The 72089-nt window shown below is 39.8% G+C and overlaps 2 protein-coding genes across 2 annotated transcripts; both read right to left on the bottom strand.

Moving 5' to 3' along the window:
- Positions 1-20703: 20703 nt before the first annotated feature.
- LOC134754735 (kynurenine/alpha-aminoadipate aminotransferase, mitochondrial) lies at positions 20704-32618 on the bottom strand. Its single transcript, XM_063691083.1, has 7 exons — positions 32168-32618; positions 25190-25355; positions 24471-24657; positions 23633-23896; positions 23074-23250; positions 21719-21916; positions 20704-21340 (listed from the first exon to the last, which is right to left on the bottom strand). The coding sequence occupies exons 1-7, from the start codon at positions 32379-32381 to the stop codon at positions 21125-21127; spliced, it is 1422 nt and encodes a 473-aa protein (XP_063547153.1). The 5' UTR covers positions 32382-32618; the 3' UTR covers positions 20704-21124.
- Positions 32619-34300: 1682 nt separating this feature from the next.
- On the bottom strand, positions 34301-51757 carry LOC134748984 (uncharacterized). The gene is made up of 19 exons (XM_063683863.1): positions 51742-51757; positions 47149-47329; positions 46363-46491; positions 45215-45345; positions 43602-43768; positions 43060-43182; positions 42710-42781; positions 42367-42480; positions 41786-41920; positions 41408-41596; positions 40591-40680; positions 40365-40466; positions 39010-39127; positions 38710-38842; positions 38232-38389; positions 37361-37639; positions 36929-37026; positions 34792-34901; positions 34301-34394 (listed from the first exon to the last, which is right to left on the bottom strand). The coding sequence occupies exons 1-19, from the start codon at positions 51755-51757 to the stop codon at positions 34301-34303; spliced, it is 2439 nt and encodes an 812-aa protein (XP_063539933.1).
- Between the last annotated feature and the right edge of the window lie 20332 nt (positions 51758-72089).

Genomic DNA, 72089 nt, shown 5'->3' with positions numbered 1-72089 from the left:
ACCCGTTGACCACGAACGCTGTAAAGGGTTCGAAACGTCGGGATGTATTATAAATTCAATATACGCGATATAATCCGTTTTCATAGTTTTATTTCATGTTACCGAAAGATCATGCCGAGTTATCGATGGTTGTGGGCATCCCTAGCGGGAAACATTAAGGTGTATCCCGTCCGTATCAGCGGTGAATTGGCGCGACCCGAGCCTTATTAGCCTTAACTAGCTAACAGTTAGCAGGCAACACCTCGCCTTAACTGGCCGCCAGTTAGCGGCTGTGTAACACCAGCTTTATATTCAAGGTTGGTCGTCGATAGTATGCTAACATTTACTAGTTATAAACTGAAATAAATTTCATATAAAATAAAACCGGGTGGTCACCCGTTGACCACAAACGCTGTAAAGGGTTCGTAACGTCGGGATGCATTATAAATTCAATATACGCGATATAATCCGTTTTCATAGTTTTATTTCATGAGTAACTATCGCGGTAACCGAAGGCAATATTAAATGTCATATACTAAGAAAAAGTGACCAGGCCTCCAGTGCCCCAAGCTGGAATCGAACCAGGGTCCTCTGCTATCGCCTCTGCTAGGCACCTGCCGCGATGTAAAATATGACATTTATTTCAGTTTATTATTATAGTAGTGTTTCTTCTTGAAATAAAAACATTATTAAAATATTTTCTAAAAATAATTTAATTTGTTCTAATACTTCTAATAGCTTTTACTAGTTGTTCCCAACTACAGGGGTAGCCAAAAGTATGAAAATAAAACCGGCCAAGTGCGAGTCGGACTCGCCCACCGAAGGTTCCGTACTTTTTAGTATTTGTTGTTATAGCGGCAACAGAAATATCATGGTTCATGAGATACAGCCTGGTGACAGACAGACAGACGGACAGACGGACAGCGGAGTCTTAGTAATAGGGTCCCGTTTTTAACCTTTGGGTTTACGGAACCCTAATAAACTTCGTGTCCCTGGTTTAAAATGATGTGTTGACTTCCTGCATAAGAAAACCTTCTTTTAAAACATACATTTTTTTTGGGTAGGCAAAAGTCCTTTTTTAAATATTTTACCAGTTTTTTTCATCCTTAGTGCAAGTGAATTTAATTTAACTTAAAACCGTTTAAAACCGTTTACATCGTCCTTAAATGATTATAAATATTTATTAACCTATTGTAAAAGAGAAACATGGAAAATGTCTCGAGCAATAATCACCAAAATTCATACTAAATAATGAAAATAATTATTCCGCAATTAAATTAGACTTAGCTAACTTAGCGGTTTCACTCACGTATTTTTAGTCACTCGCGTGACATGTTTCGGTGAGCCTAGGTCTCCATTTTCAAGCACTAACAGTGCCCGAGTGAGTAGCGGTCACGATGGGTGGTTAGTTAAGTTAATATGTCTCACGATAGTTTAAATTCGATTAATTAGACTTGTTTCTATTTGTGGCTCGGGATATACCTATATAAGTATCATATAATTATGCCACATCAGAACCTTATAATTACTAATTATAATTACAAATTAAGTACAAACTGTCCTTCAAACGCACGCAGCTGACCCAAACCCAGAAGGGTCAGTAACAAGACCCCGCTCCCTTAACGAGTTATCTAATGAAAAATCCTCTCAAAGCCAAATTTCATTTCCACAAGAACTCTTTTCGTTTTCCAATTTCACGAGCAATTACAAAGTTTCCGAATATTTTTGGCAATTAATTTTAATAGGTATGTAATTCGGTTAAGGTTATTTTTAAGGCGAAATTGTGTCGTGGATTCAATTTAAACGACGCCGCTTTAAAATAAAGTGATTTTTGTTTTATACGGCAACGTAAATTAAAGACAATTCCTATTTAAGTATATTATTACTTAAAATTATAAGCGCTGGTGGCCTAGCGGTAAGAGCGTGCGACTTTCAATCCGGAGGTCGCGGGTTCAAACCCCCGGCTCGTACCAATGAGTTTTTCGGAACTTATGTACGGAATATCATTTGATATTTATACCAGTCGCTTTTCGGTGAAGGAAAACATCGTGAGGAAACCGGACTAATCCTAACAAGGCCTAGTTTCCCCTCTGGGTTGGAAGGTCAGATGGCAATCGCTTTTGTAAAAACTAGTGCCTACGCCAATTCTTAGGATTAGTTGTCAAGCGGACCCGAGGCTCCCATGAGCCGTGGCAAAATGCCGGGATAACGCGAGGAAGATGATGATGATGATTACTTAAAATTGAACTTTAAGGAATATAGGTAAGGAACCTGTTTTGTTGCTACCTATACTATACCTAAGTGTTCGACTACATGTCTTTGAGCACTTTAGCCACTCATAATATCTAGCTCGATAAAGTTGTTGGGAATTCACATTTTCATTTAGATTTTTACAATACGAGTATAATAGGTTTTGGAGGGAGTTTTGACGACCGGTCTGGCCTAGTGGGTAGTGACCCTGCCTGTGAAGCCGATGGTCCTGGGTTCGAATCCCGGTAGGGCATTTACTTGTGTGACGAGCACAGATATTTGTTCCTGAGTCATGGGTGTTTTCTATGTATTTATGTATTTGTATATTATATATATCGTTGTCTGAGTACCCACAACACAAGCCTTCTTGAGCTTACTGTGGGACTTGGTCAATCTGTGTAAGAATGTCCTATAATATTTATTTATTTATTTATTTATAGGTAATGCTCAAGAGCACAAAAATAGCTATGACAATTTTTGTATGGAAACTCTCTATAGAGTACTCACTTTTCATTGGTTTTCCAATGCATAAAAGGTATTTAAAAACCGGCCAAGTGTGAGTCGGATTTACGAAGTACGAAGGGTTCCGAACCATTACGCAAAAAATGGCAAAAAAATCACGTCTGTTGTAGGGGAGCCCCACTTAAATATTTATTTTATTCTGTTTCTAGTATTTGTTGTTATAGCGGCAACAGAAATACGATTCATGAGATACAGCCTGGTGATAGATGGATCAGACGGACGGACAGCGGAGTCTTATTAATAGGGTCCCGTTTTTATCTTTTGGGTACGGAACCCTAAAAATGAACATTGCATGGGTTACAAAACGAAACCATCTAGGGTGTCAAATCCTAACAGCACAAGTTCACACATAATGTGCGAGTATTATAACTACCTCGTGCGAATTTTAGCATTAATAATCGCCGCCATAATGCGTGCGCGAGAGCATAATCCGATAAATATTGTGCGCGCGCAACAGCGCGAGATCTATCCCGGGCTTCCCGGAGCGAACCACCAAAACGCTAGGAATCTATTTAAAAATATTGCTATTCATTTGCAATGCATCTCGCTCGTATCTTTACATGTAAGAGCTAAATATACTGCAAGTAATACTTATAACCAGTGAAACCTGTGTCGAAACTTTCGACAGTCGAAACGTCGGTAGATAGATAGATAGATATATTCTTTATTGTGCATAGTTAAAACAAATTTAGATACATTATAATTAACATAGCGAACTAAGCAACAACAGGCGGTCTTATCGCTAAAAAGCGATCTCTTATAGACAACCTTCAGGTAGTAGAATTTACCGTATGGAAGAAATAAATGGGTAGAAAAATAAACGGATAACAAGAGTAGGAGAATTTTTAAATAAAATCAGCACAGATAAATATATAACAATATACATACATAAATAGTTAGGTACATACATATTAAAGATCATACTAATAAATATTAAAAATAAATACATATATAAATATCTATACATATACATACATATATAATATAGCAGAGATAGTAATCGAATGGTTAACAAGCTTAAGGAAGTGACAGATAGTGCATTTTAAGTTGAGCCTTAAAAATAGGAAGCGATTTAGCATGTCTTAGATCAGACGGCAGAGCATTCCACAACCGAATCGCTTGGAAGGTGAAAGAATCCTTATAGAATTTAGAAGAAGTAGTAATTTGGGCAAGCAGATAATTCTTGGAGCATCTTAAAGAAAAAAAGGTATTTGAAGTGCTCTTTTAGGTACAGGGGGGTAGTAGTAGTAGTAGTAGTAGGGTAGTAGTAGCGGTAAATAAAGGTAGCAAAATAAATTCGCGATAGACTCGATTACAAATGTGATTTAATACACAATACGTATTGGAAATCCTCGCAGAGGCTCGTGACTTGCAATAACCGTATTTCAGCTGATATGATGATGATGACATTCCTGTAGACACGGCTGGAATAATCGGATGCTCTCCAAACGATAATTAGCGACGCAGACAAACGCCAAATGACAGGAACGAACGAGTGCAGGCTGCTTCCGTGCGGCACAAGCGACGAACGCTCGACGGAAATATACACAACACAGGTTTACATTAAATCTAACGGCGCAATTCGAGAAATGAATTAGAGATTCACTAGATATGAAATAGTAAAGATATGTGACGTCCCATGGGTAAAGGTACCTTATGGCGGTTAGCGCTTACGCTATTATTAACGCCGTTCCAATTAATATTGGATGGCGCTTACGTCGATAATAATATAATTTGCAGCGCTATGCGTCGTAAGCGCCAGCCGCCATAAGGTACCTAACGTCACATATCTTTACTATTTCATATCTAGTGAATCTCTAATTCATTTCCCGAATCGCGCCGTTAGGTACACAAATGTGAATCTGAGGGAACTACTTAATAAAGCATTTCTTCCAGATAACTCACATCTTAGGTCCATAGCATTTTACAAGTGCCTCAAAACTAACTGTGTGTTTGAAAACAAACTCCACGTGCTTTAGAAATCTTACCTGTCTATTATCTTCAAAATATATATTGTTTTAAGAGACACCTTAAATGTTCACCGTCTGCTTATTGAAAATAAAAATAAAGTTCCTTCATAAACCTACTCGTACTATCAAATGCCACAGATAGGATTCAACAACTCGTCACGGACGACGCAGTAATAACTTTTTCAAAACACTTGCTCAAAACGACGTTTTTATTCCACCGATTTTGGGCTCATAATCCTAGATATTAAACACGCGTGCTTTTTTAGTATGTTATAACACTCGTGCTTTTTCATTATATTACCCGACTGAGTTAAGAAGGTAACTGATTGCTAATAATATGCATGGAAACGGAGCCTTCTTTAATTGGCGGGCGCCGGCGCCCCCCGACAGCCTGCCGCGGCCCGGCCGGCCCGGCCGGCCCGCCCGCGACCGATTTTAGACTTACTAACTGCTTTAACAATTAAAATTTTATTAATATGAAAGTTTCTTTTTTTGTGTGCAAGTGTGTTGAAAAACGTCGTATGAAACGCGTGTGCATTGGTCATTGCACACATCGGCTTTCTTATTGCGCGCTCGCTTACAGCTCGCGCGCACAATATCGCCTCGTGTCTATTGACCAACTTAGCACACTTGTATGTTGTATCACGATGTACTATTTAAAATTGACTAGTGTTGTCGCCGCGGCATTTTGTCGTCGATCATATTTCTATTTCGTGATTAAGTGTAACATCGTCAACATATTATACTTGATACGATCAGTTTATTGCTTGCATTAATGTAATATTATGTTGCTTGGGTGTTTTGTTTCACTAGCATATTATTATACATTATTATCGTTGCGATTAAGTATATAAAATCATAAAAAAGATTGAGAAACTCAAATAAAGCTTGTTGTTTACCTCTGTCTCCATGTATTGATTTGTGTTTCCATGTAAATTTATTCTGAAGTTGTGCAATAAAGAGGATTAGTATTGTATTGTTGTACGGGTTGTACATCTGAGCTGATATGATTCTTGATCTTGATGGTTGATTGATATCTTGATGGAAACACTGATTTATGTATATGTCTTTATTTATAACCAAGGTATATAATGAGTACTAGCTAGGAGCACGTATGTACGTAAACTGAAATATAAATCGAATTAAAGCGTAATCGCATAAACAGCAATCATTCATTATATTAAATGCTGACACGAGAAATGTGCGATGCTTGCATTGTACATATTCCCCGCCAGGAGATGAAAAATTGATAAGAGATGCTGAGATATCTTTATATAAAACTGATTGTTAGAGTGAAATAACATTTAAGTGAAATGAAATTATTTGATAGAAGTAAATCCCCTAAACATAGAAGTATTTGTAGAGTTGAGCGCAGTTGCCGCGACGCGATGATCTTGTCTCTCAGGGGGTTGTCCACTGTGATTGATCGATTGTGGTCGACTTGATGTTGCTTATGTGTTGGTTGAAAGTTTTGTGCTGATTTTGCATTGATGTTTCAACTCTCTTTAGTAGGTTGGCTTCCGCTTCTATAACCGAGGTTTGATTCCTTCATAACTGTGCCAAGTGTTTCTCATTAGCTCTGGTCAGGTCGATGTCCTTCTGGTATTGTTCGGCGAATTGATCGTCGAGCACGCCGAACAGGCTGTGAGCGACGTTACCGACGGCGTTGAAGTATGCCCTCCTCTTTCGTGGTGATTCGACGCGTTGACAGAGTAGCATGCTGTCGTAGTATTTTAATTCCGAATAGGCGTGTCGCAGTTGATTGAGTACGATGTTGCACTGTTGTTTATTTTTAATGGCGTGACACATATTTTCCAAGTGCTTGATGTATTTGGAAAATAGTTCTGATCCTTCCCAGTATGGATTATGTCATAATATACTACAAGTTTCCACTCGTCTCGTGCCAGTTTCATATTTGTTATTTTATCAAAGTAAATGCCTTGACCGTCTTTGAAACGTGATACGTCATGAGTGCATTGTGCCGGCGATATAAATAACATAAACAGCATAAGTGCCATAGTGATGTAACCAATGAGTTTGGATTTTGTTGGTTTTCTTTGCTTTGTTTGTCTTGCAGGGGGCGTGGCCGATAAGTTTTCTTTCTGTTCTTCACTGATTGATGCTTCATTTTCTGATACTGGCAGTTTTGACAGCTTGATGATGGGCCTTTTGATTATTGAGTTTTTTGTCTTTACTGAAGCGACACGGACTAAACCATCCTTTCCTGCATGAACATCTGATACTCTTGAAATAAAACTATGAAAACGGATTATATCGCGTATATTGAATTTATAATACATCCCGACGTTTCGAACTCTTTACAGCGTTCGTGGTCAACGGGTGACTGAGGAAAACTGTCAGTTTTGACGTCCAGTCGCTATTTACAAGCCTACCGGTACAAGACTGCATTGAAATTGTCAAGAAGAGGTTATGTGAGCAGAACATGTCAGAGGAATATGCTAAGCTGTTGGAACATTGCCTTACATCTGGCTACTTGCTATGGAATGGTGAATTCTACCTTCAAGTCGACGGCGTGGCCATGGGGTCTCCGGTGTCTCCAGTAGTCGCTGACATCTTTATGGAGGACTTCGAGGAGAGGGCACTCTCATTGGCTCCTGTGCGACCGAAGATATTTAAAAGATACGTAGATGACACTTTTACTATACTTCCAAAAAGTAGTGTTTCAACTTTCTTGGATCACCTAAATTCCATCCATAGAAAAATAAAATTTACTATGGAGTTGGAAAAAGACTGTTCTCTCCCCTTCTTAGATGTATTGGTAAAAAGAAATCCTGATAACACCCTAGGTCGCACTGTGTATAGGAAACCTACTCATACTGATAGGTACTTAAATGGCAAATCGCATCACCATCCCAGTCAACTTGTTACAGTAGGCAAATCTTTGTTTCAGAGAGCCCAGAGGATATGTGATGACCAGCATCTGGCCGCGGAGCTCCAGCATGCCAGGCGCGCGCTCCAGGCAAACGAGCTCAGGATACCGCGGGTCAACCAGAGGTCCCACATTAAGATCCCCACAGTTGAGCGCAGGCCTGCCATTCTGCCTTTTGTCAGGGGGGTCACGGACAGGATCAGCCACATCTTGAAGCGTGCTTCTATAAAAACATATTTCAAGCCAATGAAGAAGATGTCACAATTCCTGAGGCCTGTAAAATGCAATACCCCTCTACAGACTGCAGGAGTGTACAGGCTGGACTGTGAGTGTGGCCTATCATATGTCGGGCAGACGAAACGGAGCATTTCCACTCGGGTGAAGGAACACATAGCTGATGTCAAGCACCGTCGACCTAGGTCTGCTGTCTGTGAGCATGTCATGGATAAAGCCAATCACTCAATCAAGTTTGATAAGCCTCTGGTTCTTGCCAAGGAGAAGCGTTACATACCCAGAATGCTGCGCGAGGCCATTGAGATTAAGAAATATCCAAACTTTAATAGGGAAGATGGCTTTTCTCTACCACCAGCTTGGGATCCTGTAGTCCACCTGATAAAGGAGCAAGCGAGACATAGACTGTGAGACCGTAGTGTTGGATGATGCTGGACATTCTGATGTTTTGAAAAGATGTGTCCCGCCGAGTTTGTTGCCGGTCCCATATTGGGATACCCTCCTACAATTTAGGAGGGAATTAAATCTTCTCGGGTCCGTGGTGTAGGGTTGGAGCCGGCATAGTTTTTTTTATCGCGTATATATATATATCTTTACTTGAAAAATAATTATAGTGTATAACTAGCCTTATGAACCGATTTTGCATGTACAACCAGCCTTAAAGTTTGTAGTCTATGATTGTTCATTATTTTAGTATGTGGGTATTTTTGCATTTTGTAATTTTTCCTCAGTCACCCGTTGACCACGAACGCTGTAAAGAGTTCGAAACGTCGGGATGTATTATAAATTCAATATACGCGATATAATCCGTTTTCATAGTTTTATTTCATGAGTAACTATCGCGGTAACCGAAGACAATATTATCTGATACTCTGCCAAGGGCCCACTTGCCGGCAGGTAGATTAGCGTCGTGAATGATTACGACGTCGCCGATCTCAATGTTGGGCTTGGGTTGCGTCCATTTACAGCGTGATTGTAACTGACACAAGTATTCAGTTTGCCATTTTTTCCATATATCTTGGAATATTTTCTGTGTTAGGCGCCACCGTGTACGCTCGTCCCTTTCAGTCTCAACGATGTGGAGAGTCGGACCACTTGCTAAAAAGTGTGCCGGCGTGATATAGTCCAAGTCGTCAGGGTCTTCGGTTAATGCACACAGTGGACGTGCATTCAAACAACCCTCTATCTGTGCTAATAGAGTCGAAAATTCTTCGAAGGTTAGGTGTTGTTCTCCCAGCACTCGGTGAAGATGATGTTTGAGGCTTTTGACGGCGGCTTCCCACAGGCCGCCCGCGCTGGGCCACGAAGGTGCATTGAAGTGCCAGCTGATGTTCATATCGCTGATGGCTTTGAAGAATGATTCATCTAGCGAGGCAGTGATCTCTTCATACTCCCTTTTTATTGCTTTGTTGGCTTTGGTAAAATTCGTGCCATTGTCACTGAAGATGTGACGGGGTGCTCCACGCCGGGCGGACATTCTGCGTAGAGCGGCCAGAAATGATTCTGAGCTTAGGTCTGAAACTAGCTCTAAGTGCACAGCTTTTGTCGCCATGCAGACAAACACAGCAATGTAGCCCTTAGTCGTTTTGATGCCGCGACCCTTGCTTGCCTTCACTGATACGTATCCTGTATAGTCTACACCGGTATTATAAAATGGCCTTGATGGATTTGACCTTGATTCAGGTAAGTCACCCATGAGTTGTGATAGCTTTGGAGGTTTCTGCTTAAGGCACGTTATGCAACGGCGTAGGAGATTTTTCGTTGCTCTATTACCTCCTACAATCCAGACTGATTCTCTTAGCTTGGAGTGAGTGAGTTTGGCGGTTCCGTGCAAAACAGCTTTATGTGCTTGATCTATAGTGTGTAATATATGTGTGCGTTATGAAGTCGTCCTCGAACGCGTAACATTCCGTGTTGATCCAGGAAAGGTCTTAATTTCAAAATATTGCTTTTTAAATCCACTGATTGATTTGTTTTCAAATTGATGATTTCATTTGAAAACTCTCTTTCTTGCACGTACTTGATTATTCTATTTTTAGCGCTTCTTAACTCGTCAGCTGTTAGGTAACTCGAGTTTTGCTGACGCCGCGAAGCCGCTCGTAGTATCCATGCGAGTACGCGGGTGCAATGAGTCATGTTGCTATGCTTGTTTATTAATTCATTGATAATGTCCCCGTCTGATTGTTTACATGTTACCGCGTGGCATTGTTTTGATGTTTTAACCTCTTGATCCGTAGTGAATGTGGGCCTTTCTTGATTTTCACTGTATGTTGATAGCCATTTTGGACCATTCCACCAAAGAGGATGCTTTAGTAATTGCTGGGCCGTGATTCCGCGACTAGCGCAGTCGGCCGGGTTTTCTTCGGACTTGACGTAGTTCCAACAAGTCGGCGGTATGATTTTTGTAATTTTCGTAACCCTGTTGGCTATAAATGGCTTCCATTTGCTAGGTTCGCCGTTTAGCCAGCCCAGCACTGCTGTACTGTCCGACCAGCAGACCAATTTGATATTGTTTTCAGATAGGGATTGCTTGATCTTCTCCATGAGGGCTGATAGAAGTAGAGCTGCGCACAGTTCTAATCTAGGCAAGGTAACCGATTTTTTGGACGGTATGAGCCTTGTTTTCGCTGCTATCAGTACTGGCGGCGGCGTTGATTTTTTGTCATCGGTAGAGACGACACGACAGTAGATTGCGCACGCGTATGCTTTAGTCGATGCATCGCAATAACCGTGTAGTTCAAGGTCTTGATTCTTGTAGGTATTTAGCCAACGCGGGATTTTGATTTCTTTGATAGTTTGTAGGTCTTGTGAAATTGTGTACCATTCCTTCTTGATATTATGGGGTACTTGATCGTTCCATCCAATGTCATTTGATATGACATTTTGAAACAGTAACTTCAATTTTGTGGTTACTGGCGACAGCCACCCCAGAGGGTCGAATACTTTCGCTATACTCGACAGTAACTCTCTCTTTGTCATTGTGATAGATGTTTGAGTTGATAGTGGTGTTATTTTTAGTTGGAAAGTAAATATATCTTCTTGCGGGTGCCAGCGTAGACCCAGTGTTTTCGTTGTTTCTTGATCTTTGAATTCGAAAGTTTGTTGCTGATCTTGAGACTTGATAGCTCCTTGCAGTAATTCGGGCGTGTTTGATGCCCATTTGCGAAGATTGAACCCTCCTGATTTTAATAGGTCGATCAAATCTTGTTTCATTTTCTTTGCTGATTCGAGATCGTGACAGCCGTGTAGAAGATCATCCATGTAAAAACTCTCTTCTACGACCTTAGCCGCTTCGGGGTAATTGTGGCGTTCGTCCTTGGCCAGCTGTCTTAGCGTCATCATGGCTAACCAGGGGGCAGCTTTGGTGCCGTAGGTTGTGGTCGTTAATGCGTATTCGCGAAACCTTTGATGTTCGTTGTCTCTCCAAATGATCTTCTGATATTTTTGATCTTGAATGTTTATACCAATCATTCTAAACATTTTTTCTATGTCTGCAACGTACGCGACCTTATATTGTCTCCACTTAATGATGAGTGACAATAATTCGTGTTGTAAATTGGGTCCGCTGAACATGATGTCGTTCAGACTTGTTCCATTTGACGTTTTGGAAGACGCGTTATACACAACTCTAAGAGATGTAGTTGCTGATTCAGGTCTTTTCACGCAGTTATGTGGCAAAAAGCACTCTATTGTCGAATTGGGTGGCCCGTCGATTTCGTCTGTACATTCGCGCATATGGCCTAAACTTATGTATTCTTGAATAAACTTCTTGTACTCTCTCTCGATATTTTGATCCTTTCGAAACTTGATCTCGAGTTGCCTGAACTGTGCTATGGCCATGTTCTTTGAATGTCCTAGAGCATTTTCCATCTCTGGCTTCAAGGGCAATCGAACGACGTATCTTCCGTTCTGTTGTCGAAATGTAGTTTCGCGGTAGAAGTTTATACAATGTTGATCTTCTGATGACAAATTTGATGTTTCATTGATGTCTTCTATGGTCCAGAAGCGCGAGATATCAGTCATATTGTTGACGACGGTGCAGCATTGATACGATGGCAATGGGACCTTCCCGCTTATGATGTACCCAAGTTTTGTTTTCTGGGCTACAGGGAGGCCGTCGCCTTCTATTATTGTTCCATTTTGGACGAATTTAGCGTAGATTTCTGTTCCTAAGATTATATCGATATGGCGGCTGATGTTGTAATCCGGGTCTGCCAGTGGAAGTCCTCTTAAGTGCGACAGATCGGGTTTGACGAAGGTTTGATTCGGTAGTGGAAGAGTGAGTTTATTCATGATAAATAACTCGCCATCAAATTTATAGTCACAGTGCATTGATGACATGGTGACGTTTATAACACCGTTGCAGGTGTTTCCATTAATGCCGAGGCCATACATAGTATCTTCACAGCTTTCTCGGGGTATTTGTAGAAGTTGAGCCGCAGCCTCCGTGATCAGTGACATCTGTGCTCCAGGATCAATAAAGGCTCTCAGAATGTGATAAGTTCCATCTACTGCCCTTACTTTGATGAGGGCGGTTGCTAATAAAACTTCTATATTATTCCTACATTCTTGCGTAATTGTTGCAACAGTTTTCCGTTTATTAAGTAGGTCGGAAGTATCTTGTTTCTGACTGTAGGCATCATGTACGAGCGTATTATGTTTTCCTTGACACGTGCGGCATCGACTTGTTGAAATACATTCTTTATCGTAGTGATTGTAAAGGCAATTTTTGCATAAATTCAAACTTGCAATAATGCCTCGTTTGCTTTCTGGCTTTGCACCTTGAAATGTTTCGCAATAAAATATGCCGTGATTCTTATTACAAACTGGGCAATGTTTTCTTTGATAATAACTTGATTTAACATCATTTGAATTATTTTGTGATAATGATGTATCTTTAATGCCTACAAATGATTTGTAGTAAGGCTTTCTTGATGCTTCTGATTGTTGGAGTGTTTTTGGTGTGTCCAACTTGCGGCGGCTTGCTTCAAATGATGTGAACTTCATTTCTAGGAAATCTAGAAACTCCTTTAAGGTCGGCAAGTCACGTGGGTTCTTCAGTGATTCGACATACTCCGTATGAGTTTCCGCGTCCAACTTTTGTGATAAAATATGGACGATGAGCGGATCCCATGACGAGGTGTCCACGCCGAGGTTCCTGATGGCGTTTAGGCACTCGTTGGTGGTGTCATGTAGACGCTTGATTAGTTGATACGATTGTTGTTGCATTGTTGATAGCGACAACAGGTTATTGAGGTGGGCGGTGAAAATCAGTTTTGTGTTGTTGTACCTGTGGTTTAGGATTTCCCAGCAGGTGTCATAATTTTCTGAGCTGATGTTGAGATGTTGAATGAGTTTTTCAGCTTCACCTCTGACCTTATTTTTCAAGAATTGCATCTTTTGTGCGTTGGACATGGAGCGATTATGATGTATGGCTTCATTAAATAGATCCTTGAATGAAACCCACTGTTGGTAATTCCCACTAAACGGCGGTATGTCCATGACGGGGGTTGATTTCTCCCGGTGAGCCATGGACCATATTTTCGAATTGATAGATTTTTTGATGTCTTGGAATTTCTTCTCATATTTGCAGAACGTTTGATTGTAGGTTTCGTCATCTTCGAAAAGTTCACTGTCGATGTCCCAGTGAAGAGTGTCAATTGTTGTCCAACGAGACTGGACTGATTTCAGTAAATCTTCCAATTCCCACTTTTCATTGACGGTGGAGAGGTCGATGTAATGTAAAGTACGCGCGAAGGCCTTGAAGTTGCTCTGTTGTTTTCTCATCTTCTCTGATAATTTGGCAGCATCGACGCTTGGGTTTTCGGTGAAATTGAAAATAGGTGGAATTGCGAACCCTGGATTGACTGGAGCCCGGATGTCCGTCTTTTCTTGATTCTCAGATTGTTGTGGCTGAGGGACGGCGCGGCTCTGGTGATTTGATGGCTCAGGATGCACTTCTTCATTTTTAGTGTTTATTGTTTTTTCTTCTGCCCAATTGGACATTTCTGGCGAAGGGTGTGTTGAACGTTCTGCTTGTTTCGGTGAGATTGGCCTAGGCCTCGGTGATAGAGGAGCCTTTTTAGCTGTATCCAAATGATCTAGCAATACAGACCGAGCTGATTCGTAGAAGGTTTTGGTTTTGTTATAAGTCTTTTCGGCATAATAAGTGCAATCTTCGTTCTGGAATGCTACCAACCTTGCATGATTGTTTTGAAACTCTTGCCAAAATCCGTAGAGGCCGGTCAACTTGTTATTGATGTTAGACACAGTTCGGCGGCTTGGACCATCTTTTTTGTAGTTCTCAAATAGCCTGTTCATACTGGCCATGAGCTGATTTTGTTCGTTGCGAATCGTTTCCATTTCCTTTTCTAAACTCATCTTGATTGATTGATAGGTATTGAAGTTGATATTGATAATAAGTATTAATCAACAAATAATTGATAATACTGTGGCCACTGATTTGATGTTTGATATTGATGTTTGATATTGATTTTATTTGCCGTAGCAGATTTCTCTTACTTGGCTTGATAGCAGACGTCTCTTGATAATCTTGATAATGATGATCTTCGATGATGAACTGATACTCCTATGACAATGACAATCCGCACGGTGAGACCCGCTTGTGGGAGGCCGTTTGGACGAACTCACTGCCACAGTCACTGATAAGCTTCGAAGGACCAAAAGATGTACGGGTTGTACATCTGAGCTGATATGATTCTTGATCTTGATGGTTGATTGATATCTTGATGGAAACACTGATTTATGTATATGTCTTTATTTATAACCAAGGTATATAATGAGTACTAGCTAGGAGCACGTATGTACGTAAACTGAAATATAAATCGAATTAAAGCGTAATCGCATAAACAGCAATCATTCATTATATTAAATGCTGACACGAGAAATGTGCGATGCTTGCATTGTACAATTGTTGTATTGTAAAGTCGCCTCCGCTCCCGCGCCCGCTGACGCTCGTCGCCGTGCCCGCCACTAACCGCGTTAAGTTTTCCATTTCCACTCGCGCGCATCTCTCGATTGCATTAACAGTTTAACTAAAATCGCAGGAAATCGACCCCCGGTGCAGCTCCTCACAATTGAACGGTTTTTTATATAAAAATTATAACAAAATATATGAAAGTAACATTAATTTTAAAATCAAACTAAGCATTTTATTAAGGTGATAAGACTTTTATTGTGTGTGCTTACATATAATTTATAATTAAATGAATGATTAAAAATTGATAAATTTTGTCCTTCGCTGCCTGAAACACGAACTCCTAGTTCAGGCATTTGTAACCCACTTTCCTCTACTAACAACTATAAGATGAACCTCTGTACAATACTTTTTTTCCAATAAATTATTTGTATTTGTATGCATTTAATAAAAGCGGACGAGTCAGGGTTCTACCGTTCCGTAGGTATTAGCTATCTGTATAATTTTATATCGTGTAATTAAGTTTTAGATAGGTACTTAAATAAATGAAAATGAATAATAAGGTAAGCGGGATAAGTTTGAAAATACACATCTATAAAACCAAAGGCATTTTCAATAATTTTCATACAATAGAATGCAACACATCTTGCTTACTGTAGGAAAGAAAGTACTTTGTGATTACGTAGATATTTGCCATGTTATCCCAATGCACCTAAATACGGCTTAGTTAGCTCGTGTACTTTTGTTCTCGTTCGTGTGCTCGTGTTTAGGGTTCCTCCCCCAAAGGTAAAAACGGGACCCTATTACTAAGACTCCGCTGTCTGTCTATCTATCCGTCTGTCACCAGGCTGTACCTGATAAACCGTGATAGCTAGATAGTTGAAATGTTCACAGATGATGTATTTCTGTTGCCGCAGCAACAACAAATACAGAGTAAAATAAATATTTCAGTGGGGCTCCAATACAACAAACATGACCCGAAGACATTTGGACCCGGGTATGTCCTTAAACTGCGTCCGGACCCGGATATGTCCTTAAACTACGTCCAAAAGAGAGGTATGGGCACTGTGAATGACATCTCGCTTTGTGTGGTAGGGCACAGGACAGCGGATGTCATTCCAGATCTAGAGCAGAGTCCAACTGGGGAAGTACCTCCACCTTACAGAAAACCGCAGCCAAATAACACTAGACCCTACTCATAGTGTTGTGTTCCTGCCGGTGAGTAAGGTTGCCAGAGCTCAACGAGGGAGAGGAGTGTTAGGGTCGGCAACGCGCGTGTAATATCTCCGGTGTTGCAGGCGTCCATAGGCTACGGTAACTGCTTACCATCAGGCGGGCTGTATGCTTGATTGCCACCGACGTGGTATTAAAAAAAAACATGATTTTTTTGCCGTTTTTTGCGTAATGGTACGGAAACCTTAGTGCGCGAGTCCGACTCGCACTTGGCTGGTTTTTAGTCACTCGTGCGATCTTCGGAGATCGTTACAGGGTCTCCATTTCCAAGCACTGAGAGGATCGGTCCGCGTTAACAGCAGAATAACCTGAGGTTAAATAAAATTTCAGGAGAGAACTGAAATTAGAGCAAAGATTATTGTGTTTGCTACTCATTAAAGATTATTTTTCAATATTTTCTAGTTAGTTTCATTCCATTGTATCTTTGAGTAAGTTATCTACTTTCCGCCCGTCACACGTGCAAATCTCAACATACAGTACAAAGAAACATAGCACAAATAGCCAGGAAACAAACTTATATCCGCTCTTACAAAACTACTTTAATTTAGTAATCATCCTTACTACACAACAATTAAAGTTCAAAATTGAGCTACGTGAGAAATTGAGTGAAAATTTTATTTTGTATAAAAAGTAGTACCTATAATACGTTAAATGAAACTAATGCAGTTGTGCAAAACCGCCAAAGCATTAGCAAAACAAACCTAAATTTGCCATTAATCTTCTAAGAAGAGCTTCTACAAGCTTAGTAATAAAAACTGATTTTCCTTGGCATTTTGTTTCGCAGCGACATGTGAATGTTTAGGGTATTATCAAGAGGTGTTATTTTCAACACAAAATAGTTTTTGTTTGTTTGCGCAAATCTGGAGTGCTATTGTTGCGCGTGCGTCGATTTTTAGGCGTTTTTGAAGATTAAACCGTTTTTTTGGCGCAGCTTTGTTTGTAATAAACACGGCTTTTGGAGTGTGAGATTGTGAAAAAAGTGTCAAGAACGTAATACAGCGAGCGTTTCTTAGAATATAAATTTCAATAGTTTAGTGTAGGTAAGTACTACCTACTTCCAATTACGCTCCTATGTAACGTAACACATACAGAAACAAAAAACATACATAATTAACTACATCATGTTAGATAACACAACTATGCATTCAATATTTTGATTTGTATTTGTGACATTTTCAACCAAAAGGTACCACATTGTCGCTTGTCAATAAGGTTGATTTCAAATTGAAGCTGTATGGAAATAGCGCCTTATTGACAACCGACAATAAGTACCCTTTTGATTGAAAATGGCACATTTGCCTAGTAGTTATGACAACTGCAGAGAATGCAAAAGACGCTGATTACAGCCCTGGAGGCCTATTCTGACTTAAAAGTTGGCTATGGGTTTGACCTTGTTTTGACACGACCTTGACGATCGTCTTCGCGATTGGTGCGTTTCTCACACACGTCTTTCACTTCATTTCGCTTGCACCAATGAGCGTGAGCGATATTCAAGGTCATATCAAAATAAGATCAAAACCATAACAAGATTGGCCGGTCAATTCGAACAACGTGATAATTACTAGATACGAGAACAATACGAGATCTAATAGATACGTTATAGTTTAGTTCTCAACTAGTTATCTTTTGCAGTTCGATTCGAGAAACCAATTGTCATTTCACGCTACAATTATTGTGACATTTTGGGTTATCCATTAGATATCCATTGGATGTCTAAGTAATATCTTAAGCAAATCTTAAAGATATCGTTCAAGAGGACATTCGGAATCGCGGATATGTCAAATTTGACATGACTTTCTTAAGGGGCCCACTGACTATCAGTCCGCCGGACGATATCGGCCTGTCAGTTAGAACAAAAATTTGACAGTTCCGAACAACAGACAGGCCGATATCGTCCGGCGGACTGATAGTCAGTGGGCCCTTTTAAATATCTCGTTATCGTCTGTTTAATATCTAGTTGATACCATTGTTTGAATTGGTACGTTAAATTTGTTTTAAATGTATAATATATGAAGGGTACACAGAAAGAACATGTCTAGTCACTTTTTAGGGTTCCGTACCTCAAAAGGAAAAAACGGAACCCTTATAGGATCACTCGTGCGTCTGTCTGTCTGTCTGTCCGTCTGTCACAGCCTATTTTCTCCGAAACTACTGGACCAATTAAGTTGAAATTTGGTACACATATGTAAGTTTGTGACCCAAAGATGGACATGTAACGTAAACAAATTAATTTTAAACACGGGGGCCACTTTTGGAGGGTAAATGAGAAAATTTAAAAATAAAGCTTGTCAAACTATATCGGGTTACGTATCAAATGAAAGAGCTTATTGTGAGAATCTCAAATATATTTTCTTTATAATTTTAAGATAAACAGTTTAGTAGTTATTCAAGAAAATAGGCAAAAAATGACCGTCCCCCCCCCCTTTATCTCCGAAACCAGACCAAGTATGGTCAAAAATTTTGAAAAAAATACACAAAATAGATCTTTACCTATAGATCACCGGAAAACCTATTATAAATGTGCAGTCAAGCGTGAGTCGGACTTAATTACTTAGTTTTGATCCGACCCCTACGGGTTTTTTAGAAATTTCACATAAAAAATACATTGTTGAAATTGTGTAATGTACGGAACCCTTGAAACGCGAGTCCGACTCGCGCTTGGCCGGTTTTTTCGGAAAATTAGATTTTCATTTCAAAATGTAGAGCTCTTAATGAACTATTAGTTATATCTTTTGCAACCACTGTAACACAACTTTTTTTTTAGTTAAAAAAGTCCTGGTCACGGAATTACCATACATTTTGACACGGTTCCAAATTTTAAAACCGCGATTACTCAAAATTTTACTAAAGTGACTAGACATGTTATTTCCGTGTACCCTTCATATAATGAACTATTAAATTAAATTTAATAAGACTAAGTACTTGCGGCACAGTACACACATTATTCTTTAAGTAATCTAAGCACCGAGCAGAAAAGAAAAGAGGTAGCACCTTCGCGAACCTCCTCACTCTTTCTCATTATCTCAGCAAAGTTGTTTTATTCCGTCGACGAGTTAGCTTACAATTTCCCATTTAAAGCGTTTCATCCAACCTTTCCAATCTAAAACGCACCCTAAAAGATTATTGTGCAAGGTTGATTTCCAAATGGCAGGGAATCCTTTTAAAATCAGCCAGTTTATCTCACTAATCTTCAAAGCATTTTAAACTGTAGTACTTCGATTTAAGGTTGTTTTTTGAAGTTGAATGTGAAAGCTCTTTAAGCGCCCGATTGCCTACAATTAAGGAAATAAGCAGTTTTAATTGGTGCATGATTATTCGCCGATTGGCGCGGAATTGTTGACGTTGCTGGACTGGAACGAGATTACCTCCGGGAACTGTTTACTTCCTGGCGTGTGACGAAGTGCTGGTGTTTAATGAGCCGATGGATTCTCAATATGGCTACTGTTTACACGCTGTGACTCAACTACACACGTTATGGTTATAGGTACTGCCGGTACTTAACCACAGAATAAGTTTAGTAATGTTATTATCATACAGAACGGCCACGCACCGCCCCGCCCCGACTCGAATTACCTCGCCCCGCACCAGCAAATTGATGGCCGTTTGCCGGCCGCTCAGTACTATTTAACTATTATTATTTATTAACTCGCACTATGACGCATGACGCGTGTACAGACGTGCCGTTCACACATAGAAACGCAGGTGATTTTTGACGTATAGCGTGTCCGCCCTGTGACTTAACCATAATGTGTGACGCGAAGCTAATATTAGGATGGATTAGGCCCGCTATGGTAGCATAATCTTTTTTCTCTTTCACTCTTATAAATTTCGGTATTTCGCCATCGCCTCCTTGCTATGATGCCATAACCCGACCATAAAAAAATGCCCGGTCGGTGATAAAGACAAAGCATGGCACTATTTTCTCTTTCCTCTTATAGGAATCGCAATAAGACTATCTTTCTCTATCAAAGAGTGTCAGGCCCTTGGATCTGAATCATGTCAGTTACTACTTATCATTCCCGCGTGCGTCACGCTCGCGCTAATCCATGTACGGACAAGTTCGAGCGAATGAACGCGCGACATCATTCAGATATCGTTTTGATGTCAAGTGCACATTCGACTTGACCTGAATATTGCATGCACTGAATGCCTAGCCAAGATGCCAACCGTCATGCCAAAAACGTTATCTGTCTCTCTATCGTACCAACATACTAATATGTAAGAGTGATAGAGAGACAGAAAGCGTTTCGTTATCGTATCGCAAAGATTGGCATTGTTGGCTAGGCCCCTTGGTCTCAACTGGCAGCTGCCGGGAGACAAAAGAAAATAGCGGGTACCAAAGATAGATATAACTCCGTAAGTAAGTTACTCTATGGCGGGTACTAACCCCGTGCACTTATGACAGGTTATGTTGAGGTAGGTAGGGAATATAAAAATTTATATATTATTACTATGTAACAAAAATATTTATTTTACTTAACATATTTTTTAAATTATTTATTTACATTTATTCTTAAATGAAATTAACAATATAATCTTCTCAGCAGCCTACAGATTCGTAACTTCCGCCATCTAGTGGCAAGTAGTGTAAACTGAGTTTTCCATTTTGAGATAAATTTTACATTTGATATTAAAATTTATGTTATTACAAAAAACAAAGAGAATAGTGTGTACAAAAACTAAATAACAAACGTCGGGCTTTAAAAGAAAAAGCATCTCACGAAATAAAATTAATGAAAAATTCCAGGACACGAGCTTCAATAAAACCAAAAAACGAGGCTACAACGGCGTTAATGTAAAATGAGTGGCATTCCGCATTCCGATTTTAAAAATTAAATAGTACTTTTAGTTATTCTGTGATTAAACTTTTGCGGGAAGGGAAACTTATGAAAAAAATAATTTTACTGGTTTATGTAAGTACTAGATTATTTTAAATTAGTTTGGATAATTAACAAAGATAAAATTAAGACAACTTTACATACAAATTATGATAAATTAATGAACACATTTTCTTGTATGTAGATAAAGATAATTATTACAAAACAATATAAATGTAATACCAGCCATCAGCATTGACAACCATTAAATAACCAAAATTAATTTTAACGCCATCTAGCGTTGAGTAGCGATCCTCTCCGGTTGTTTCTGCAAACTGCGCTGCTGCTCTTCTCTGATGATGTCCGCTAGGAGGCGCGCGGCGACAGGCATGTCTTTGACGGCTATTTTGCTAAAGGTCAGTCGCAAGTGCTGCGAGGGGATGGTGGTGTCGTACTGGAATGCATGGCCTGGGATCAGCATTAAGCCCCGTTTGAAAGCAGTTTCGAATACCTAGAACAATAATGTACTATTTATATTTAACTAAAATAAGAAAACGCCTTGGCCTTCATTGCGAAGCTACAATATTGTATATTCGACGTCAAACATAGACTCCTCACTACGGCGAAAAAGGTAAACATAATATTATTTATCTTTGACATCGACTATACTACATGCAAATACTCCGTTATAAAACGTTTTGTTATAATTATTAGGTATGATAATTAATTGCCGTGTTGCTACATCGCATGGCGTTGCACGAAGAATACGGGACCGTGTTTGATGCCTTTTCCTAGAAAAGTCCTGTCGCTCTGGGCATCTGGGAAAGTCGAATTCCGTGTTGCAGTGCTAGACGCTAAAACAATAGGGAAATGCTCTGGAAATACTCACCATATTATAAACATCATCCACTCCCCTAACTCGCAACCACAAGAACAAGCCACCTTGCGGCGTCTGCCACTCAGCGAGTGGCTCAAGCGGACCGATAGCTTCTAACAACGCGTCGCGCCGCCGCCGATAGAGGGCGCGCGCGCGCTGCAGGTGGTCGGCCAGCCACGGGCGGTTTGACACGACGCGGTGCACCAGGCACTGTAGAAATAGGTACAATTTTTGTAAAAACCTTGGAGAAAAAGAATACAGGCATAGAGTAACTGATACTAGAGCGTTACTGTCATAGTAAATTTTGTAACCCCAGTAAATTCACTGCCATCTCTCGACACACTTTAAAACTAAAAATGAAGATTTATAAAAATACGATAAAATGTATTTAAATATGGATAAATGATTTTTTTTATTTGCCTTAATTATTTTTATGATTTTGACCCATGTTCTTTCACTGATATGCGTTAAAATTGTTAAATAACAAACGAAACCGTCAACGCCATCTATACGACAGTAGGCCAAAGCTAGTAGCGCCCCCTGATCGAGAATCAAATTTTCTTGATTTTCGAGGCATGTTTTTTCCTTAGACTGTATCCATCTATTACGGAGTTATATCTATCTTTGATAATGGGGGCTGATACATTGGAGTCAAAATCGCATTTAGTTACACCAGCGCGCTCAGTCGTGTGGCGAATTGTGCAGTGGAAAGGCGTCACCATTGGTGTAAAGTAAACAAAGTATAAGCGTACCTATAGATTAATTTATTAATGAGTGATTGGTTTTATCTTTTACCCTTTATCTATTCTGAATATTAGTTTTATTATAAAATGACAACATATTTTTTTAACGTCACCGCATTAATTAATATCTTGATGATGATAACGCTAAGCAAATATTGTTGAAAGTCAAAGTCAGGGTGACACCAGGGCATTGCCCAAGTCTGTAGATTGCACTGATTACACCGGTGACTGGTTACATTGATTTGAGGGGGTCTGACAGTAAACAAATTTATCCTGTCTAATCGTTGACTTAACAAATCTACTTACGCATATTACATATATGCAACAAAAGAGCAACGTTGTTTTTGCTGTGAGTGTTAATTTCGAGACTTAAATACTTGAGAGTCAAACCCTTAAATGTTCCAAAATTAATTTTGTTCTCGTGTGGCAATTATATAATTTTTATCTCAGCAACAAAAATATCAAAATAATATTATCATCGGTTATAGCAATAGTTATACATAGTTTAAAACCATTTAAACATATTATATAGCGTATGGCTTAAGGGCACCACCACCATCAGGACTGGAAAAAGGCTAGAAACTTCGGTATGTATTTTAAATAACTTTACGCCGTCTTTCTTACCTGTGCGAGCGTGCAGCTGTGTAGGATCTCCCCTTGCATGTGTAACTCGGCACGCTCCAGCAACGGCCTTGGGGCCGTCATCCAGCCTCCACGCAACCCTGAGCTGACGACCTTCGACAATGAGTCCAGACGCACGACTCGTCCTGCTGTGTCTAGTGACAGGAACGATGGATGTTGCTTTTGACAGATTAAACATTAACAATTAGCCATGAAAGTGAAATCAAATGAATGAATGTTTTGCACTTAACCATGGACACTGGACACGTAGCGCCATAGCTACTAGTATTCTTCAAGTAAGGAACAATCTCAAGTTAGAAAACACTTTAATCTACTTGATATCGTAGCCTTCGTACACCAAACTCGTTAGTGACTGGACAGTTCAGAGACAGTTCATGTTTTATTTTTGATAGTAGAAAGGCCGCTCATGTTAAATTTTGAAATAAGATAAGAAACAGCTAAGAAAGTAGCTTTAAATGGCACGAAAAGAGAGGAACACCTTCTGATCAAGAATAAATAATAAAGATCTATCTTTAAGGTATTGAACTTAAAATAAACTTACCTCATCATCATAATTCAGAAACATATACGGATCGTCCTCAAGAATGAGAAAATCGTATCTGCAGGCGAGATCGTAGATCTGTCGTCGACGACCGGCAGGCAACGTGGCTCCGGTCGGATTGTTGCCATTGGGCACCAGGTAGAGAAGCCGCGGCATGGGGAGCCCACGGGCCAGTCGCTCGGCCAAAATTGCTTCTAGGGTGTCGGGGACTACGCCATGAGCGTCTTCGGGGATGGTGATGATCTCCGGGCGGTATGGCCTGAGCTGGAAAGAGATAAAGTTGTTGAAATATTGAGTTGAGGTACTGTTCAATTTTTAACCCAAGCCATCGGGCAAGCTATTACAATTCGGCAGTCATCTAAGGACTTGGCTATCATGTTCAAAAGTATCTACCCAAGAATAGCTTTAGATTAGTGGATTGTAAATGTAAATTGCTGCAAGTTTGTGGCAAAACCAAGAGCGGTCGCAAGCGGCAGCGGCGCGGCGCAGAGCGGTGGCCGTTTAGGTGTGTTGCAAGGTTCATTGTGAATTTGTTCATAGTGCATTGAAAAAGGTATTATAAGTACTATTTTGAGAGATATTTTCGGTGTTAAAATTTTGGAACAGTTAGAAACTAGTATAGTAAACAATACTTGAAAGACCATGGTTTAAAGATGGCTTGATAATTATCTTGTTATGTATAGCAAACGGTGTTCCTATAAATAGCGGAGTGAATACCAATGTAGGCATACTGAACCAGGAGTATACCTAATTCAGCAGCAACTTGATGGCCTGGTAGATATCGTGTTGTACTGCTAGAAGTCTAGGAACTTCCTAAACACGTTCTACATATACTAACAGCAGCATGGACTCCAGTGTAAGCATATTCAGCCAACAGTATGGGGTCTCCTTCATCCAGCAGCATGTCGATGGCCTGGTAGATGCCGTGCTGGGCCCCGTTGGTCACCATCACGTCGCGGGGGAGGGGCGGGGGGCGGTGCAGGTCCTGCTGGAAGGCGCGGAGTTCGCTGAGGAGAGCTGGGAGACTAGAAAAAAAGATTATTCAGTTCATTCACTTACCCGTTAAGTAGAAAGATGAAAGTGAATACAATTTATTTAAGACTGTTAATTTTTATGTGATTTTAAACTCAACATCGTGTCGTATTAGGCTGTTAAAGAAAAGGCAAAGGACCGCCGAACATGGAAATTGCTACACCGACAAGAGTTTTATTCTTAAATATATGATGATGAAACTCATCCTCAATTCATACTGTTAAAACACAAAATGAAAAATGTCTTACACAAGTTACACAACTCAACAGGAAACTCAAAATATCATGTTCAGTTTTAGGCTAAGATTATAATGAGCTCTCTGAACTCAATATGGTATATTAAATCCTTGACTATATTTTAGTACAACCAAAGTCAGTAACTGATCTACTGACACTTAAAACATCAAACACCCTTGTCTTCAGACCAAGCTCCACTCCACTAGATGAGCTTCCTTATAAAATTTGCTGAATGGGAACTCCTCGTTTGTTGTAGCTGATAGAGTAATATTTAAAAAGATTTGCTCACCCTTGTGACGGGACATACTGCAACGCAGTGGCTAATTCTTTCCCCTCTATATGAAACGCTCCTGCAGTTGAGCCCAGCTCAAGTCTGGTAAATGGGAACACCTCTTCATTCGGCATGCCCTCGGCGAGGGAGATCATCTGACGTCCGACGCCGTACGCCAGGGTCGCTGCAAACAGAAACGCATGATAAATAAATGAGGATGACACCCCGAGATTAGGTGCCCCTGATATACGCAGAATATATAGTTTATTGGCAGAGTTCTATTGTATCTTCAATGTTTTTTTATAAATGTACTAATTAGGGCGCTTAAGTGAGCGGAGGTAGGGAATAAACCAATTGATGAATGGTTTCCACATTCTACTTTTTTGTATCTGTACGAGTTTTAAACATTTAACATGCAAGCCAAGTTACTTCTTCCGAATGAAAGCATACTTTTTAAAAATGTTTACAGGTGCAAATGTGTTGTTTTTAATACCTAACTTGATAGCTAAGCTCTCATGGTATATAATCTTTGTCCATAAAAAAGCGTGTCTCAGAGTTTACCTCAACTTATCAACTCTAGAAAGTTTAAATTTAAAAGTGGAAAAATTACTGCCTTGGGTGAGACTTGAACTTACGGCCTCTGGATAGAAGTGTAACGCTCTTACGGTAGATGTCGCTAGGGTCCCCTGCCCTAGACCCATATAGTGGGAAGATTTGCTGACTATGGATGAGGTCTTGGTGGCTCAGTTGGCAGAGCGCTGGAGTATCTATCCAGAGGCCGTGAGTTCAAGTCTCACCCAAGGCAGTAATTTTTCCACTTTTAAATTTATTCTTAGCTTAATAGCATCGATCGCAGACGTTTCTGCTTGTTAAAAATTAATCTAGAAAGTTTTCCTAAAAATTAAATAAATAATCTGATGCGCAAAAACCAAAGGACAATTTTTATCAGATCATGAACTAGTTCATAATCTTTAAAATACCGTTTTTAAATGAAACGACACTGCTTTGATTAATACGTTGCAAGATAAGGGCACCTTCGTAGATAATGTTGTTATTGCACTAAATGAAATCATAATGTGTTTAGTAAACCGGCGCACACTGGTCAGCCCCGTATGCTATCTTTATTACTTATTTAATATCTTGCCAGTTCATAACCTTTTTATTACTATTATTCTTTTCTTCGTATAATTTGAACTTAAGGAAAATATAAGCCAAATGTAAATATTTACAAAAAGGCAATTTTAAACCAGGATCAAAGGACACGAAGACAAAAAGAAGAATTAAAAATAGGAGAACCATCAATAGTAGATTACCAAAGATAGATATAACTCCGTAATAGATGGATACAGTCTAAGGAAAAAACGTGACTCGAAAATCACGAAAATTTGATTCTCGATCAGAGGGCACCACTAGTTTTGGCCTACACTCGTATAGAGGGCGTTGACGGTTTCGTTTGTTATTTATAATTTTAACGCATATCAGTGAAAGAACATGGGTCAAAATCATAAAAATAATTAATGCAAATAAAAAAAATCATTTATCCATATTTAAATACATTTTATCGTATTTTTATAAATATTTATTTTTAGTTTTAAAGTGTGTCGACAGATGGCAGTGAATTTACTGGGGTTACAAAATTTACTATGACAGTACCGTTCTAGTATAAGTTACTCTATGTAGATTACTTACTACTTACTTACTAAGTGCGTTCCATATTCAAAACATTTACATAGAACAGAATAAGATAATTTATAGAAAGAAAAGCTTTGATATTCGTTACATATTAAATGCTACTAGAAGTATTAGAACAAATTAAATTATTTCAGTTTATAATATATTAAATGGTCCCAGATAAGCAAATTCGGTATATCAAACAACTTAAAAAGTTAGAGAAAGTCTTTCATATTTCGAAAGACTTTGCATTTCTGGTACGGCTGTAACTGTTTTCTACCTGCAATAATATGTTACACAACAAAGACCGCAAAAATATCTGTTCTATTTGTAGAGACATAAGAGCATATCACATATTTTTGAGGCCTTGGAAGAGTAACATATTATTGCAGGATACATTTTTCTAAAATAAATTATTTTATTATTTATCTGGCTCATAGTGATCAGAGTATTATAAGCGACTGACTCCAATGAGAAACCACTGATTAGGTAAGTATTTTAATAACCAATAATTAAAAATGGTGTTATAGTCAGTTACTATTTTTTATGATTATTGACGTATATTCATTCGCATGAGTGTTATGATTCGCAAAAGCAAATATTATTATTATTCTCCCACTTTCTCCTTGATCACGGGAACAAGGCCACATTACCTTGTCTTATGATAATATATTAACATAAACATTCATAGGATTTGTTTATAATAATACCTCTGATAAACAGTGATGTAATCATAGTTTAATATGTATATACTGGCTATACAGAATAATATCGGGAATGTTATAAAAACATATAACTTCTTTATTTTCATAACATTTCTCATATGTCACTATCTGTTGCTATCTGCATAGAGTAACTTATACTAGAGCGGTACTGTCATAGTAAATTTTGTAACCCCAGTAAATTCACTGCCATCTGTCGACACGCTTTAAAACTAAAAATGAAGATTTATAAAAATACGATAGAATGTATTTAAATATAGATAAATGATTTTTTTTATTTGCATTAATTATTTTTATGATTTTGACCCATGTTCTTTCACTGATATGCGTTAAAATTGTTAGATAACAGACGAAACCGTCAACGCCATCTATACGACTGTAGGCCAAAACTAGTAGCGCCCTCTGAACGAGAATCAAATTTTCTTGATTTTTGGGGCACGTTTTTTCCTTAGACTGTATCCATCTATTACGGAGTTATATCTATCTGTTGCTATCTGTAAACGTGTTTAACTTGTTTTTGGATCTTATATCTTTAAACGAGCAATTCTTGTATATATATTTATATATTTCGGGGATCTCGGACACGGCTGTAACGATTTCGATGAAATTAGATATATGGGGGTTTTCGGGGGCGACAAATCGATCTAATAGGTCTTATCTCTGGAAAAACGCGCATTTTTGAGTTTTTATATGTTTTCTGAGCAGAGCTCGGTCTCCCAGGTACTAGTTTTTTTTTTAGATGTTGTTTTTGCTGCCGTAAAATTTGAATTCTTATTATAAATAGAAAAAAAAACAGCTCACATAAACTGGAGGCAATACGATTGCTGCGCCATAGCGTTGTGCTTTGCGCTTTGCGTCATTTGAGCATTTACTTAGTTTGTGATGTTATAGTTTATTAAGAACTAATTTATTAGCGTGATTATAATGCGTATATCGTGCTGGGGTTATCAGGCCAGGAACGTGGAAAACTAATGTTTCGCTGCGCACATTTCCCCGGTCTTTTGACCGCGGAAAGCTGAATGTTTGTAATGAGACGTATCAGACGTATGACTGAAATGAGGCGGAGAAAAAAGCTAACTACGAGCTCAATGAAAACAGAAAGAATCATGACGGTACCGAATAAACTAGAACACGAAAGCGATAATATAATTAAATCATTTTACGGTTTAGACTCACTTGTTTTAGTCACTCGCGCGACATGTTTCGGAGAGCCTAGGTCTCCTTTCTCAAGCACTAATAGTGCGAGCAGCGTTCACGACGACCGTGTATTGCGTACGCTGCTCGCACTATTAGTGCTTGAGAAAGGAGACCTAGGCTCTCCGAAACATGTCGCGCGAGTGACTAAAACAAGTGAGTCTAAACCGTAAAATGATTTAATGTTAGTATGTCTCACAACAGTTTAAATTCGATAATATAATCTTAAACAATGTCTTTCTAAGAATCTTGTTATCATTAAAATAGTTATTGTTGATTTACGTTACGTCAGCCTTATCAGCTTAACTAGTCAAATATCCGCGTGCGTATGTCTCGTTTTTTAAAATGGCAGGATGAATTAAAATATTACTATAAAATCTGATATATTAATGTTATCACACATTGTGTAATGTAGGTACATATATTATTTAGTAACCAAAGAACTGTCAATTTTGAATCGATATGGAAATAATTTTTTCCCCTCACTAGCTCGAAAAGTTGTCTTTTAACCTTCAAAACAAGCGGGGAAAAACGCGTTTTATCCACTAGTGGGGAAAGTAATTTGACCTTGGATGGAGCGTGTTTAAGTAGCTTGACAGATAACAAAACGTAAAACGCTCATGATAATGGTTCGTTCGATATTAATTATCATTAAATAAATGGTTTGAGACTCTAATAAAAAATATGAAATTTAGCTTTATTTAATGATTTTAAGTCATAAACCTTAAAATTCCATAAGAAACGTTTGTTTTTTATAATGATATTAAATATAATTCTGAACGCACAAGTTGAGTCGATGCAATTTCAAAACGCATCGTTGACATTTCATACGTCAGAAATGTCAACATTGTCAACAAATTTTTTACTTAAAAACTTTTCTCACCAACTCCGTAAAAATACACAACTTCCAGAGTTTTCTGTTATAATATCGTAAAAAAATTAGTGATTCCAGTGATGAAGATGATCTAACGCCTGTGGATGTTGCACTTTCCTCGCTATAGTGAGGGGAAAAGTTTTGTGTTACACACGGGTGCAAATGTATTTTAATTCTCGTGTGTTGAAGCACTCGCTACGCTTAGGATTCTATTTTAGAACCACTCGCTTCGCTCGTGGTTCAACTATAGAATCCTTTCGCTTGCTCGTGTTTCAATTCTACACTCGCGGGTAAAATACAACTTTGCACCCTTGTATAACAAATAACTATTTCCCCTCACTAGCTCGGAAAGCCGTCTTTTATCCTTTAAAACAAGCGGGGAAAAACGCATTTTATCCACTAGTGGGGAAAGTAATTTGACCTTGGATGGAGCGTGAGCGTTAGCTTGACAGATAACAAAACGTAAAACGCTCATAATAATGGTTCGTTCGATATTAATTATCATTAAATAAATGGTTTGAGAATCTAATAAAAAATACCAGATTTAGCTTTATTTAATGATTTTAAGTCATAAACCTTAAAATTCCATAATAAACGTTTGTTTTTTAATAATTATGTTAAATATAATTCTGAACGCACAAGTTAAGTCGATGCAATTTCAAAACGCATCATTGACATTTCATACGTCAGAAATGTCAACATTGTCAACAAAAATTTTACTTAAAAACTTCTCACGTAAAAGTACAGAATTTCCAGAGTTTTTTGTTATAATATCGTAAAAAAATGAGTGATTCCAGTTGATGAAGATGATCTAACGCCTGTGGATGTTGCACTTTCCTCGCTATAGTGAGGGGAAAAGTTTTGTGTTACACACGGGTGCAAATGTATTTTACTTCTCGTGTGTTAAAACACTCGCTACGCTCAGGATTCTATTTTAGAACCACTCGCTTGGCTCGTGGTTCAACTATAGAATCCTTTCGCTTACTCGTGTTTCAATTCCACATTCGCGGGTAAAATACAACTTTGCACCTTTGTATAACAAATAACTATTGGTTTTGGTTATTGTTATACCAGAAGGAATCCAGTAAACCCTTTTTTTGCCTGTGTTTTTATCAACAAATCCAGCATTGCAAGGAACAAAGCAATCATCACACCTCATCGACAAGTATTTTACATCTCTGGACTAGTTATTGTATTAATTGTAACAAGATGCACTCATCTTCCTCGCGATATCCCGGCATTTCTGCCACGGCTCATGGGAGCTTGGGGTCCGCTTGACAACTAATCCCAAGACTTGGCGTAGGCACTAGTTTTTACGACTACAACTTTCCTCAGCATGGTTCGAGCGTTCGAATAGCTATACTCGTAGCTCATGCTCGTTAACTTCCGTAAGGCCATAACCCTGATATCTGCTATCAACGGTCACGCGGTTATTGACAGCGAATATCCGAAATTTACATGATTATAAGTAAGAGATCGGTACAGGTTACAGAAGTACGATGAATGCCATCTTTCTTGCATCTTGAGTAAATTGGTAGTTAAGTATTTAGGTATACGTCCTGGGACGCGTTTCATTAGAGGCTTGCAACTTGTAATTGCAGTTAATAACCATACCAAACTTTACGAAATTTACAAATAAGAGCGACAAAATCAGTGTTTTACGCGCGTTTACCTAAACGTCCATCAGAAAAAAAATCATTACTAATTTAGTGAGTCTGTTTTCAAAAACTTGATGTATAAAACGGCAAGATAAGAAGACGTACTAATAGAAACCACTACTTGTTATTTCTATAACGTATCAAAAGGTGTACAATTTCAGCTACTAAATCTATCAATTTTACATTTTTGCGACTAAAATCGATAATGGACTCTTTTAGAAAAAATCCTTACTTATTATTATTACTTAATGCGTTCCATATAAACGAAAATAGATATAACTCCGTAATAGATGGATACAGTCTAAGGAAAAAACGTGCCTCAAAAATCAAGAAAATTTGATTCTCGTTCAGAGGGCGCTACTAGTTTTGGCCTACAGTCGTATAGATGGCGTTGACGGTTTCGTTTGTTATTTAACAATTTTAACGCATATCAGTGAAAGAACAAGGGTCAAAATCATCAAAATAATTAATGCAAATAAAAAAAATCATTTATCTATATTTAAATACATTTTATCGTATTTTTACAAATCTTCAATTTTAGTTTTAAAGTGTGTCGACAGATGGCAGTGAATTTACTGGGGTTACAAAATTTACTATGACAGTACTGCTCTAGTATATAAATAAACTAATAAGTTTATTTAATAAAAAGAAGTCTAATTTCGGTTCATTAATCGAAATTAGACTTCTGGGAATGTAAAATATATGGATAATCAGACCCTGACCTGATGTCAATTGGACCAACTCTAAACCTTCCATTCTAAAAACAGGTTCCATATCGGCGCAGTCGTCTTCGAGAAATCGGCATACTTATAAACAATAAAAATAACAAAGATCCTTTAAAATCTTGAAGTCGATTAAAAATGGGTGCTGTACTCACTGATTAGCCTGGTCAGCGCAGGTTCCCTCCTAGCGGCCCTGTGGCTGATGAAGCGGTCGTAATCGGCCTCCGTCAGAGGCCGGTGCTCGGTGTTCGGTACTTCGTCGCTGTAGAACTTGAAGAAGTCGTCGGTCTCCTGCGAGTAGGCCCTCGCAGGCCTCAGGAGTCTCCGCGCCATCTTGTGGCCTCGGAACAGTTTCGATGGCACAAACATTTTGCAAAAGTCAAGCTTTGACAACCCGCAAAGTTACATGGACTTTGAAAATAGTTTTAAGATTTTAGAATTGTTGCTATTATCCACACACTCTTCTTTTTGGTAATCGAATTATAGAAAATGATAAGATAAGTAAAGCTTGCATTAAAGAAGTTAAGTTAAATTCCAGATCTCTGTTAAATAATACTTGGTTTATATTATGCGACTATAATCATGAAATATTAATTATTAATTACACTGGAGAAGCAGTTTTCGCGACGACGCTCATCCTTTCAATGTGGCTCGTTGATAATTATTGACGTAGCTCAGATAAAAAATGTTTACCTTTATCTTTGATGATACATACTTATTATTAAAAAGCTAAGAGCAAGCTAGGTTAGAGGGTTACAGAATAGGATAGAGTAGAATAAGTAACACATTCTAGACATAGTCAGGCATTTATTTATAATATTTTAAATATTGTACGTCAAGTTATTTAGGTTTTAAGTATAAACAAAGATAGATATAACTCCGTAATAGATGGATACAGTCTAAGGAAAAAACGTGCCTCGAAAATCAAGAAAATTTGATTCTCGTTCAGAGGGCGCTACTAGTTTTGGCCTACAGTCGAATAGATGGCGTTGACGGTTTCGTTTGTTATTTAACAATTTTAACGCATATCAGTGAAAGAACATGGGTCAAAATCATAAAAATAATTAATGCAAATAAAAAAAAACAATTATCCATATTTAAATACATTTTATCGTATTTTTATAAATCTTCATTTTTAGTTTTAAAGTGTGTCGACAGATGGCAGTGAATTTACTGGGGTTACAAAATTTACTATGACAGTACCGCTCTAGTATAAGTTACTCTATGGTAGGGTTTAGTGTTATTTGGCTGCGGTTTTCTGTAAGGTGGAGGTACTTCCCCAGTTGGGCTCTGCTCTAGATCTGGAATGACATCCGCTGTCCTGTGCCCACACAAAGCGAGATGTCATTCGCAGTGCCCATACCTCTCTTTTGGACATAGTTTAAGGACATACCCGGGTCCGGACGTAGTTTATGGATACCCGGGTCATACAGCAAAATCACTCCTGTATACAGAGTGGCTAAAAATAAGTGCATTTGTTAGTGCAGTTACTTGAGGACTCGCGCGCGCCCCACGCCGTGCCGCCGGCTGTCGTCTCGCCGCGCACCGGCGGCACATTCCTCCACGGCTCCCGGCCGATTATTTACGAACCTTCGTCAACAGCATTCCAGAATGTATGAAACAGCCAAATTTTTTTTCGCGATTTCGGGGGTGGTCCCATAGTAAAAGTTGCTCAGTATAACCAAAGATAGATATAACTCCGTAATAGATGGGTACAGTCTAAGGAAAAAACGTGCCTCGAAAATCAAGAAAAATTGATTCTCGCTCAGAGGGCGCTACTAGCTTTGGCCTACTGTCGTATAGATGGCGATTTCGTTTGTTATTTAATAATTTTAACGCATATCAGTGAAAGAACATGGGTCAAAATCATAAAAATAATGAATGCAATTAAAAAAAATCTTTTATCCATATTTAAATACATTTTATCGTATTTTTATAAATCTTCATTTTTAGTTTTAAAGTGTGTCGATAGATGGCAGTGAATTTACTGTGGTTACAAAATGTACTATGACAGTACCGCTCTAGTATAAGTTACTCTATGGTATAACCCAAAACCTCCCTGGCAACGCGGGAATGCACTTATTTTTAGTCACCGTGTATATGTACAGTCGAAGGCAAAAATATAGATCCAGACAAATGGCTCAAAAATATGTGAACACGACTGTATTGTCTAAGGTGTAAGAGCGTAGGTACACATAATTTTGAAACATTGGGAATGTATATATATTTATGCCTTTGACTGTACTAGACTTGTGTGACACCACAGTCGTTGGTTGTGGATAAGTTCTTCATACATTGGTGCTGGTCCGGCTACGGGCCCGACGGGGAGTCGAACCTGTGCTGCCCGTTGGAGTGCCCATCGTGCTCGACGGTGGAAACAACCTGTGTAACAAAATATTTTTAGAAACACATATTTTTGCTGTACCCAGAAGTGGGACTTATATAGGCTGAATTATTATTATTTATTATTATATTTTAATGGAGCTTCATACAATTATTATTCAGAATTCAGTAGTTTAAAAAGTTTAGTAACATTAGGCCCACGGTGCAAGTGGCTAACCAGAGGCTAAGCGGTTAAACTGTAAACCCAGTGTCAGATTGTACTGGTAACCAATTGGAACTCCAGGTTTTACCGCTTAACCCGGGTTAGTGGAATGGTGCAAGTTGGCCTTAGAGTTATAAAACTAATGAATGGACGCACAAGCAATATGTAAAGTGTGTTGCAAAAATTGTACCCTGTGACGTCTTAAAGTATTTTTATAATATTATTTATAGTAACCTCATCGCGCGTGCATACGCGTCTGTCATCTCATCGATAGGTGCCAGTGGCTCCATCTCGTAGGTGCGAAGCGCAAGGTAGGGCGCACCGGCGGCCACGGCCGACGCCATCTGTTGGTGATAAAAGCATTTAATCGATCTTCGGATTCAAACATACTGTCATAGAGTAACTTATACTAGAGCGGTACTGTCATAGTAAATTTTGTAACCCCAGTAAATTCACTGCCATCTGTCGACACACTTTAAAACTAAAAATGAAGATTTATAAAAATACGATAAAATGTATTTAAATATGGATAAATGTTTTTTTTTTTTACTAGCCCATTATGGTGTCCCACTGCTGGGCAAAGGCCTCTCCCCTTGTCTTCCACGACTCCCGATATAGTGCCTCCTCCGGCCAGTTGTTGAGAAAGGTGTCTGGGCCTGCCGGGTCCGCGCCCCTCTTCTGGCATCCATTTGGTGGCTATGCTAGCCCATCTGTCTGGATGCATGCGGCAGACGTTTTTTTTTATTTGCATTAATTATTTTTATGATTTTGACCAATGTTCTTTCACTGATATGCGTTAAAATTGTTAAATAACAAACGAAACCGTCAACGCCATCTATACGATAGCAGGCCAAAGCTAGTAGCGCCCTCTGAACGAGAATCAAATTTTCTTGATTTTCGAGGCACGTTTTTTCCTTAGACTGTATCCATCTATTACGGAGTTATATCTATCTTTGATACTGTGCTCTGTTAAGCAAGTAACTGGTATATTTAAGACTAGGCGGTTATAACGATTAGAACAGCGGCCAATAAACAAAAATTGTAGATTGTAGAACTTAGGTATAGTACCTATATATACAGTGTATAAATCTAATACGGGCAATAAATTAAACTAGATATAGAATTTATTCGTCTAATCATTAATTAAGAAGTTTTTTTCATGTACACTTACTTGGGGCATTTTCTATGAAAAGGGACCTTATTGTCGATGGCGCTTACGCCGCACAGCAGTTATATCGGAGCATCGTTAATAATGGCGTAAAATACCACAATTATGACCCCGTAATTATTATTATTTTTAATATACCGAGCAGCAATGTACTGCAAACATTAATAAACATAACATGACATGACATTACAAGATACGAGCTTTTTAATATTAACTGCCAACAAGCGTTGACAGTTACTTTAAAACGCTCGTATCTCGAAACTTGTGTGGTGTATTACATTGCGGGCTGAATGTTAAGACTTAAGAAGGGCTGAAGGTTATGAATTTAATACTAACCACCGTTAAGAGATTCGCCCGTATTAGATTTACACACTGTATATACATATACAATTAATAACCTTAAACTTGTTGTGTTGCTCTTTAAGTTTCGTTTTTCTCACTTTTATTTATTGATCGTTTCTTATGTTTTTGTTACTTAATTTTGGACTAATGTTGTGATTATTTATTTTGTTGTTGTTTTCTTGGATAATTAGTGCCACCTTGTTCCAGTTTTAGTTTTACCAGGCTTCACTGAAAATCAGCGTCACGTAGTGTGTCCTAGGACTCACTTCGCGACATCAAGCTGAGTGAGGACCTTTTAGGAGCATACTAAATATGTTAGCGGACAGGTCAGATAGTCTTTAAGACATTGGATGTCTGCGCTTATAAACCCCCATTCAGGGGATATATATTTTTAAATAAAGGTAGTGTGTAATAAAAATAGTTTTAGTATAAACAAAGATAGATATAACTCCGTAATAGATGGATACAGTCTAAGGAAAAAACGTGCCTCGAAAATCAAGAAAATTTGATTCTCGTTCAGAGGGCGCTACTAGTTTTGGCCTACAGTCGTATAGATGGCGTTGACGGTTTCGTTTGTTATTTAACAATTTTAACGCATATCAGTGAAAGAACATGGGTCAAAATCATAAAAATAATTAATGCATTTAAAAAAAATCATTTATCTAATAACCTAGCTTTTAAGTAACTAACTAACAAATTTAGAACACCGTGTCTGAATAAAGAAATTATTTATTATTATTATTAGCGCAATTCTCTGGACTGCTCCTTTAAATATTAATTTGTGTATTATGTTCTTTTTGTGCTAATAAATATTTCTTATCTTATCTTATCAATATTTCTATTGAAAAGTTTTTTACTTACTGCTTCCCTGTTGGCTTCCATTTCAGCTAGTTTCATGTTCAAATCGTGCTTCAGTCCCTTCATCAACACGAAATCTTTCTCGAGGATACCCTGTAAGCCTGAAATTATGAAATGCCATTCATTCAACTCTTTGGTTGACACGACGGATTGCATCGTTTGCATCTCAGCAAATCTCAGCCAGAATTTGTATGGGAACACGACGCCAACTTTTAGTTGCAACTTGCAACTGGGTGGGATGCAGTTCATTAGTGTTAATTAAACAAAAATAACTACTTGTTTATACGACATTTAAAGGTGATGTTATGAGCGTTTTGGGTTTATTACAACAAGGCTTCCTTAAACATTTGTAACAAAACTAGCAGTTTAATGAGTTAAAGGTTTTGGTATTTTCCAAACACTAATAAAGTAGGTATAAAGTAAAAGTTAACACACCCGCATTTTCCAACAATTTCTCCAGATCAAGATCTTCGATTGGCAATTTCGCAGGCAATTCAGGGAGCTTGTCAAATGGCGTCCGCGATGGCGACCGTGGGGTTTGGGCCTCGAGAGGCCTTGGAGTCCGAGACCGCGGCGTGTGGGCCCCTAGAAGCCTGGGAGTTCGAGACCGCGGCGTGTGGGCCCCTAGGGGCGTAGGGGTCCGTGATCGTGGCGTGTGTGAATACTGAAGAGATTTTGAAGGTCCCAGAGAGTGGTGCCGAGGTGTAGAAGTGGCTGGAAATTAATGATTTTAAATTATGTGCAATAAATATTAAATAAATAAAATAATAAATGTTAACAAAGACAATAAATATGGATTAGGATACAAATACAAATCCTCTTTATTGCACAACCTCAAAATAAATTTACAAGGAAACACACATAATACATAAAGACAACAAAAACAAAAAGCGGCCTTATCGCTAAAGAGCGATCTCTTCCAGACAACCGTTAGGATACGTGAAGACTTTATTGCTGATGAGTGGAAAATTAAGACTTCCCCATCCCCAGTCTGGCTTATATGAAACTGGCAATTTAAGATAAGTAGTAATGACAAGTTCTTGGTGGCAAAAAGTTTGCTCTCCATCGTACAGCGGGTGTAATCCGATTATACTACTATCAGCTCGTCCTCTATAGATCGTCCGTCCACCTTCCCAATATACATATACCATGCTAGAAAAGTGCATGGCCACTTCATGAACAAATTCCATTCATAATCCAAGCAATTTTGCACACCGCTGCAACTTTAAGGTAAATTTAAGGTGATAATCTATGGACGAAGGGATATCTAAAGCGTGCGCAGAATGTCTTCTGGAGTAGAAATTACCTGTAGATGACAAGGGGACATCCCACGCGTGCGGACGGCGGGCTTGCAAAGTGTCCCCCGGAGCAGGGCGGGGCTCTGTGGATTCTGCCAGGGGGACAGTGCAGACGTAGTCGCAGCACGTCACAAGTATCGCGGCGCGGTGGGACAGGGAGTACTCTCTGGAAGATAAATAAGTAGATATTAAGTCAGAGATCTTCAGATGTCATGTAGTAACTTTCGGGAATGGGGAATAAAATAAATGAGATATTAATAACCGAGCAAAGTATAATTTTCCCTGATTTTCCATGAGTCTTGCGGTACGGTACGGACCACTGTACAAAATGGAATAAAATCCCACTGCTAAACAAACGCGGTGTAAATGGTACAACACAAAAACATTTAATTACAAAATCCTTGAAAGAACCATAATAGATTTTTCAAAATAAAAACATGATCTTTACGATCAAACGAAGTCGTTCTATTGCGATACCAATCTTACACGTCTCTCATATCCTTGATTTCTTCGTCCTCTTCCTCTAACAGTTGCAGGCCCCCGGAGCTGCCGCGCGCCACGCTAGACCCTCTTGAGGTGCTTGGAGACTCCGCTGCTACCGTCTTCTTAAGTGCTGGACCTTTAAAGCAGATTTAATAAGAATCAGCTTTCATCGTCATCGTCATAGTGACCGTCAATCAAGAGTTCTCGAACTTCGCTGAAGATAGCGTTTTCTGATGTTAAATTTCTCAAAAACCGGAGATAGATTACTGTCATTGGCATTAATAACCACATGATAATAGTTACCAGGGTGGATGCAGTAGGCTCCGAACTCAACCTTCTTCCCTAGGACCCCGAGGAATGGGAACTTGATCTTTATTGTCTGCAGTAGGCTCTCTTCGTTCAGGTCCCAGATGTGCAGCCACTGGAACAGTTTATTGATGTTTATACGACAGCAATGGCAAGAAGTTTTAAGAAGTAGGCACTGTCGTTTATGAGAAATAGCTATTATAGTTTCCCTTTGGTCATATTCTACGTGGTGGATTTCTAGCTAGGTCATACTGAACAACTTTCACTATGAGGCCAACCTCGAAAACGCGATAAAGATTTTTCACCTCAGCAGCTCGAACAAGCCTGCTTTCGTCACTCCCTGGAGTGAGGAAAGTGCGACTTTCGTCACTCCAGGGAGTGAAACAAAGTAGCTTTTTAATTTAGTGAAGGCCATGAACTGCTACTTCATACTTCGGGGTCTATTACAAATTCGAAATACATTTTAACCTTTAATATGTTCTCACTACTGAGATGAAAAATTATATGTGTCACAAGAGAGCAAAGTTATTTTACATCTCGTGTTTTTGAGTCCCTCGCTACGCTCAAGATTCAATTATAGAATCTTTCGCTTACTCGGGACTCAAAATCAGCACTCGCAAGAAAAACCAACTTTCCTCTCTTGTAGCACAATAGTTATTTGTGCAACAAGAGAGGAAAGTTGGTTTTTCTTGCGAGTGTTTATTTTGAGTCCCGAGAAAGCGAAAGATTCTATAATTGAATCACGAGCGAAGCGAGTGATTCTAAGTTAGAATCTTGAGCGTAGCGAGGGACTTAAAAACACGAGATGTAAAATAACTTTGCTCTCGTGTTGCACACATAATTTTTAACCTCAGTAGTGAGAACATATTAAAAGTTAAAATGTATTTCGAATTACACAGAATAATACAGAGAAAAAAAAATTGTAATAAAAGTATGAAGTGGCAGTTCATGGCCTTCACTAAATTAAAAAGCTACTTTGTTTCACTCCCTGGAGTGAGGAAAGTCGCACTTTCTTCACTCCCTGGAGTGAGGAAAGTCGCACTTTCCTCACTCCAGGGAGTGACGAAAATAGGCTTGTTCGAGCTGCTGAAGTGAAAATAACTATTGCCTATTCCTTGGACCATGTATGAAACAGCCAATTTTTCCTCACGTTTATGGGGTAGGCCTAGAATATGGCAAAAAGTTGAAAACACACAATAATACGTCACATGCCATGCCATACGTTGCAAAAATTGATTGTATTTTGAGTGGTTAACGATCTCGATGTCAACACCGGGCATCTACGGTAGGACTAGGTCCCCAAAATAGGAACCTAACAGAATTTAACACAAACAAATTGAAACGTAACTTACGCAGTTGCTACAGAATGCGATGACCACCTCCATGTCTGCGATTACTTTGACATCCAGCACGGCTGCACGCGCCGGCGCCGGCAGCTTTGCGAAAGGGCTGGACTGCAAACACAACATAAGACTGAATTATACGACATAACAATTCGGTTTCTTTTACAGAGAGTCTTAAGAGTGAGTGTTGCGAATTGAGAATGAGAGTGGTGAGTGCTCTGTGGAATGCATGTACCTGCGTCATATCCCAGAGACGGACTGTTCCGTCAGCACTGCCTGTTGCCAGCATGTGCAAGGCGGGTACCACATGGAAGCAGCTCACGCCCTGTCCACAAATGATGGGACATTAAAAGAAAACATTTCTTTTCAGGCATCAAAAGCTTATCCAGAAACAAGCGCAAAAATCAACTTATTTTGTTTAGTAGTAACAAACAAAATACACCTCTCAGCTAGAAGTCAGCGCAGCGTAGCTAATTTAAACGGATTGATTAAGGGGCTACTGCAGCGGCGAATGCCGGTTCGTAAGTCACGCCTGATACATTCTTCCCTTCCCGCAAGCACGCACACATGGAAGAGCTTCGCGGCGCGCGTGAAAGTAAAGCTCCATCTAACGTTACAATAGTGAACTACCATTACACGCGGTCGGCCAGGAACTTATAAATTCGGACAAAATAGAAATTCGAGACATTCAAGCACATTCAGGGGATAATGATGAGAAAGTCCTACAAACAACTTCGTACTTTGAAAGGAGTCTACCGGTAGTTGTTTTGAAATGAAACTAGTAGTGAAGTGATTCGTGCGTTCGTTCGTTTGGGCGACTTGAACACTTTGAATGACCCATGCTAGAACGGTCCGCACTTTCTAAAGAAAGCTTGATTACCGATCACCTGTCATAGAAAACGAAGAGTCGGAAGCCTCGGCCCGGACCCGGATCTTTTTAGCCCGAGTCATCCTTTAACTATCTTATTTTTTTTTACTAAATCATGGAAATTGATTAAGGCCAATTTTGTAATCTGAGTGGGAAGTAGGAAGGTCTTTTGGCAGTTGCTCACCCTCTGCACTTTAAACACGTAGTCGTCAAGTTTCCCTGGCATATGGCGTGCCCTCACGCTCACATCACTGTCGTGTGAGCAGGACCACACGACGTTCCCAGAATAACCGAGACGTCGCACGGCGCGTACGTGGACCCGTCGCCATGTTGTAATGCTGATATAGCTGGTGTAGGGTGGGGATGACAGCTCCTGAGAAATAAGAGTAATATTAGTCTGTCCAACTAATGTTACTAAAATGTCAGAAATATACGGCCTGCTATAAGTATGTGAAGCTAGGGAAAATTCTAGGATTTTTGTCAACAAACTGAAAGTGGTCATCTTTAACATTTAATAGAACTGGTCTTTAGACGTCTTCAGATGTGTTAATCATGTGTGTACCCTCCAAAAGTAGATGGTGGCGGTGTCAGCGGCGGGCAGTGCGTGTCGAAATCGCACGCGCACGATGTCGCCGCGCGCCGTGCCCAGAGCGAGCTCAGCGTAGGAACACAAGGAAGATCGTAAGTACGCAACGCACTGTGAAATAAAACGTCCAATTACTTTTAAGAAGGCATTGTTTGTCATTCAACTTGTGTTTATTAATGTTTAAGTTATACAAGATCCGAAATTGGGGTGGGATGTTTAAGTGAGCAAATGTTATAATGACCTATCTCCAATTACGCATTGGTGACAGAAATGAGACCATTCTACTGACATCATAATTTATACGGATCCTAAGCACAATCACCATTATTTTTTACCTGAACACGCTCAATGGAAATAATTGGCATAGGCTTCCAAAGCGAAAGATGTTTCGAAACCCTTCTTCGAAACTTTCAAGGAACTGATGAATAATAACCTCGTAACATCTATCTTTGCTCTTAATTATATACTCTTTATTTTGATCATTACAACAGAAAATATCATGAGAAAATTTGCTGATACGGATGTAGGTTAGTAATGATTATATAAGACGGGCTTACCGTAGGGATATGCGGTAATCCTGTAATGCAGTATCGAAGAGCATGCGCGAGAGTGGACGCGTCGTAGACCGCGAGGCTGCGGTCGGAGGCGGCAAGAAGGAAGCTTAGAGAGTCCTGTAAGATAGGAAAATTAATTGATTCATTCATTAATCGCTATCCAAGAATAATTGTTAGCATCGATCGTTAATTTTCGGCGCGCGAGACAGGTTAAGAGAGAGTTTAGCAGATTCAGGGAGCTAAGGAAGAAAAAAAGAATCAGCTCAGGCGAGAGAGGTCTTTAAAACTTCGCGAGCAATATGTAATTATTGAATTTTAGTCAAAAGTAATTTAATGGTAGACTTACGCTCATGTAGATAGCGTCAGTTATCCAGCAGTTTTTGACGCGTTTGCGCACTCCGGTCCGATCGTAGAATACCTGTGAAATAATGGAACGATGATGAAGAGTCATTTTAATCGAATTTAAACTATCGTGACAGTATATTAACTTAACTAACTTAGCGGTTTCACTCACGTATTTTGCACGTGCTTGAAAATGTAGACCTAGGCTCTCCGAAACATGTCGCGCGAGTGACTAAAAATACGTGAGAGAAACCGCTAAGTTAGTTAAACTGTCATTTTGTTAAAAACCATGGTGGAGATCCTTTCGTAGAGGCCTAGGCCCTTCAGCAGTCTCTCGGTTGATATGACAAATACCTCGTAGGACTGCAACAGCTTGAGCCGACCGTCGTAGAGGCCGACACGTCCACCTCGTGATACCGCAGCGTAGCAGAACGACTCGTTCGTCTCGATGGTTACAAACTTCACTATCGTTTCGCGCTGAAACATGATAAATACTAAATTTAAAAGTGCCACTTTTAAATTTATTCTAAGCTTAATAGCATCGATCGCAGACGTTTCTGCTTGTTAAAAATTAATTTATGATAAGTACTGCTAGTAAACAGGATAGTTTATTAATTCGTGAACAGGATCGTATGAGTACAATACAATGGCACTTTTATAAGCTAAGCATTGAATAGAATATGTATAAGTAAGAAATAAAAGAAACATTTCATTCTTTGCACCTGTAAAAGAGAAAAGCGACGTGATCATTAAATAAAAATTAGAGGCAAAATAATTCTTAAAATCCTTAAACGAATCAGCAAACGCGCAAAAGCTGGCGCCAAAACATGCGTACGGCATCCCAATCATCCAGCACGCTGAACAAAGATACGAGTATTCATCTGGATTTATGTAACCTTGCAATGTTGCAGCTTCTTCACAGTGACGTCCTTCAGCGGCGTCCATCTGGGTGGTGCCGTGACCAACAGATGCGCCAAAAGCTGGCGCCACCAGACGCGGCCAGCGCCCCAGGCGTCCAGCGAATTGAACAGAGCGTTGGCGTGCGGCTCATACCTGTGCCGTCCTGGATTAACAAAAAAATTACTAAAAACCGGCCAAGTGCGAGTCGGACTCGCGCACGAAGGGTTCCGTACTATTACGGAAAAAAACAGCAAAAAATCACGTTTGTTGTATGGAAGCCCCATTTAAATATTTATATTATTCTGTTTTTAGTATTTGTTGTTATAGCGGCAACAGAAATACATCATCTGTGAAAATTTCAACTGTCTAGCTATCACGGTTCATGAGATACAGCCTGGTGACAGACAGACAGACGGACAGACGGACAGACGGACGGACAGACTTAGTAATAGGGTCCCGTTTTTACCCTTTGGGTACGGAACCCTAAAAACATCGTCTTATAATTATAAGCAAGCTAACTTGCTTAAGCACGTAGCATTGTTCTCGTCATTCTTACATTTATAGCATGACTTTCTTGACTTTATAAGCGCTGCCGAAATGAGACAAGTGGGGTCGATTAATCTGTTATTTTTCATGAACAGAAACGAACCCCACTGATTTTCTTGAGCCGTTATCTTCTTGGAGTAAAGCGGTAGCGAGCTCGATGCCTCTAACTGACATGGTAATGTTATCATAGAAGAGGACTAATACTTATGTATTGATGGAGTACCTACCGAATATATTGTTAATAGCTTGAATAAACCCCTCCCGGTCAAGCACGAGCGGTGTGTAGGGGTGCGGGAGCGAACTCGACACATTCTTCCTACATAACTATTGTGCTGTTATATGCCTAAATTTGTGACATTTTCAACCAAAAGGTACCACATTGTCGCTTGTCAATAAGGCTGATTTCAAATTGAAGCTGTATGGAAATAGCGCCTTATTGACAACCGACAATAAGTACCCTTTTGATTGAAAATGGCACAATATGACCAAAGCTTTCTTTGTATAAATGTCTAGCAGTAGACCTTTCAAATATGGTAATGATAAATATTGAAGTACCGAAGGTTTTTATTAGCCTGTACCATAGAGTAACTTATACTAGAGCGGTACTGTCATAGTAAATTTTGTAACCCCAGTAAATTCACTGCCATCTGTCGACACACTTTAAAACTAAAAATAAATATTTATAAAAATACGATAAAATGTATTTAAATATGGATAAATGATTTTTTTATTTGCATTAATTATTTTTACATGATTTTGACCCATGTTCTTTCACTGGTATGCGTTAAAATTATAAATAACAAACGAAACAGTCAACGCCCTCTATACGAGTGTAGGCCAAAACTAGTGGCGCCATCTGACCGAGAATCAAATTTTCGTGATTTTCGAGGCACGGTTTTTCCTTACTGTATCCATCTATTACGGAGTTATATCTATCTTTGCCTGTACGAATCCCTCGCGGTCGAGCGAGAGAGCGAGCGAGGTGTGCGGAAGTGCGGAGGTGAAATCGACACATCTTGCAGTGGATCTCAGATATGGCAATGGTTAGTATTGAAGTACATACCGAAGATATTGTTAATAGCCAGTATGAACCCCTCCCGGTCAAGGGAGAGAGCCAGCGAGGTGTGAGGAGCTGTTGGGGCGAACTCGATGCCTTCTTCAGCTGCTGCTAGCCGCATCACCTCTTCGACGCGTCTGCAGAAAATACTTAAATATATGGCTAAAGTTCATCAGAAATGTATATTAGAGTCAGTTAGCTTAGGTACGGCGGAAGCTTTTTTCTATCAGCTATTGCCGATTCCGCTTCGATATGTGTGGGGAAACAAGGGTCAGCGTAAGCGTTTTTAAATGAGTTTTCTTTGGTCCTGCGAAAGGCTCGGCGAAGTTTGCTCAGCGCCGCCAGCGTCAGTGCGTAGAGTAGCTGTCGCGCCAGTGCAAACCCTGGCTCCGAGTCTTCGCGGAAATTTAGCAGGCACCTGTTAATATCCTGTGAGTTCGAGCGTTCCTTGGTCCTGCGGAAGGCTCGGCGCAGTTTGCTCAGCGCGGCCGGCATCAGTGCGTCCAGCAGCTGTCGCGCCAATGCAAACCCTGGCTCCTAGTCTTCGCTGAAATGTAGTAGGCACCTGTCAATATCCTGTGAGTGCGAGCGTTCTTTGGTCTTGCGGAAGGCTCGGCGCAGTTTGCTCAGCGCCGCCGGCGTCAGTGCGTCCAGCAGCTGTCGCGCCAATGCAAACCCTGGCTCCGAGTCTTCGCTGAAATGTAGTAGGCACCTGTCAATATCCTATGAGTGCGAGCGTTCTTTGGTCTTGCGGAAGGCTCGGCGCAGTTTGCTCAGCGCCGCCGGTGTCAGTGCGTCCCAGCTGCTGTCGCGCCAATGCAAACCCTGGCTCCGAGTCTTCGCTGAAATGTAGTAGGCACCTGTCAATATCCTGTGAGTGCGAGCGTTCCTTGGTCTTGCGGAAGGCTCGACGCAGTTTGCTCAGCGCCGCCGGCGTCAGTGCGTCCAGCAGCTGTCGCGCCAATGCAAACCCTGGCTCCGAGTCTTCGCTGAAATGTAGTAGGCACCTGTCAATATCCTGTGAGTGCGAGCGTTCCTTGGTCTTGCGGAAGGCTCGGCGCAGTTTGCTCAGCGCCGCCGGCGTCAGTGCGTCCAGCAGCTGTCGCGCCAATGCAAACCCTGGCTCCGAGTCTTCGCTGAAATGTAGTAGGCACCTGTCAATATCCTGTGATTGCGAGCGTTCCTTGGTCTTGCGGAAGGCTCGGCGCAGTTTGCTCAGCGCGGCCGGCGTCAGGGCGTCCAGCAGCTGTCGCGCCAGTGCAGACCCTGGCTCAGAGTCATCACTGAAATGAAAATGGTCTCCAAAATCTCTAGAATAGATTTAAATAGATTCTGGTTTGCACCGACTTGAATAGAACAAAGTGTGGGAATGTCATTACAAACGTGAATCTGAATCATGCAGAGCTAAAAATAAAAATTTAAAATCTCCTGTTTTAAATGGGACATACATGCAAATAGAAGAATTCTTATTTTGCTTACCATGGCATGGTTACAAAATTTCTTCGAAATTAAACTTCTTACCTAGAAAATGACTGCCAACGAACTGTCGGAACTCTGAACCAGAACCGTTGACTATACTTAAATTAAGAAGTATTTTATTAAAACTTAGTAATTCTGACGTAGTTATCAAATAATCCATACTAATATTATAAACGCGAAATTGTGTGTCTGTCTGTCTGTCTGTCTGTCTGTCACCTCTTCACGCTTAAACCGCTAAACCGATTTAGTTGAAATTTGCTATAGAGATGGGTTGAGTGGCGGGGAAGGACATAGGGTAGTTGTTATCCCAGAAATCATCCTTTAAGGAGGTGAAAAGTGGGGGTGGAAGTTTGTATGGGGAATCGATAAAAAGCAAATTAGGTAAAAAATAAGCTACGCAAATTACTAACTCCACGCAGACAAAGTCGCGGGCAAAAGCTAGCACGTAAATAAATACTCACTCAAGAAAACTGTCGGATTCGCTCTTCACTGAGCCACTCTTCACTCCTCCCTCGGAATAATCATCATTTAAAGACACTTCGGACATTTTTATCACATCAAAACAAAGTTTACAAATACTGTGACCGAGTTTGGTCGATATCGAAGTCGCCTCGTTGTTAAAATTTTTAATAACAGTGGCATCTGCCGGGAAGTAGAGGAACTTTTATCGTTCAAATGGAACTCAAGGGATACACTAGTTACCATCATGTTTGAAAACAGCGCCATCTATCGGCAAGTAGCAAGCCTGTTACAAACTGTTTCGTTTGTTATTTATAATTTTAACGCATACCAGTGAAAGAACATGGGTCAAAATCATATAAAAATAATTAATGCAAATAAAAAAATCATTTATCCATATTTAAATACATTTTATCGTATTTTTATAAATATTTATTTTTAGTTTTAAAGTGTGTCGACAGATGGTAGTGAATTTACTGGGGTTACAAAATTTACTATGACAGTACCGCTCTAGTATAAGTTACTCTATGATTGAACCAAAGATAGATATAACTCCGTAATAGATGGATACAGTCTAAGGATAAAACGTGCCTCGAAAATCAAGAAAATTTGATTCTCGTTCAGAGGGAGCTACTAGTTTTGGCCTACAGTCGTAAAGATGGCGTTGACGGTTTCGTTTGTTGTTGTTATTTAACAATTTTAACGCATATCAGTGAAAGAACATGGGTCAAAATCATCAAAATAATTAATGCAAATAAAAATAAATATTTATCTATATTTAAATACATTTTATCGTATTTTTACAAATCTTCAATTTTAGTTTTAAAGTGTGTCGACAGATGGCAGTGAATTTACTGGGGTTACAAAATTTACTATGACAGTACCGCTCTAGTATAAGTTACTCTATGATTGAACTGAATGTTAACATCCATAATTGTCATGTTCTTTTTTGGAAGCACTTGGAAGTACTTAGTGCCAGTTGCACCATCCGCACTTGACAGACTGATCAACGTCAACCGGCGCGCCGCGGCGGTTTACTATGAAATTTAACGAACTCTTTAACGATCAAAAACAGTTGGTGCAATGAGGATATAATAAGATAGAGCGGTACTGTCATAATAAATTTTGTAACCACTGTAAATTCACTGCCATCTATCGACATACTTTAAAACTAAAAATGAAGATTCATAAAAATACGTTAAAATGTATTTAAATATGGATAAATGTTTTTTTTATTTGCATTAATTATTTATATATGATTTTGACCCATGTCCTTTCACTGGTATGCGTTAAAATTATAAGTAACAAACGAAACAGTCAACGCCCTCTATACGAGAGTAGGCCAAAACTAGTGGCGCCATCTGATCGAGAATCAAATTTTAGTGATTTTCGAGGCAAGTTTTTTCCTTAGACTGTATCCATCTAGTTGGTGCAACCGACCCTTAGTGCATTGCATTTTCACATTATCCGATTTGATATCGGATATCGGATAGGAGTGAAATATATAAAATATGTGTTCTTCTGTATTTTAAGCAAGTAATTTAAAAATAAATCCTTATTGATAAAAAAAATATCGCATGTTTTTGGGATCCTATGTCCGATACTGCAGAATACTGTGGAAGCAGATGTAGGATCCTTCATCCGATATCGGATCGGACAATATGAAAAACAGAGTCTTGCAGTTTGGCACTTGACAACAGGACTTGGTTTTACTGGTTGAAATTTACTTTCGTTGATGGCAGATGGCAGTACCAAAGATAGATATAACTCCGTAATAGATGGATACAGTCTAAGGAAAAAACGTGCCTCGAAAATCAAGAAAATTTGATTCTCGTTCAGAGGGCGCTACTAGCTTTGGCCTACAGTCGTATAGATGGCGTTGACGGTTTCGTTTGTTATTTAACAATTTTAACGCATATCAGTGAAAGAACATGGGTCAAAATCATAAAAATAATTAATGCAAATAAAAAAAATCATTTATCCATATTTATATAAATACATTTTATCGTATTTTTATAAATCTTCATTTTTAGTTTTAAAGCGTGTCGACAGATGGCAGTGAATTTACTGGGGTTACAAAATTTACTATGACAGTACCGCTCTAGTATAAGTTACTCTATGGCAATACGAACGTTACTTATTTAATAACCGAATGTTAACATTGTCACGTTCTTTTTAAGGTTCTGTACGTGTCCGTCTGTCTGTCTGTCACCAGGCAGTATGTCATGAACCGTGATAGCTAGACAGTTGAAATTTTCACAGATGATGTATTTCTGTTGCCGCTATAACAACAAATACTAAAAAGTACGGAACCCTCGGTGCGCGAGTCCGACTCGCACTTGGCTCACTCGTATACCTATTAATTTCTGCATTTCACTGTACAAGTTAAAATTCAAGTCGTGTTTACATATTTTTGAGCCATTTGTCTGGAAGGAAACTAAGTCTTCAATATTAGTAAAGACATAGAGTAACTTATACTAGAGCGGTACTGTCATAGTAAATTTTGTAACCCCAGTAAATTCACTGCCATCTGTCGACACACTTTAAAACTAACAATGAAGATTTATAAAAATACGATAGAATGTATTTAAATATTTAAATATAGATAAATGTTTTTTTTTATTTGCATTAATTATTTTTTATGATTTTGACCCATGTTCTTTCACTGATATGCGTTAAAATTGGTTAATAACAAACGAAACCGTCAACGCCATCTATTCGACTGTAGGCCAAAACTAGTAGCGCCCTCTGAACGAGAATCAAATTTTCTTGATTTTCGAGGCACGTTTTTTCCTTAGACTGTATCTATCTATTATGGAGTTATATCTATCTTTGGTAAATACAATTGTATCTAATGTTACGTAATACGAGGCTGTTTGTTTCTTAATAAATAAAATAAAAATAAAATAAAATATTTTTGCCTTCGACTGTACCTAATACCTATCAGCTTCAGAAAAAAAACACTTATAATACTTATAACAATCATACATATATCATAAACAAAATTATATCTATAATAATGCATATGACGTAGCCAGATCGTAGATGAAATGATTGCCACATGAAATCATCAATTCTAATTAATTATTTTGGCAAAAAAAGTTTCGCCGAAATCACTTACGTTACACTCATATGTATTCGTTAAATATAATTTATAAACTCTCCTACATAACTAGATATTATCTCTCAAAATCTATGTAGGTAGGAATCTAGCCCATATTTATCACAGTAGAAGCATTAGAACACAAACAGATCACTCGTACCCCCGCCGAGCCCCGAGCCCTAATGAAGTTTCCGTGTCCGTCCGTCTGTCTGTCTGCCAAATGAAGTGCGCTGTCTCTGAGGAATAGGAGATAATGTGGATACGACAGTTATTTAGTGTATATATTTGCAGTATTTGCACCACAGAAATTTGCACTGACTTTCTCATTGTTCTATACGAATATGACTTACACCAATTGTAGTAAAAATGTATATAACACTTAAGTCTTGTTGATTAGATTAATAACGGTAGAATTTGCACGTGACTATATTTAAATAATTTTACTAGTTTTTGTTATTAATTACATACATGTTATGGTTAAAACGTCCACAAGCAAGGTTTGAAATTGTGCTGAGAGAAAATACGCTTTTCTAATGCGTGAGTATTTATAGATATAAATATTACTATATCCTCTTTCGTATTTTGCTAACAGAAGTTTTTAAAAGTTAGCCTGATAATTGTAGAACATGGCCACAATACTTTAGTATTTTATTAAGATAGATATAACTCCGTAATAGATAGATACAGTCTAAGGAAAAAACGTGCCTCGAAAATCAAGAAAATTTGATTCTCGTTCAGAGGGCGCTACTAGTTTTGGCCTACAGTCGTATAGATGGCGTTGACGGTTTCGTTTGTTATTTAACAATTTTAACGCATATCAGTGAAAGAACATGGGTCAAAATTATAAAAATTATTAATGCAAATAAAAAAAATCATTTATCTATATTTAAATACATTCTATCGTATTTTTATAAATCTTCATTTTTAGTTTTAAAGTGTGTCGACAGATGGCAGTGAATTTACTGGGGTTACAAAATTTACTATGACAGTACCGCTCTAGTATCAGTTACTCTATGGTTACAGCAAGGTTTGAAATTGTGCTGAGAGAAAATACGCTTTTCTAATGCGTGAGTATTTATAGATATAACTATTATTATATATATTATATATATTTTTAAAAGTTAGCCTTATAATTGTAGAACATGGCCACAATACTTTAGTATTTTATTTTAAATTAGTACTTACCTACACAGATGCAAATAGGGATTTAAAATTTAAAACTGTGGTGACATAACGGGACTAAGTAAAAGTTAATTTTATTATAAATATTTTTATTTACATTCTATTACAGAAAATTAGACGAATCTGTCTCATTATTTTTTTCTTCAAACGTATTTGTTGCCTACCTTTAACCTACCTAAAATCACATATAATCTAAGATAAATAATCGCAACCCCTATTCATTACAACCCCGACACCTCTGCACTTCCACATCCCACGGGACCACGGACATGACTCCGCCATTATGACGTCACCACCACCTTACCCTGACCTGTCTCACCCTTCATTACTTAACTCCTGAGAGCTCTTTTGAAACTGAACACTGTAACGTATACCAACGTAGCTACTAACTAGAGCTCAGGGGCCCTACCGCGAACCACGTTCGACGTGTTGCCTCTCTGTCGCACTTATTAATTCGTACGTAAGTGTGACAGGAAGGTAACATGTGGAACGTGGTTCGCGGTAGGCCCTCTGTAATGGCTCCTCTACACGATGGCCCAGCGCTGGATCAGCGAGATAGCAATGCGATGGTTGAGAGCACGTACTATGAAATGGGCCACGTCTAGATGCGCACCATCGCTGGCCCACTACCTGATGTGCGGACGAAAAACCGACACTGTAGCCATCCCATCGCCATCCCGCCGCGCCATAAGCCATTTGACACCACTAAATCTACACACTGGCCCATCTTAGTGGGCCAGTATGATGGCCCATCGTGTAAAGGAGCCATAAGGAAATACACGAATCAGCCATTATGACGTAATCGCCACCTTACGTTGACCTCTCTCCGCCTTTAAAACCTAACACCTGACAGCTCCTACAAAACTGGACGCTGTAACGAAACAACCAGCGTAGGTTATCTGCTATACTAACAACAGCACAATTTAACCAATGGTAGACTTTATGTAGTGGTAATAAGGGTTACATTACAACCAGTCAGTGCATAGTATCAACTACGGTATTCTAGGGTCAGTCGTGAATACGGGTAATGAATAGAGAGCCGGCGTGATTAATCAGTGAGTATCTGTAGTACTTGGGTGTGTCGAATCGAGCAATTGCCTAGGTGTGTGTACTTTTTAATGAGTTTTTCGGGAGTTATCTAAATAATCTAAGTAAATCTTTGTATAGTGACAGACAATACACAGCCTATGGATGGTATAGAAAGGATGCCAATCTCTTATGGCAGAATTGTTGCAAAAGTGACCGCTTTCAGCTTTAAATAATAGTTCCTAATCTCTCCGGTGGCGCTAGTTAGGCTCTGGGACATGAGTATAACATGAACCAACAAATAACCCAACCAAATTACGTAGGTTGTTTTTGGTAGTATTTCGGTGTATGGTGGCGCCGCCTAATTACTGTTTTTTGATGGACACTTTTCATACATAGAGATTTGGCTCCTTTATACAGTCTCCATGACACAGCCTAAACCTAAAGCAAAAATATTTAATATTCTTTTAATGTTGTAAATCTCTACTAGGGAAGATTTTTTTTATATTTCGACCCTTAAAGTAATGAAAATTATCGACTTCTACGCGAAGTCGCGGGTAGAGGTTTGTACCTTCGTATATTCAGTATATTTTAGCAGCTTCGATATAAATATGAAGAAACCTAGGCATGCTAGAAAACTATCCTAGCGTGAAGACTAGGTACCTAATATCCCAAACTCAAAACTATCTCAGAATCTAAAGACCACTTAAAAAAACCGGACAAGTGCTAGTCGGACTCGCCCACAGAGGGTTCCGTACTTTTAAGGGTTCCGTACCCAAAGGGTAAAAACGGGACCCTATTACTAAGACTCCGCTGTCCGTCTGTCCGTCCGTCTGTCTGTCTGTCACCAGGCTGTATCTCATGAACCGTGATAGCTAGGCAGTTGAAATTTTCACAGATGATGTATTTCTGTTGCCGCTATAACAACAAATACTAAAAACAGAATAATATAAATAATTAAATGGGGCTCCCATACAACAAACGTGATTTTTTGCTGTTTTTTCCGTAATGGTACGGAACCCTTCGTGCGCGAGTCCGACTCGCACTTGGCCGGTTTTTAGTATTTGTTGTTAGAGCGGCAACAGAAATACGACATCATCTGTGGAAATTTCAACTGTCTAGGCTATCACGGTTCATCAGATACAGCCTAGTGACAGACAGACGGACAGCGGAATCTTAGTATTAGGGTCCCGTTTTTATAGCTTTTCCCTTTGGGTACGGAACTCTAAGGTAGGTATGGTATTCTGTACACGTGTGCTCTGATTTCTCGCAGGTAGCTCCGTGCTTTTAGCGCGCGAGGTGCGAAGCGGCGCGCAAACACGCTGGAGCACGGAGCAGCGTGCCGCGGACAGTGCTTTCATTTCATACAGTAGGTACTAAGAAATGTGTTATTATTGAAAGTTATTGTAAATTATTTTAAATGTAAAAAAATGTTTTGGTTTTATCAAAGATAGATAACTCCATAATAGATGGCAGTCTAAGAAAAAAACGTGCCTCGAAAATCAAGAAAATTTGATTCTCGTTCAGAGGGCGCTACTAGCTTTGGCCTACTGTCGTATAGATGGCGTTGACGGTTTCGTTTGTTATTTAACAATTTTAACGCATATCAGTGAAAGAACATGGGTCAACAAAAAAATCATTTATCCATATTTAAATACATTTTATCGTATTTTTATAAATATGTATTTTTAGTTTTAAAGTGTGTCGACAGATGGCAGGGAATTTACTGGGGTTACAAAATTTACTATGACAGTACCGCTCTAGTATAAGTTACTCTATGGTTTTATTATCGTGCAGCGTGCAGCAATCACGCTTATATACATAGTTGGTCAAGCAAATTTTGTCAGTAGAAAAAAGCGCGAAATTCAAACTTTCTATGGGACATCCCTTCGCGCCTACATTTTTTAATTTTGCCGCCTTTTTCTACTGACAAGATTTGCTTGACCAGCTATAAATGGCAACCCGTTTAATACAGCACTCGATCAATGTTTAAAACAGTTCATATGTTTCGTATTACATATAGCTATATTTACCTTTAAAATCCTGCATTTTTATCTGTCTGTGCTTCTGGATATCTCTTATGCTATATATAATATGATGTTTAACTTAAAAATTCAGGCAGTGCTTTTTTAGCATTATTTTAATTTTATGGGGCTTACCCTAGTTGCAGGCGTCCATAGGCTACGGTGATCGTTTTCCATCAGGCGGGCCACGTGCTTGTTTGACCGACGTTGTCAAAAAAAGCTGCATATCAACTGCCGACGAGACGAGGAATGATCTCTATAATCAGGGCAAAAATACCTACCCAGACGACCCGGGAGTCCTGAGTCCAGTCCTGGGAAAGGATAATTAGGAAAAGACACCCACCGTTTGTGAAGCAATTATTTTAAAACAGATTCTGAAGACAAAGTGTAAAAGCCTAAGGAGCCCACTGACTATCAGTCCGCCGGACGATATCGGCCTGTCAGTTAGAACAAAAATTTGACAGTTCCGAACAACTGACAGGCCGATATCGACCGGCGGACTTATAGTCAGTGGGCCCCTTAAAGCGTGAGTGTGGTACAAAGGCCTGATACTCTTTGATAGAGAAAGATAGTCTTATTGCGTTTCCTATAAGAGGAAAGAGAAAATAGTGCTTTGTCCTTATCACCGACCGGGTGGCATCATAGGTAGGAGGCGATGGCGAAATACCGATATTTATAAGAGTGAAAGAGAAAATATCCTATGCTGCCCAAATCCATACTCCATACTAATATTATAAATGCGAAAGTCTGTCTGTGTGTTCCCTCTTCATTCTTAAACCGCTGAATCTATTTAGATGAAATTTGGCATAGAGATAGATTGAGTCCCTGAGAAGGACATAGGATAGTTTTCCCGAAAATCATAACTTAAGAAAGTAAAAAGCGGGGTGGAATTGAGATAATTAATGAAGTGTCTGCTAATTTGTGTGCATAATTTGCTCAAATTGAACAATTGCTATGAGAATTTTTCCAGGCGCTATACTTACTTTAGCTGCTGTTACTTAGTCCACGCAGACGAAGTCGCGGGCAAAAGCTAATTTTATATGAATATTCTTTCTCTTACCCCCGATCGCTCGGTGGCGCGTCTATAACTACTTGTATATACTATGTCTATGGTGTGGTACTACTGATAGAGTATGTGCTGCGCGCGCATTCACGCTCACGGAGCAGACGGCGGCGTAAAAGGAGAAACGATCGTTTTGTAACATTGACTACAATCGCCTTTTTATGACATTTGAGGTGCCCTCGTATCTCACTGAATATTCCGCCGCGCCCGTACGTACAAAATGACACCACTCGGTCATGACGCCCAACATTCCTAAAATTCCTCAGCCGTGCGCGTAATTTGCGCGCGGACAGTACACTATGGAAATAGCCGTCAAACAAATCTAGCTTCAATATTAAACTAGTCTGTAGGTATACAGTCGCCATCAGATATATCGGAGAGGCCGAGCTGCTCACAAATATCTGAACACGCCTCTATTGTCAAGGCGTTAGAGTGCGTGTTCAGATATTTTTGACTTTACCACGGTCCACGAACAAACAGACGCCATTTAGGGAAAAGGATCCAATCCACAAAAACCGGCCAAGTACGAGTCGGACTCGCGTTCCAAGGGTTTTGTACATTACACAATTTAAACAATGTATTTTTTATGTGAAACGTGAGTGAAATGTCTTTAAAAAACCCGTAGGGGTCGGATCAAAAGCTAAGTAATTAAGTCCGACTCACGCTTGACTGCAATTTCTAATAGGTTTTCCTCTAATCTATAGGTAAAGATCTATTTTGTATATTTTTTCAAAATTTTAGAACAAGTAGTTTCGGAGATAAAGGGGGGAGGGGAAATGGTAATTTTTTGCCTATTTTCTAGAATAACTTCTAAATTGTTTATCCTAAAATTATAAAAAAAATATATTTGAGATTCTCACAATAAGCTCTTTCATTTGATATGTAACAAGATATAGTTTGAAATTTTTTATTTTTGAATTTTCTTATTTACCCCCCAAAAGTAGCCCCCATGTTTAAAATTAATTTATTTACGTTACATGCCCGTCTTTGGGTCACAAACTTACATGTGTACCAAATTTCAACCTAATTGGTCCAGTTTCGGAGACAACAGACTGTGACAGACGGACAGACACAGACAGACAGACGCACGAGTGATCCTATAAGGGTTCCGTGTTTTCCTTTTGAGGTACGGAACCCTAAAAACTGTCAATAGAATTTGAACTTTTTGTCAAAACGGAAAGTCATTGATTTAAATGGCAAATTTTAGAAAATGGATCCTTTTCCCTAAATGGCTTCCAACGGTCCAAGAGCCAACGAACTCATTAAGCCCGGTTTGACAGCGCAACTCACTCATGAACCTTAACGTTATTTCAATAAGATCTACGAATAATGTCGACCATGGTACTAATGATACTCATAACTGAGCATAAATGAACCTTAATGTCTTTACCATAGGGTTGACCTATTGTCAGCGTAAATGGTACTGGGTGCTAAAACACAGCGTGCTAACTCGCCCCAAATCGGGGTGTTTGTCGTGTTTGCCCACTTTGTCCACGTTTGGGAGATGGGGACACTTAAGTAGACTGGACGCATTCCGAAATTGTTAGCGGAGTGTTAAAAGTGCCTATCCTTAAAAGAATTGTTTTAGGTCTTCAAACGAAATGTTTGGATTTGCTCAAGAGTATTTTTAAGTTTTTATGAATACTACTAATTTAAAACTATTTAAATTTAGATGTTCATTTCGTTGTTTTATATTATTTAGTTTAACAACATTAAATCATTTTTTTGTTCTTATCCAATTGTTGCTCGAAAAAATAAAAATGCTTGAGCTATTCAATTAATGTAATAAAATATTACAAGTATGGGTACCTATTGTAGATCATTCAGATTCTGAAAAATAAAAGAAATACTTTTTGCTTTTACTTAAGGCGGTTCCCTGAGCCATAAGGCGAAAAATCTCCTTATATGATCATATATTTCTAAGAGACGTTGATATTCGTAGACGGTGAGCTCCATCTTAGGCCCTGTCTTCACTTTCCATCAGGTGTGACTAGGGCCAATCGCCGGTCAATCTTCGCTCGATACAATTAATTCCCAAAGTATAACCTCTAACTAGGACTTTTAATCCAACTTTACCCGGTTATTTATTATGTGACACTATAAACAAAAAAAAGGAGAAAAAACAATCTTTACTTAAATAGTAATTTGACCGCTTTCGAATTTCGATATTGTAAGGCAACATTCTTAAAATAAATAAAAATCGACGAAAAGTCGATCAAAATAAGGGCTATCGTTTTTTTGCTCACCAGTTGGCGCCTCTGTTGATGGTGGTCCAAAAGACTAAAGAACAGCTGTCAGTCATTGAAGTGACAAGTGACATTTGACATTTCGCGAACTCATACGCGTTAGCCCTCATTGACTCTTGCACTATCTTTCCCGTTCTTTCTTGCGAAATGTGACAGTGATAGCGGCAAACCGATGGAACGGCCTTAAAGGTTAAAGACATTCTTAAATACTTCCCTTAACATTACTAAGATTAGGTTATTGCCTATTATCGTAATCTGCTAATAAAATTTGTATAGTTAGACCAAGATAAGTCTGCAGCGATTTTGATAGCATACGCAGTGCAAGTGTTATTTTAAACGTCAAACTTCTATGTAATTATGACGTATAAACAACACTTGCACTGCGTGTGCTGTCAAAATCGCTGCAGACTTTTCTTGGTCTAACTCTATAAATATATGTTAATACGATATCTAATGCGGGGCCGGGTATCTACAATAACCTACCTGATAACATAGAGTAACTTATACTAGAGCGGTACTATCATAGTAAATTTTGTAACCCCAGTAAATTCACTGCCATCTGTCGACACACTTTAAAACTAAAAATGAATATTTATAAAAATACGATAGAATGTATTTAAATATAGATAAAGATTTTTTTTATTTGAATTAATTATTTTTATGATTTTGACCCATGTTCTTTCACTGATATGCGTTAAAATTGTTAAATAACAAACGAAACCGTCAACGCCATCTATACGACAGTAGGCCAAAGCTAGTAGCGCCCTCTGAACGAGAATCAAATTTTCTTGATTTTCGAGGCACGTTTTTTCCTTAGACTGTATCCATCTATTACGGAGTTATATCTATCTTTGCTGATAACATTAAAAATATTGAAAATGACCTGACATTCTATAATCAGTTAAAAAAATGGTTGACCACAAAAGCTTTTTATGACATGTCAGTATATTATAATAATGATTTAATCTTAATTTAATTTTATATTTTGTATTTTTATTAATTATTGGAAATTTGAAATGTATTTATTATTTTTATATTGTTTTATTTTACTTTAATTTAATTAATGATTATTTGAACGAATTGAATATATTATGTTAATCCAATTATGACGTGTAAAATGAAATATTATTATAAATAAATGAGTATGAGTATGAGTACGAGTATGAGTATGAGTATGAGTATAGTACGATTTTAAAGTTTTTTCTGTTGTCTATAATTGTCAAGTATGAACACGACATTATTCATAGTAAACCCGCAGTTACATTAATGTAATGGCGCTAAAAATCCCTTTTTTGACTGCCCCGGCGCAGCCCCTGTGGCAATTTGCGCCGATACCTTATTAGCAATAAACAAAAACAGGGGCTTATGGTACTGCTTAGGGGGAACAAGGGGCAGGAGGCAGCGGGGAGAGAAAATAAGTGAGTGTAGATTAAAACGCGCGGTTGATAAGCATTTCTTCGACCAAAAATCTCACTCTTGACACTTACAGATCCGATCTATAACTAATCCAGATCTATTTCATAGCCTGTTATTTAAATAAGAATACGCCTGAATGTCACTATATTTGTAATGCGTATGTATAGTGCGCAATATTTCCGGACCGATACGACCTTCAAAATCTTCAAGAAAAGGGCGTACTCTTATGAAAAAACCGGCAACGCACTTGCTAACCCCCCCCCCCCCCCCCCTTGGTATTGCAGGCGTCCATGGGTGATGCTAATTGTTTACCTTCAGGTGACTTGTCTGCTCGTTTGCCTCCTATATTATAAATAAAGTAAAAACTAAGTGAGTTCCTTCGAAAGTAATCGAAACAAAGCATTCTTAGAACTATTAAATAACTACTTATAGGTTATAATGTTGAGCAATAATCAGAGTTATATAGTGTATGTAATTTCGCTTATGAATCGTAAAATTCAGTCAGTAATTCAAATTCAAATTCAAAATTATTTATTTCATGTAATTTACACACATAGATAAACAAAACAATAAACATTCAACATATAACACATGAACACATAATTTTTTTGTAAATAGGTATAATCAAACTCAAACTGACGCTTTTCAAGGCCAACTGTCAGACGTTCTACACGTGTAGTCTGTTGGTGAAATTTACACAGAGAGCCTACAACGCAATTCGCGTGCAATACAACAACATCCTCAGAATGTTGTTGCGGCTGCCGAGACATTGCAGTGCATCCAGAATGTTTGGTGAGGCGCGTACAGATGACTTTTTCGCCGTCAGGAGAAAAAGAGTTGGATCACTGCTAAGTCGTATGCGGGGCAGCAGCGGCCTTCTGAGGGCGTTGGCTGAGCGTCTCGACTCTCCTCTCACTCGCTACTGGGTGGAAGTGGCGATTGGCAGGGCCAAGTAGAGCAGGTTGTCTGCCTCGCTTGCCCCTGCCAAATAATTTTTCCTATATCGTGTAGGTAATATATTTAGTTTTTTTTATATATTTGTATTGTTCAATTTTAATTATTTTTGATTTTGTATTGTGCCACTAACTTAGTTATTAAGATACTCTGTAACTAACAAACTATGGATCAGCTCGGTCTGAAATAAATGATTTATTATTATTATTATAATACAGTGGTATAGCTAAACTATTCAATTTTAGCTACCACTGTACATATAACACTTGTAGGGGAATGTAGTCCCCCACAGTGAAGAATTATGGGACAGTAGTAAAATCGCGGATCAAAATTATTTTTTTGATATAATATGCACATCTCTACCCGCTTCCGCTTCCAGCTTGCACCGCCACAGATAAATCACTAAGGTTCAAACATCATTAATATTGAATCATCGTGATTTACCGAGAGGGCGCCACCCTCGCTCGCCACTGGCCTTAACCGGAGAATTATTATGCTTGCTTTACTTTTCGCTGTTTCTAATGTTACGTGGTTAAGTTTACAGTTATTAAGAAAAGTTTGTTTGACCAAGATAAGTCTGCAGCGATTTTGATAGCACACGAAGTGCGTTATCTTAAACGTCAAACTTATATGAAATTATGACGTATAAAAACACTTGCACTGCGTATCTTCCTAAGTCTCAGCTTTTTTTTAACGTCATAGTCCTAGAGGCCTCTTGTTCATTTTTTTGCACATAATAAATATTTGCTGTCAGTTCTGAACTGACTATTTACTCTATGGACTGTCAGAATACTCCGCGCGAGCATTCAAATTTGAAAGCGGGAGCATCTAACTTAAGGTATAAGCTATAACTAATAAATTTATGGACCATATGTTGTCTCTCAAATAAAGAAATTTAATTTAATTTAATTTAATTTAATTTTAAACATTTTGTACCGAAATATATACTATAAATATATATAAATATATACTAGGAAAGGAATGAAAATAAATGTAAGTAAGACGAAAGTTATGGTATTTGAGAAGGAGGAATATATGACAAACTGTGAAATTTTGATTGGTCAAGAAAGAGTAGAACAAGTGAAAGAGTTTGTGTATCTGGGAACATTACTCACTAGGGACGGTAAGCATGATAAAGATATTGAAAGGAGAGTGAGTGCTGGAAATCGCGTGAATGGGGCACTTAACGCTTTTATGAGCAGCCAGAAGGTGTCGCAAAAGGCACGGTTGGCTGTGCATAGAGGGGTGCTGGTGCCTACACTTATGGTAGCGAAAGTTGGGTATGGCAGAAGAGGCATCAAAGCCAAGTCAATGCAGTGGAAATGAGAGCGTTGAGAAGTGTATGTGGGGTGAGATTACAAGATAGAATTAGGAACAGTGTGATAAGGGAAAAGTGTGGACTGAGCGAAGATGTAGTGACAAAAATTGAGAAAGGTATGTTGAGATGGTTTGGACACGTGGAAAGAATGAGTGAAAGGAGGCTAACAAAGAGAGTATATAAGGGAGAGGTAGAAACGGGAGTTGGAAGGGGCAGACCTCGGCGGACTTTCTCTGATCAGATCGGGGAAATCCTGAAGAAAGGCCAGGTCAAGAGCACCCTAAACCGGCGAGCGTGTATGAGGAATGTTATGAAAGTGAAGGAAGCGAAAGAGGTATGTCAGGATCGTAGCAAGTGGAAATCCGTGGTCTCTGCCTACCCCTCCGGGAAATAGGCGTGATTATATGTATGTATGTATGTATGTATGTATGTATATATACTATCGGTGTTTATTACTATAGTAATTTACTTAATGCTGGGACTGAAGGGTGATTTTTTGGGTTCCGTACCCAAAGGGTAAAAACGGGACCCTCTTACTAAGACTCCGCTGTCCGTCTGTCCGTCCGTCTGTCTGTCTGTCACCAGGCTGTATCTCATGAACCGTGATAGTTAGACAGTTGAAATTTTCACAGATAATGTAATATTTCTGTTGCCGCTATAACAACAAATACTAAAAACAGAATAGTATTAATATTTAAATGGGGCTCCCATACAACAAACGTGATTTTTTTGTTGTTTTTTTCGTAATGGTACGGATCCCTTCGTGCGCGAGTCCGATTCGCACTTGGCCGGTTTTTTTATTATATACATAATTTGGTACCGCAGGACTTAGGAGGGTATGTTATCGAAATCGTCTGCATCTTACAAGTAGCGTTTAAATATCCCGATTTGCATCTTTCCGACTTTTTTCCCTCCAATTCACTTTGTCTTCAGTGTTCTCTTTAGAAAAAAAAACCATCACGCATGCCATCTCTCCCAACGTTCAGCCTGCTGCACCTTTCCCCTTTCTTAGAGTTTATATTCATATTATAGCTTTTATAAAGGGGCCCACTGACTATCAGTCCGCCGGACGATATGGGCCTGTCAGTTGTTCGGAACTGTCAAATTTTTGTTCTAACTGACAGGTCGATATCGTCCGGCGGACTGATAGTCAGTGAACCCCTTTATTATCATTCAAAACCATTCACAAAGCCAAAACTACCTATCTATCTTCTTCCTTGCCGCATCCGGCAATGGCGACCCCATTAACAATTCTGGTCCGGATTATGAAATGCCCTAATGTAGCACGCAAAACCAAACTTCGTCTTGAAGATGCGGTCACAGGATGCGCAATGGAGTTGTCCAGTCGAGTTGCGGGTGTACGTGTAGGAGGGCTTAGTTTAGTTTATTTTAGTTTATTTCTTTCATAATGATAAATTACAATATAAATTATTCTTACACTAATCTATATGAATTTATATTATGATCGTCAATTATTCAGCATGCAAACATGTAATTATAAAATTTCAACAATGATAAATCAAAAAACAATACAAATTATGAAAAACTAACTAACAATCATAAAAGATATTGGAAAATTACCGTCAAATTAAAACTAAATAAATAATGGAATACATGTCAAACAAAAAAGGTATCTCGTAATGATCGTCATACTAAAACTAAGAGCCGTAATAATAACAGTTAAGAACTAACTGATTGAATATGATAAAATAGTATTTAATTTGATGTTATTGATGAATAATAACTAAACTAATATTAAAATAAAACTACTTAAAAATTAAAGTAATATAGATACCCACCTATGAAAGGTCCCCCAAGTCTGTCTCCTGCGGAAGGGTGCCCATGAGGCTGGCTACATTACCCCGCTGGATGGCTATGCCTATTCTTTGCCCAAGGAATGAGCCAGCCCTAGGGTCACCCGAGGTCTCCAGTAGTTTTTTTTTTAAATCGTGAAAAAGGTTAAGGGCGTCCCAGCTCCACGGCCCTAGGGTTTCTACCGCAAACGCCGCAAACATGTGGTTACTCGTATTTGAGAGACCAGCATATTTGCGGCGCTTTAGGACTTCAGCCGCTGCCGCCGCTCCGCCAGCCTTCAGTGACGTAGTGGCTAGATGGGACGGCGCTAGGGTGTCTACACATGTAACTAACTTAGGAACTAACTTAGGTCGTGTCTTGCGGATATGACGCTTAGCATCTAGGTCTTCCAATCGCTGCTCGAATTGGTCTACATTTCTATGAACACTAGAACGCCATACCGATCTGAAAACTACCTACTCATCGGATGAGTCACTACGACCTCCCTGCTGTATTTGTGCCTAACACAAGTTTCGAATCCGGTTCTAAAAGGCAATTAAACGCTTCCACAATTAAAACGTTTCTGTTTGCTCAAGTTCGGGCTCTCAGACAAACAGACATGACGCACAAGAGGTTCTGTCATGGAGACTGTATAAAGGAGCCAAATTTCTATGTATGAAAAGTGTCCATCAAAAAACAGTAATTAGGCGGCGCCACCATACACCGAAATACTACCAAAAACAACCTACGTAATTTGGTCGGGTTATTTGTTGCCTTATATGGTTCATGTTATATTCATGTCCCAGAGTCTAACTAGCGCCACCGGAGAGATTAGGAACTATTATTTAAAGCTTAACGCGGTCACTTTTACAACAATTCTGCCATAAGAGATTGCGATCCTTTCTATACCATCCATAGGTTCTGTTTTCTAATATATGTAATACTGTAAAACTCTTTATTTACATACAAGATATATACATTGGTACTACGTAAATGAAATTAATAACTAGCTTAAATCTAAAATAGGCCCTTGAGGCATTGTACCAAGGATGCTGGCGGCATTTCGTCGCTGTATCGCAATGCTGATACGTTGTGCGAGGAAGCCGCCAGCTCTTCGGTCACCAGTTACGTCAACCAGACGCTTCGCGATTTCTGTAATAATTATGTATATTTGTTTCAGGTGCTTGTCTGTATAGCAATAAAAACTATGTATGTAAAGCATTTCCTCGCTGAATCGCAATATTGCAACAAGAGCAGAGCTAAAACCATTGAGCGAGGAAGCTGCCAACTCTTTCGTACTCAGGAAACATCCAAATATTCCAAACTAGCTTTTGCCCGCGACTTCGTCTGCGTGGACTTAGTAACCCCAGCAAGAGTAAGAATAGCGCCTGGAGAAAGTCTTATAACAATTATTCAATTTGAGCATATTATGCACACAAATTAGCAGACACTTCATTAATTATCTCAATTCCACCCCGCTTTTTAGTTTTGTAAGGGATGATTTTCGGGATAAAAACTATCCTATCTCATCTAAATCGATTCAGCGGTTTAAGCGTGAAGAGGGAACACACAGACAGACAGACAGACAGACAGGCAGACAGACTTTCGCATTTATAATATTAGTATGGAGTATGGATTATATTTAAATAGTGAAAAGCATTTTGGCGAACTATTATATAATCTATGTTTAGGCTTACAATATAAGTAGGAGGTACCTATATAGTTATATTGGACACATTTATCCTATAATATTTATTTATTTTATTTACAAATTGGTACGGACGGACTGAGTAATATTAAACAAATACTAAATCGACAGGCAAGAAGGTAGCTTTACTGTTTACCTCTGGTATAATTATATGACATTCTATAGAGAATGGAGTTGGAGTTGAAACTCTAGGTCCATGGGGTCCCAGCGCGCACAAGTTGTTTGCAGAAATCGCGAAGCGTCTGGTTGACGTAACTAGTGACCGAAGAGCTGGCGGCTTCCTCGCACAACGTATCAGCATTGCGATACAGCGAGGAAATGCCGCCAGCATCCTTGGTACAATGACTCAAGGACCTATTTTAGATTTAAGCTAGTTATTAATTTCGTTTACGTAGTACCACTGTATATAGAGAATAAATTAAATATGAAAGACTGACCTTTATGTCTATTTTTTATAAAAAGGAAACACTTTATTTGACGGCGCGGACAAAAGCCGGTCTCTAGTGTAGAGTTATAGACCTCCCACACGTACGGCGGAAGCATACGGTAGCTGATAGCGCAATTAGCGCGCATGCGCGAACACCAGCCCAACTACAGGGTGATCCATTTGAATGTCTGTGATTGTCTGAAGCATGGAGACTGTATAAAGGAGCCAAAACTCTATGTATGAAAAGTGTCCGTCAAAAAACAGTAATTAGGCGGCGCCACCATACACCGAAATACTACCAAAAACAACCTACGTAATTTGGTCGGGTTATTTGTTGCCTTATATGGTTCATGTTATACTCATGTCCCAGAGCCTAACTAGCGCCACCGGAGAGATTAGGAACTATTATTTAAAGCTTAACGCGGTCACTTTTACAACAATTCTGCCATAAGAGATTGCGATCCTTTCTATACCATCCATAGTCTGAAGTTTTGGCAGACAGCGAAACTGACAGAAAGAACCGGATCGTACGCTTCCCATCCTATGCACGGTATAGAAAGGACGACAATCTCTTATGGCAGAACTATTGCAAAAGTGACCAGCTTTCAGCTGTAAATAATAGTTCCTAATCTCTCCGGTGGCGCTAGTTAGGCTCTGGGATATGAGTATAATATGAACCATATAAGGCAACAAATAACCCGAACAAATTACGTAGGTTGTTTTTGGTAGTATTTCGATGTATGGTGGCGCCGCCTAATTACTGCTTTTTGATGGACACTTTCATACATAGAGATTTGGCTCCTTTATATAGTCTCCATGTCCCTTGACCGCATATAAATTGACGAATTTATTTAAAACATGCGACATTTTGATAAAAACCTACTGACCCGAATTGGTGAGTACCAATACTAAAATTCTACTTCTTATCCGATCTACTGATTGAGCCCACAAGATAGTCATTATCAAGGTGACAGGAGAATGGGAGAATCCAACGATTGAACTCTAGATAAGGAATGAATGAATGAATGAATATCTTTATTGCTTGTAACACATGGACACATATTTTTATTAGTAGGATAATGATTTAGAGCAGGACACATATTATTGGATTCCATCACCAATTTAATTTACTGTAAAACATCTGTGTGTATCCACGCTGTCGTATATAGCTTTTAAGATATTTTTATTGTACGTTTTGTGATTCTCTAATTTTGTGTTTTATTATTGTGTAACTTTCTATGTCTTGTAATCATTGTGTGTTTATGTTTTTATTTTTATATTTCGTGCATAGTTATAAGAATCAATGTCCCACAATAAATATTACCTATTCCCTAACTTTGTAAAATAGCGTAAGCTGATTGGCCAATAAATGGATACTGACTCTGCACAACACACCCACGTGACACAGTGGGCGGGGCGCGGTCGCGCTCTCATATAAATATGACTGCCCAACCTAGCCTCGTCAGTCTTTCTACAACACCTCTACACTTAACATCTTATTAACCCTAAAATAAGTGTTCTTACTAACCCTCACACTAACCCGGTAACATGGTGGTGGTATTTCTGAGGTAATTGGCAGCGGTAGCTTCACTTCGGCCAGCGCGTTCCAGTCTTCGGCGTACGAGCTTCACGAAAAACAGTCTACGCTCAACAATTATGGTCCTTCGATAGCCGAATAAAGAACAAAGAAACAAGTACGCGCTGAGTGTTGAGAATTTCTCCACTCAGATAGAAGAAAGAACAAAGAAACAAGTACGCGCTGAGTGTCGAGATTTTTCTCCACTCAGATAGAAAAAAGAAGCTTGAAAAACGAACGCGCTGAGCCTTGAAGTACGCTTCGGCTCAGACCCTTACCCAATTACCCCTCCATACCCCACTATACCGGCTTGCCGGTCGGACCGTGCTGTGTTGTAGGTTTTCCTCCACTCACGCGTCCCGGCAACTTTCGTTGCATGTGTCACATGGTGATGCCATCACACTGCTTTCGAACGCTCTAGGCATTGCACTTTGTCATTGCGGGAGATTCAGTGCACCGAGGGATTTACGCTTAGGGGCACTGACGTTGCGCTCTGTGGCGTCAGGGCATAGGTGTTAGGCAGGTAAATTTGTATATAGTTAGGGACCCCCGCGTGTGTGTCAAGAAAGAAGAAGATGTCTACGAAGAGTACGAGAAATCTTCGACCGCGCGCTAAGGGCCCGCCTGCCCCCGCGCCCACAGAGACCCCTACCCCCTCGTCCGGCAAGACCACGTCTACCGAGACACATACATGGAGCAAAGGCTCCACCGGCAACCAAGTGAATAGCGGTGGAGAGATAGACAACAATTCGGTACACTCGAACGCATTCGAAGATACGGTAGTAGAACGCAGTAGGTCGAATACGCTAGTAAATAAAGACCCCGTGGTCGCGCCGCCGCCGCCGCGGGCGCCGTCTGTTCGTGGATCAATCAGAGGTCGCGAATCGGTAAATAGGGATCGTGATAGTCAATTATCGGTGCTCATGGCCGAGCTCGAGGTTCATAAAGCCGCTCTAGTTGTCGCTCAGAAGCAGTCCGATACTGCCAAATTAAAGCTGCAGATCGCCGAATTGGAGGCGAATTCTGACAGAGGCAGTACCGTGGCTGACGAGTCTGAACGGCGTACTAGGAATTGGGTAGGACAACAGTGTAGGCCACAGGAGCACGACGTCGCGATCGAGAATAGTAAAATTCCCTTGCCGAAGGAGACAGCGCCGCCGCCGCGCGCCGCCGCCATTGAGCGGGGTACTAGTAGGCCGCAACCGCGTTATTTAGAGGTGCCACACGGCAGTTATGCACCTATCTACCATAAGCCGCCCGAGTTACCCTCATTCGGAGGGGATATAACCGAATGGATTTCATTTAGGGCAGAGTTCGAGGACACGTCTCCCATGTTTAGTGCCGTCAATAACGTAAGTCGTATTAGGCGCGCGCTCAAAGGCGAGGCTCGGACCGCCGTGAAATCAATTATGTACACAGTTCAGGACCCGTACGAAATTATGGAGGCGCTAGAACGGCAATTCGGCGACCCGGAGGAAATTGTGTTAACGGAGTTGCATAATATAAAACGTATGCCGCGCTTGTCAGAAGACAACGCGAACATAACTTCCTTCGCCGCACATATTGCGAATGCCGTCGCAACCATACGTTCGCTGCGACAAGAGCAGTATTTACACGCGCCTGAACTTGTAAACAAAATCGTGGACAAACTCAATCTGATTGTGCGTTACGAATGGGCAAAATATAGGCAGTCTAATAGTCAAACTCCCGGTCTAGTTGCATTATCGGAGTTTTTGAACGAAATTAGCACTGCAGCCAAACGCGTCAACCGACATAGGCCGTCGAATAGATTGCGGAACACAGTAAACACGGTATCTTTTGAGCACGACCCTAGGCGAGCAAGCAGTTCTCGCGATAGGCGTCGCGCCCCCGCGTTTTCCCGCGATCCTAGCACGGAGTCGGAATCAGATTCCCACGATCATTACGTACGCGAAGCGCCGCGTAGTAATAAACCCGCTATCGCGCAAGTTAAGCCTCGCGATAGTAACAAAAAAAAACCCGCGTCGACCGGAGCTAAGCCCAAACAACCGACATCGTCCGTCCCTGTCTCGCGCAGCACGTGCGCCGTTTGCCAGAACGGCCACGAGCACAAAGTTAGCGCGTGTCGTAAATTTTTAGCGGCGACGATTTCTGAACGGTGGGACTTAGCGAAGGGCGCTAAATTGTGCTATAGATGCTTAGACGCGGCTCACCGTAAGTTCAAGTGCAAGTACATCGCGTGCGGAGTTAACCAATGCGAAGCCGGACATCATAAGCTATTACACGGACTGAGCGCGGCCGCGCCCGCGAACGGTAATAGTACTCCGGCGGCAGCGGTTAATAATATTAGGCTCCCGCAAACGTACCTCAAAGTCATGCCTGTAGAGGTGTCGGGACCGCTAGGTACCGTACAAACCCTCGCGCTGTTAGACGAAGGCGCGGCTATGACTTTGATGCTTCACGAAACGGCCGATAAACTCGCGCCTCGCGTAAAAGGCGAAACTCTAGAGATAGAAGGCATAGGCGGCGTAGTCAGAAATCCAGATTCGTATACGTTACGAGTCGCAATACGGGGTTTTTGTAGCCGACACATGGAAATGATGGAGGTAATCACGATTGGCGATATTGGCATAGGAATGCAGGGCGTACCACGTGACGTAGTCGACAAGTGCGAACACTTGACTAAAATCGCGGACGAATTAAGTTACCCGACCGGCATACCTACCATCGTGATAGGACAAGATAATTGGCACCTCATCATTTCTCGGCAAATTTTAGAGGGCCCGCCTGAGCTTCCCATTGCTAGCCTAACTAGACTGGGCTGGGTTTTACACGGCCCAGATAGAACGCGCCGCGCCGCGGTAAATTTTGTAGGGCACGCACGGCCTAAAACCGCGGACGACGAGGCTTTAGAGCTAATGAAACGGCATTTTGACATAGAATCATTAGGCGTTTCACAAAAGCTACCTCGGGCCGATCCCGACCAGCGCGCACTAGACTTGCTGAAAACCACCTGTGTAAAAATACCGGGGGAGAATAGGTATCGAGCGGGCTTATTATGGCGGACAGACGACGAAAAGCTCCCAGATAACCGAGCGCAAGCATTAAAACGGCTGTGCAGTCTAGAACGAAAACTAGACCGAGATGCAACGTTAAAGGCCGAATATGCAAAGCATATGGCTAACTTGCTTGACAAGGGTTACGCGGAGAAAATGGAGTCGCCGCCCCCCCTCGATGCGCCCCGGGTGTGGTACTTAGCGCATTTCCCAACTTTTCACCCGCAACGCGGCAAAATGAGACTAGTGTGGGACGCGGCCGCCACGGCCTACGGACGGTCGCTCAATAGCGCGCTTTTGACCGGCCCCGACTTATTAGAGTCACTCTTTGGCGTACTAGTGCGTTTCCGCGAGGGTAAAATCGCGGTAATAGCGGACGTCAAAGAAATGTTTTTACAGATCGAGATAATTGAACAAGATCGCGATGCGTTACGTTTCGTTTGGCGGGGGGAGGACCGCACCTCTCCACCACAAGAATACAGAATGAAGCGGCTTATATTTGGATCGGCAGCGTCGCCGACAACCGCGCTATACGTCAAAAACGAAAACGCAAGAACGCATAGCGAACAATTTCCGATCGCAGCTGAAAAAACAATAAAAAATACGTACATGGACGACATGTTGATCGCGCTCGATACGTCCGAGGACGACGCCAGGCGCATAGTAAACGAGGTTTACGAATTAAATATGCGCGCGTCATTCGAGCTTCGCGGGTTCGCTTCGAATCATCCTGCGGTTATTGCTGACGTAGTTAACAGTAAAGAGGAAACGTCATTGTTAGGCGCTAGCGAGAGCGAACGTACGTTAGGTTTGAAATGGAATCACAAGCGTGACACCTTAGGTTTCAACGTAAACTTTCGCAACACGCCCGAGGACGTACTTAACGGTCAGAAATTACCCACAAAACGACAGGTTACGAGTAGTGCGATGTCGATATTCGATCCGATCGGATACGTTAGCCCCATATCCGTCTTAGGCAAGGCATTAATGCAGGAGATATGGCGCACCGGAATCGGATGGGACTCGCCCATACCCGTCTCGCTCGCACCCGCATGGCGATCGTTCATAGATAACGTACAACAATTACGGGCCTTGGAAATTCCGCGACACGTGCCCGCATTTAATAGGGAGGCATATATGCATGTTTTTTGCGACGCAAGTGAAAAAATATATGCCACGGCCGTGTACCTAGTCAGCGTCAACCCCGAGGGGACTAGAACGTCCGCATTAGTGGCCGCAAAGGCCCGAGTGTCACCTCTCCGGGTAGTTAGTATTCCACGAATGGAATTACAGAGCTGCGTACTAGCGACTAGGTTAGCGGAGACCATAGTCAAAGAGTCAGACTACGTAATAAAGGACAAGTATTTTTGGTCTGACTCCAAAACGGCACTCACGTGGATACGGTCGGACCCACGTAGGTACAAAACGTTCGTCGCACATAGGTTAGCGGAAATCGAGAACACTACCACCCCCGCCAACTGGCGCTGGGTGCCTAGTGCAGCTAACGTAGCTGACGACGCGACGCGCGGTATACCTACGCAATTTGGAGCGAACCACCGATGGTTCATAGGGCCCGATTTCATACGTAAAAGCATTGGCATTGGCCGACAGAGAAAACGCCCGCGCCCGTCGCCGATACGGGCGAAGAACGCGTTAACAAGCTCGTATGCTCGGTAGGCGCCGCGAAAAATAAGTTTGAGTACCTGCCGGAGGTATGTAGGTTCTCAAAGTTCGTACGCTTAGTCCGCGCCACCGCTAAAACACTGGTTGCCGCCGAGGTTTTTAAAGCCGCATTGCTTAAAAAGAAACCAGACACAGACATAAATAAGGGGCATTTGAATTTAGCAGAGATATTGCTTATACGCCGGAGTCAACATGAAGCCTTTCCAGAGGAAATCAAGTTAATGGAAACTGGACGGCCGATTCCGAAGAAATCGCCACTCCATAAAATCGCAGTAAAACTCGACAAAAATGGAGTCATCGTGCTGAACGCCAGAATAGATAAAGATGTACACATACCCGTTCTACACGCTAAAGAAGATTTCGTCAAGCTGCTAATACATCATTTTCA

The sequence above is a fragment of the Cydia strobilella genome, chromosome 2 (assembly GCF_947568885.1).
Source record: "Cydia strobilella chromosome 2, ilCydStro3.1, whole genome shotgun sequence".
Classification (NCBI taxonomy): Eukaryota; Metazoa; Arthropoda; class Insecta; order Lepidoptera; family Tortricidae; genus Cydia; species Cydia strobilella.
Note: the sequence above shows the minus strand (reverse complement) of the source record. Positions and strands in the feature narration are given on the sequence as shown.

Bases quoted from the DNA above. Each gene is read 5' to 3' on its own strand.
- LOC134754735 (XM_063691083.1), bottom strand. From the start codon at position 32,381: ATGTTTGTGCCATCGAAACTGTTCCGAGGCCACAAGATGGCGCGGAGA. The intron at 23,251-23,632 runs GTAAGTTTATTT...ATCTGTCAAAAG, and splicing joins TTCTGAATTATGATGATGAG to CAACATCCATCGTTCCTGTC. The intron at 21,917-23,073 runs GTAAGAAAGACG...CTATTTCTACAG, and splicing joins ACAGCTGCACGCTCGCACAG to TGCCTGGTGCACCGCGTCGT.
- LOC134748984 (XM_063683863.1), bottom strand. The intron at 40,681-41,407 runs GTGAGCAACTGC...ATTTGTGGACAG, and splicing joins ACGTGTTTAAAGTGCAGAGG to GGCGTGAGCTGCTTCCATGT. The intron at 39,128-40,364 runs GTAAGTTACGTT...AAACTGTTCCAG, and splicing joins TCGCATTCTGTAGCAACTGC to TGGCTGCACATCTGGGACCT.